Genomic DNA, 65,478 nt, shown 5'->3' with positions numbered 1-65,478 from the left:
TAAGTGTAATACCTATTAATAAATATAAAATCATTTATAAACAAACCTTTAGTAATGTGCTTCTCATTTTTCACAGAAGTCAGATTCTAGAGAGACTCTGTGACAGTAAAGAAGGTAGTCCAGGTGGAGACACCTTCAGCCAGAGTTCAGATTGCATTCAGAACGAGAAAACTTATCCTGGAGTAAAACCATATGAAAGCAATATGTGCAAAGTCAGCATGAGTCATTCATCCCTTCATAGGCGCATCAGGGCTGAGATTGGACACAAACCATATGAGTGTCAGGAATATGGAGAAAAACCATATATGCGTAAGCCACATGGGAAAGCCATCAGTTATCGCCACTCTTTTGGAATACATGAAAAGTCTCACTCTAGAGGGAAACTCTATGTGTGTAAGCATTGTGGGAAAGCTTTCCTTAGTTTCAATTCCTTTTGAGTACATGAAATAACACACTGGGGAGAAACCCTATGCATGTAAGCAATGTGATAAAGTCTTCATTTGGTCCAGTTCCTTTCGAAGACATGAAAGAAATCACACAGGAGAAAAACCCTATGAATGTCAGCAATGTGGGAAAGCCTTCAGTTGCTCCAGTTCCTTACAAAATCATGAAAGAATTCACACTAGAGAGAAACGTTATAATTGTAAGGAATGTGGTGAAGCTTTCCCTTCTCTCATAAGTGTTCAGACACACATGAAAATGCACAGTGGAGATGGACCTTATAAGTGTCAGGTATGTGGGAAAGCCTTTGATTTTCTCAGATCACTTCGAATACATGAAAGAACACACACTGGCGAGAAACCCTATGCTTGTAAGCAGTGTGGGAAAACCTTTGGTTATTCCAGTTCCTTACGAAATCACGAAAGGACTCACAGTGGAGAGAAACTCTATAATTGTAAGGAATGTGGTAAAGCCTTCATTTCTCTCATAAATGTTCAGACACACGTGAAAATTCACAGTGGAGATAAACCTTATAAGTGTAAGGTGTGTGGTAAAGCCTTTAATTTTCCCTGTTCATTTCGAATACATGAAAGAACACACACTGGAGAGAAGCCCTACGAATGTAAGGAATGTCAGAAAGCATTTAGTTGTCCTCAGAACCTTCGAAGACACTTGAAAATGCACATTGGAGATGGACCCTATAAGTGTCAGGTGTGTGGGAAGGGCTTTAATTTTCCAAGTTCATTTCGAACCCATGAAAGAACACACACTGGAGGGAAACCCTATGACTATAAACAATGTGGGAAAGCCTTCAGTTCCAGTTCCCTTCGATACCTTGTAAGGACTCATAGTGGAGAGAAACCCTATGAATGTAAGGAATGTCAGAAAGCATTCATTTGTCCCCAGAAGCTTCGAAGACACATGAAAGTGAACACTGGAGATGGACCTTATAAATGCAAGGTGTGTGGCAAAGCCTTCGGCCCAGTTCATTTTGAATACATGAAATATCTCACAGTGGAGAGAAACCCTATGCCTGTAGGCATTGTGGGAAAGCCTTCCATAGTTTCAGTTCCTTTCGAATACACGAAATAATGCACACTGGAGAGAAACCCTATGAGTGTAAGCAGTGTAATAAAGTTTTCATTTGGTTCAGTTCCTTTTGAAGACATGAAAGAACTCACACTGGAGAGAAACCCTATGAATGTAAGGAATGGGGGAAAACCTTCAGTGATTCCAGTTACATTTGAATACATGAAAGAACTCATACTGGGGAGAAACTGTAAAGAAAGAATGTGGGAAAACTGGTTATTGCACATCCTTTCTGGCACACCTGGGAATGCATATGGAGAGAACACTTCTAAGTGTATGGTGTGTGGAAAAGCCTTCATAGTTATCCTGGCCCAATTCAAAGCCATAATAGAACACACTGTGGAGAGAAACCTCTTGAATACAGCCATGTGCAAAAGTTTTCAGTTGGCTCACATGTAACAATGCACACCGGATCAAAATCCTGGAAATGTGAAAAATACAAGAAAGCTTTCTGTTTTAACAGATATTTTCAGACTCATGTGAAAACTCCTCATGTAGAGAAATCCTATAAATGTTAGTCATTTGAAGAACCTGATGCAAAGTAGCTGGTGTAGAATGCTCCAGCAAATACACACCATGAAAGAAATGTTCTAAAAATATTGCCTTAATCAGTGGCTCATTCTTCAAGTAGATCTCTGGACTATGGATTCTTACTCGAAAAGAAATGCTGAGGTGAGAATTCTGTAAGAACTTATTAAGCAATAGTATATGAATGCAGTAGTGTTTTTGTTCTCAAGTCAGTTCATAAAATTTTTCTCCTTGCATTTGGACGCATGTTAGATTCGTGGGTGAATTAAAATCTATTCCTGATATGCAGGTGGATTTAATTTTTACTTAGTTTTTAAATAGTTCTGTGCTTAATCAGCCATTGTAAAATGAGTCTTTGTTCAAATGAGTTTCTGTTGGGATTTTCTCACCGGCCTCGTGGCAGTTTCTAAATATCCCTTACCCTATGTCTGTATTCCACCTTTCTTATGGGAAAAACTACATTTTTGGTTTGTTTTTTTTGGGCACAAAGTTTATTCCATCTCCCTTGCTAACGAATACATGACATCAATTTATAAGTATGCTAAGTTTATCATAGAGTATAATGTTATGCAAATTATTATTTTCATCTTTAGCCCTTTAGTCTTTGTCATTATTTCTGGCTATTATGTGATTATTTGACTTTGAGTTAAGAAAAGAGACCTGTAATAGGACAATAAAATCTAGAGTTGGAGATGGATCTCTGGATTGTGTTATGTCAGTGTTGGTAATGTTGGGACCTAGATTTCCCAGGATCCGTTCCCTTTATGTTTCCTTGTTAGAATTCACCAGTTGCCTAGCTTTGGTGAGATTTAGGAGGCAGAAGTGAAGAAGGTGATAGTCACCTTCCTTTTATTAATAGCAGGAAGATTGCAGGTGTTGCCTGTCACTGCTGAATGAGCTGCCTCAGTTCATTTTCAGTTATGTTCCATTGTGTGTGATTAAAAACAGTATGTATTGTTTTTCAAACAAAATTAGTATGGTGTTTTAGGGCACCAAACAGGGAGACAGCCGGATTCATACTGGATGTTCAGACACCTGCTTCCAGCCTGTTTTCCAGCTTCCTTGTCTTGCCAATCAAGAGTATCCTCAAAACCACCACTATCTACTTAAATTCCACTTTCTTAAAGGTATAGGTTTCCACAGATGTCTCCAGAAACTCCATATCAAAGCTCCATCCACAGTTTGGATTTTCCTGCAAGCCCCAGTGTGTATACCAGGCAACCAATCCAGACTGTCATGGTTGGGAACATTCTCTCATGCTTTGAGTCCTTTGGTGTAGAGATTGAACTGGTTTAAGATCTAATTTGCACAGGAAACATCTTTGTTTATATTGGTAGTGACTGTGTTCTTGATTCAGCATGACAAATACAGTGATACCATCAAAACCAACTAGATGCACACCTGTTCGTCTGCCACACTGTGCTGTAACTGGTCTCATCCTGTACTTTCATGTGATGATAATCACCTTCCTTTTATTACTAGCAGGAAGATTGCAGGTGTTTCCTGTCACTGCTGAATGGGCTGCCTCAGTTCGTTTTCAGCTATGTTTGATTATATGATTAAACACAGTATGTATTTTTTTCAAACAAAATTTATGTTTCTTAGATGTTTATTATTTTTAGACAACTTGTGTATTAGCAAATGTTATTATCTTTTTTATCTACTGAGAAGATATATTAAAATATTGCACTATGGATTGGATCAGATTTATAACTGCCAAGTTATTGGTTCGACATTGTGAGTCAGTATTACAGGAATATACAACTTCAGGCATTTGTTTTTCTCATATAAATTTTACTTTTCATGCTTATATAGTTACACTTTTTATTTTGATAGCAATTTCTCATTCACTCATAACACCAAAAATTAAATCATGCTGTAGGAGTGATCTCTTGCCAAAGACCACCAGAACCATACCTTATGTCAAAGAGGGTGTAATAAATTCTGGTAATAAATATGACCTCAAACCATAAATGACTGTGTCATTTATCAGTAAGTGGCTTCTCAATAGAATTTCTTACAAATCTGTGTTTGTTTTTGGTGGATCGATTGCTGTTTAAGGAAGTGAGATGTTTCGCTCTATTGGATGCAGTGAGGGGGTGAACTTGATTCTATCCTCGGCAGTCGTAATAGTTCTTACCTAGAAGGCAGCAAGAATGGAGGGGAGGGAAACCTAATTCGTGAGTACAGTAAGTCCTCACTTAACGTCCTCAATACATTCTTGGAAACTGCAACTTTAAGCGAAATGACTTAACTAAATAATGAAACCTGTTTTACTATTGGCTAATTGGTATGCAAAAGAGTTAAGTTCGTATGGGATACAGTACAGTATCCGCTATGTCATTCCGCTTAAGTCTGTTTCCAAGAACCCATCAACTAGGTTAAGTGAGGACTTCCTGTATTAGGGAGTCTCAGTAGTGAGGAAAAGGAGAATTTTTGTCATTTGTATGATTTGGAATGTGTTTTTATTTTATTTTTTTATTTTGTCACCTCGCCCTACACCCCCACTGGAATGTGTTCTCTTTTACCAATTTTAGAGACTTGGTCACAGAAAGCCCTTGTTTTTGTCTTGGTCCATCATGGTTACAGAGGAGCACGATCTAATATTTGAGGTTTATGATGTATTTTTTTTAACAGCGTAAGAATTTGCAATGAGGTGAGACTGGATTCTAGTCTTCTGGAACTGTTTTTGCTTTTCTTATTATCCCAACACTGAAATATTTCCTGTGATGTATTGGGCACTGTTTTCCATAAAGCACAGATGGCCCCCCACTAACTGTGTGGTATGTCCCAATAAACCCATCTTAAGTTGAAAATATAAGTCGAGAATGCATTTAATACACCTAGCCTACCAAATCTCATAGCTTAGCCTAGGCTACCTTAAACGTGCTCAGAACACTTAGCCTACAGTGGGCAAAATCATCTAACACAAAGCCTATTTTATAACAGAGTGCTGACCGTCTCATATAATTTATGGAATAAGGTGTTCTGCATCAGTCGTTTACCATCGTGATCATGCGGCCAGCTGGGAGCTGTGGCCCACTGCTGCTGCCCAGCGTCATGAGAGAGCATCGTAGCACATACTGCTAGCTGGGGAAAGTTTAACGTTCAAAATTTGAAGTACAGTTTCTACTGAACACAAATTGTTTTCACACCATCACGAAGTTGAAAAATCGTAAGTCAAACTATTGTATGTCAGTTGTCTGTACTTCAGTTAAAATAAATAATTTCACTCCTTAGCAGGCTATATAAAGCTTTTTTAAAAAATCTCCTTTATAGGTATAAAGAGGCCGAAATGTTTAGGTAAATTGTCAGAATACAAGCCTAGGAAGGGATAAAGACAGTATCACTCCAGTCAAGCCTTGCTCAGATAATGTGCTCTTGATGCTAATTTTTCAACACTTTTCCTGTGCTAGATGTGGACTAAAAACATACAGAATTAAATGCAAATAATCCAGGACCTCCAGGCTCTGAATATAGAGGCGTGAAAAAACAAATCATTGCAATCCTGGTGCTTACATTTTTGTGAAAAAAAAAGAGGTGGCGAATGAATGGTAATGCTTTGGTATTTAGGATGGAGATTAAAGAAAAGCACAGGATGGAGATTAAAGGAAAGTGTAATAAATGATGACATGTGAGATAATGAGAAAGCTAGTGTGTGTGTGTGTGTGTGTGTGTGTGTGTGTGTGTGTGTGTGTGTCTTCTCCACGGAGGGTAGGAGCGTCAGTGAAGATATCATCACCGATCATTTCTGTTTCCACATCTAATACATCTTCAACACTTTTCAGGAACTGCCCAAGTGTGGATGTAGACATTAGGGAGCAATATAACCAGTCCTGAATTTGGGGGATTAGCAGTCACGATTCCCCTAAAGGTAAATATACAGGTATAGTTCATCTTCATTTTTGCATTGGCTAGAAGTTTTAGTGCATGTAATATGTCACCTTAAGTTTGGACATGCAATTCTAGGACTTGAGACTTCTCATTACTTTGGGCCACAGGTGTTTGTGGTGTATCTGTTCAATGTCATTCAAGATTTTAAACGGCCTTTGATATTTGGTAGTGTCATCTTGCTGGTGTACAGAGTGAGTGATGCAATACGTATACCATTTTAAAATGGAGTTTTTCCTAGTTTGAGGAAGGACTGGTCATCTACACAGTGCTGGACCATCATGGTATTTTCCTACGAGCAGAGTGATGTCTGTGCAAGTCCACTGTGATGTCTGGGTTGAAATACTAAAAGGAGCTATGGATGCTTAGGGCAGTTATCCAAGGAATAGTTGAGGTGAGCTGCAGACAGAGCTTATCACTGGAGTAATATCATAATTTAGTGAAAAGGGGGGTATATTTGACATCTGCACAGTGGGGAATTTTTAATGTCTTTCTGTAAGAGGAATAGCTGGAAACATCGTGTTCTAGTGATCCACAAATCCCCAGGATCCATTTTCTATTCGCAGGTACCATTTCCATACGCTTTGACTTCAGCACAGGTCGTGGAAGGTGGGGAGTAACAGCTTAGCGCGTTATCAAAGAACAGAGGAAATCCAGTCATTGTCCCTTTTTAGTTCTAATTTCTCTTTCCATTTTAGAGATTATGCAATTTCATGGTTATTAGTATCTCATTTGATCCTTTCTCCATTTCCCCAAAATCATTCCTTCCATTTTAGAGGGAGCACAGGGCCTTACCCAAACTCGTATACCTCATAACAATAGAGTCTCTCAGTGTGATGGCCGAATGTGTCACCACGTGTCCTGGGCACTGTCCAAGAATCAAACTCAGAAGAATACTGCCAGTTTCATATAATTAGGCACTTTTGCAAATGTGGTGTCAAATCTGATAAGAGGGACTCGTAAGGCAAATTGTGTTTTATTTGTATAATTTCTAGCGAAGGCAAAGGGATGGGGATGTAACCTCCCTCAGTGGTTAAAGGTTTAGGATTCAGTAACAAGCTCCCATGTGCTCACCATCAAATTGGTATTGATTGATCAACACTTATGTGCACATATGGTAGTAACATTCATAGGGTGTCGGGCAGGTGGGGGGGAGGGATGGGCATATTCACACCTAATGGGTGTGGTGCGCACAGTTAGGTGGATGGGCACACTTGTAGCTCTGACTTGGGCGGGGCAAAGGCAATATATGTAACCTAAACATTTGTACCCCTGGAATATGCTGAAATAAAAAAATGGGCAACATGTGTCTCCTCTCCACCTGATTGTTTTCCGACTTGGTGATGGTGTAACTACACACCTATGAAAATTCACAGCTACACTTAAAACTGTATACGTGTATATAACAGGTCCTTAAATAATGTCATTTTGCTCAATGTTTCATTATAATGATGAGGAAAAAATTCGATTCCGGGCCGGGTCTGCCATTGGTGTGGACTTTGCATGTCCTTTCCGTGTCTGCGTCGGTTTTCTTCGTATGCTCGGGTTTCCAGTTTCCACCCGCCTCTCAGAGATGTGCGTGTTAGGTTAAATTGACATGTTTACATCGTCTCAGGAGGCAGTGAGTGTCCCCTCTGTTTAACGAACAAAACGAAATGTATTTTTGTATTGCCTACTCCACATGGAAGGGAGTCTTTTATTTCTTAAAATTAAATTCTATATACTTAGTGAGATTTTAATATCACTATCTCGATTGGTATTAGGGACTTACTGAGTAATATCCTAATTTAGTGGAAAATGAGGTATATTTGACATCATCAAAGAGAAAATTTTAATGGCTTTCTATTAATATAAAAGGAGTAGCCGGAAACATTGTGTTTCATGATGTGAGTTATGATATTATGGTTATATATGAAAAACACTTCAATTTTTGAGATACGAAAACTGCCTTATTTTTATATATGCATATTTTATATTTGCAGTTTTCATAAACCAAGGTCACAAAAGAAGAAGGGTGAAATCCTACTTAGGACAAATGAACTGAAGTTGAAACTGAATTTTTTTCAGGGAAAAACCTGTAGTTCATTCCTTCACCACCAAGTTAACACCCAATTCATTTAGAATAACACAACATTTTATTTAAAAGGAATTAGTAATTAACATAAGTTATCATATTCTTTCCCTTCATTTACTGTCTGTCTTCTTGAGTTTCTAGAAACATTTTGAATCTTTTATACACTGTATTTGTAAAACTATGGTCAAAAGTGATATAAGGCCGGGCTCACACCTGTAATCCTAGCACTTTGGAAGGCCAAACTGGGAGCACCGGAGTCTGAGAACAGCCTGAGCAAGAGCAAGACCCAATCTCTACAAAAAAAAAAAGAAAGAAAGAAGGAAGGAAGAAAAGAAAGGAAAGAAAGAAAGAAAGAAAAAGAAAGAAAGAAAGAGAGAGAGAGAGAGAGAGAGAGAGAAAGAAAGAAAGAAAGAAAGAAAGAAAGAAAGAAAAGAAAAGAAAAGAAAAGAAAAGAAAAAAGAAAAGAAAAGAAAAAAGAAAGAAAAGAAAAGAAAGAAAAGGAAAGAAAGAAAGAAAAGAAAGAAGAAAGAAAGAAAGAAAAATTAGCCAGGTATGGTGGTGTGCACCTGTAGTCCCAGCTACTCGGGAGGCTGAGGCAGGAGGATCACTTAAACCCAGGAGTCTGAGGTTTCAGTGAGCTATAATGGTGCCCCTGCACTCTACTCAGGATGACAGAGCAAGACTCTGTCTTTAAAAAAAAAAAAAAAAAGTCTGGGAAGTAAGACCCTCCCGTGGTGTGTAATTAGGGAGTGTACACCAGGTTTCTTGGGTCAGATCTTTGAAATTCTGAAATATAAAGATAGTCCTCAATGATGAAGAGGGTGTTAACATTGCAGAAAAAGTGTGCATAGATGACATCATGAAAATATATGACGGGCTTATTGAAGGACTGGAGCAGTGTGCGGTCATACTTCCATGTGAATAAACACAAGGAAGTGATTGCTTGTCAGCAGAGTCAGGAGTGATGGTGACGCCAAACAACCACAGCTTGTCCACATGTGCGGCTGAGACAGTGACACCTTTGCTTCCTTATGATTCAACGTACAAACTTTGTTTCACACACAGAATCACTTAAAATAATGTATAAAATTACTTTCCAGCTAAGTCTATAAGGTGTACATGAAACCTATATGAATTTTGTGTTTAGACTTGGGTCCCATGTCCAAGTTATGTATATGCAAATATCCCAAAATCCATCCACCCAAAAAATCATCTGAAACTTGAAACACTTCTGTTCCCAGGATTTCAGATAAGGGATACTTAGCCTGTACTTGTCTACAAAGTACCGGAAGTTCTTGAATGTTCTAGCCAGAGTAATTAGGCAAGAAAAAGAAAAGGCATACAAATTAGACAAGAAGGAATAAAAGTATCCATGTTCACATACGGATTTTTTTTTTTTTTTTTGAGACAGAGTCTTGCTCTGTCGCCTGGGCTAGAGTGCCATGGCGTTAGCCTAGCTCAAACTCCTGGGCTCAAGCAATCCTTCTGCCTCAGCCTCCCGAGTAGCTGGGACTACAGGCAGGTGCCACCATGCCCGGCTAATTTTTCTACTTTTAGTAGAGTAGGGGGTCTCACTCTTGCTCAGGCTGTTCTTGAATTCCTAAGCTCAAACGATCCACCCGCCTCCTGATTTTTGTTTTCAGGGGAGTGCCTCTACTAAGAACTTATGAGGGTTAAAAAAATTATATTTTGTCCCCTTTGCTTTCTATGCGTGTGATATTTTTATTTAATTTTTTACTTTTTAAATTCATGGACTTTATTAAGGCAGTTTTAGGTTTATAGAAAAATGGATCAGAAATTGTGGGGAGTTTCTACATATCCCCTCCTGCATGCCTTGTTCCCTCTTATTTATTTATTGCATGTGTTACAATTGATGAGCCAGTATTGATACATCATTATTATTTATGAAAGTCCATACTTAGGGTTCACTCTTTGTGTGCTTCATTCTATGGATTTTGACAAATAAACACGTGTCCAGCATTACTGGGTCATACAGAATAGTTTCATGTGCATGTATTTTTAATGTGCCCAAATGGAATGATGCTAGAGAGCTACTTCATTTTGTTTTTTGTTTTCATAATCCTCGATATTAAGGATTCATTTAGCCTGCTAAGTGTCCATGTAAATCTTGCCCGAGGCTCCGTTGTTTGTATCCACTGCATCTTACCTGCCTCCTCCCCAGTTACAGATGTGTGGACTTGTCCAATTCCCCCACTAAAAACAATGCCTCTGGGAACATTCTCTTACATGCTCCCCTATAAATAGATTTGAGAAACCAGGGTAGATACCCAGGAATGAATTTTCGGGTGTACAGGGTGTGGATATTCTTAATCTCCCTGATTCTATTGTCCTAATAGCAGTGTGCAAGGGTTCCTTTTGCCCCATAGTCCAACCAACACTGACAATGTTTGAATTTGGGGAATTGCATAGGTATGCAGTGAAATTCCATTGCTTTTTTATTTTCATTCCTCCTTTCCCTCCTTCCTTCCCTTCCTCCCTCCCTTCCCTTCCTCTCTTCCCTCCTCCCATCCTTCCTTCCCTCTCTCCTTCCCTCCCTCCCTCCCTCCTTCCTTCCTTCCCTTTCTTCCTTCTTCCTTTTCCTTTATTTGAGCATGTTTGCATCTGCCTGGGTAACTCCTTCTGTGAATCATCTGCTCATATCCTTTGCTCATTTTTGCATTGAGGTTCCTACTTCTAGCTATAACTGTTTTCTTGTTTGTCCTGGATATTATTCCCGTGTCAGTTTTAGACAACACAAACATCTTTCCCCAATTTTCTGTCTGCCTGTTAACTTCAGGATATCCTTTTTGAACAGAAATCCTCAGTGTTCATGTTTTTGTATCACTTTAAAAATCACCTTAATGTTTGTGCTTTTGAAATTTTAAGAAGTCTTTCCCCACACCTGGATCACATATTCCCCTACACTCCCTTCTACTAACTATATAGTTTTATAGTTCAGATTTATGTCTTGAATCCACGTGGATTCTACCTTTACATGTGGTGTTAGGGAGAAATTCACATTTACTTTGCTTCTGAAAATGAACAGTTTTCAAGCCACAAACTAGGGAACAATCTACATGTTTCCCTTGATTTGTGCTGCCACCTTTATCATATATTAGGGTTTGAATACTACAGAGGTATTTTCTGAGATTTTCAGTCAATTTAATCAGTCTCCATATCTGTTCCACGTTCACACTTTTAAAAATGACTATGACTCTCTGGGGTGTCTCAGGCCCTGGGAGAGGATAGTTCTTTTCTTTGCTACATTTTTATAAGATTAAGATAAGTTTTGCACTGACTTTTATTTTTCTGCAGGAAATATAGGATCATTTTTAGCAAATTTACAGTGGATTCACTGGAATTGTGAATACGGTTGCATTGAAGATACAATGTGGGTGAGAATTGGCATCTTTATCATATGAGGTCATTTCATCCAAGACTATAAACTGTTCCTCATGGATTCAGATCATCTACATTTTTATGTATTTCTATCTTGATTGAAATGATCACACGATTTTTCTTTCTTAGTTGATTCATGTGATGAATCACTTGATGGCATTTCCGATGCTGAACTACCCTTTTCATTCATGAGACAATCCAACACCACTTGACCATGATAAACTATTTATAATATACCATTTAATTTCCCTAAGTTATAATTTATCCTGGTTTTAAAACTCTACATGAATGGGTGAAGTGGTCCTATAATTATCTTTTCTTGTAAACATTCTTTTCTGGTTTTAGACCAAGATTGTATTAACCTGACGAACTGAGCTGGGCAGATTTCATAGCTCTTTTCTATCTTATTTTACTTTTTTTTTTTGAAGACCATGTCATAGACACTACCTTAAAAGTTTCTTTTTTTTTTTTTTTTTTTTTTTTTTTTTTTTGAGACAGAGTCTCACTTTGTTGCCCGGGCTAGAGTGAGTGCCGTGGCATCAGCCTAGCTCACAGCAACCTCAAACTCCTGGGCTTAAGCGATCCTACTGCCTCAGCCTCCCGAGTAGCTGGGACTACAGGCATGAGCCACCATGTCCGGCTAATTTTTTTGTATATATATTTTTAGTTGGCCAGATAATTTCTTTCTATTTTTAGTAGAGACGAGGTCTCACTCTTGCTCAGGCTGGTCTCGAACTCCTGACCTCGAGCGATCCACTCGCCTCGGCCTCCCAGAGCTAGGATTACAGGCGTGAGCCACCGCGCCCGGCCTTAAAAGTTTCTTAAAAGCTTTAAAGTTCCTTAAAAGTTTAGTAGAACTCATTTGTAAGGGATTTGTAAATTGGTGATGATTTGGGGGAAGGACAGAAGGTCTTCAAGTACCGTCTCAATTTCTTTAAAACTTACTTGAGTATCCAGAGCCCCTCTTTTTCTTGTACCAGCTTTGGAACTTCACATTTTTTTCCTAAAAATTTATTTATTTCACCTACAGTTTAAAATGGATTAACTTTATATTTTTCTTATCATTTTTATTATTTTCAAATATCCATTGTCTTTGTAAGCACTTTCCACGTTTACTGTTGGATCTTGTTCTTAGCACCTTCTCCTTGTTTCTCTTCATCTTGTTAATCTTTTCTGGCAGCTTGATTTTGGTTTTATTAAGTAGGACCTGAGCAAACATAGTGTTCGTGGAGGAGAGAAATGCAAATCCATTTGCTGTAATTGAGGTAGCAGATCCCAAAGAGTGTGCTTCTTTAACAGGAAGGCAGAAAAATGCTAATTTAGGGAGGGCACCAGTTGCCCTCCATGAAGGGTTGCGCCAGTTTACACTCCCACTCTCAGTGTCCGCGCACCCTCGCTTCCCCACAGACGTGCCAGCACTGACAGCTGTGTGTGTTGTGCGTTTCTGCAAGTTTTCCAGGCCCTAAGTTATATTTTCTTGTTCTTATTGGTATTTCCCCCAAAATGAGAAAAATTATACTTTTTTTGTGTGTGTTGAGGTGAAATTCACATAACATAAAACTAACCATTTAAAGTTAGCAATTTAGAGGCATTTAGTACATTTACAATGTTACACAACCATCACTTGTATCTAGTTCCAACACATTTTCATCACCCCCCCCCACCACCAAAAGGCCCCATACCCATTAAATAGTCATTCCCTGTTTCCCTCTCGCCCCGCTCCCCAGGCTCCTCATCCATGAATCTACTTTCTGTCTCTGTGGATTTGCCTATTCTGGGAATATCATATAAAGGAAATCCTACAATATGTGACCTTTTGTGTCTGACTGCTTTCATTTGCTGTGATGTTTTCGAGATTCATGTCAGCCCATAAAAAAGATGCTCAACTTCAGCCGGGCGGGGTGGCTAACACCTGTAATCCTAGCATTCTGGAAGGCCAAGGTGGGCGGATTGCTTGAGGCCAGGAGTTTGAGACCAGCCTGAGCAAGAGGGAGACCCTGTCTCTACTAAAAATAGAAAAAAATAGCTGGATATGGTGATGCGTGCCTGTAGTGCCAGGTACTTGTGAGGTTGAGGCAGGAGGATTGCTTGAGCCCAGGAGTTTGAGGTTGCTGTGAGCTGGGCTCACTCCATAGCACTCTAGCCTGAGCCACAGAGCAAGATTCTCAATTAAAAAAAAAAAAGATACTCAACTTCATTTGTCATTAGGGAAACACAAATCAAAACCACAATGAGATAACACTTCACACCTACTACAATGGCTATAATTCCAACACACACACACATGAGAGAGAGAGAGAACAGCAAGTGTTGGCAAATGCGTGGAGAAATCAGAATGCCCATGCATTGCTGGTAGGAATGTAAAAGGGTTAGCAACTATAGAAAACACTTTGTCAGTTCTTCAAAAGTGACATATAGAATTGTCACATGACCCAACAATTCCACTCCTAAATATATATACCCCAAAGAATTGAAAACAGAGACTCAAACAAATACTTGCACATGACTGTTCACAGCAGTGCTATTCACAGTAGCCAAAAGGTGGAAACAACCCAAAAATGTCCATCCACAGATGAGTGGATAAACAAACTGGTATATCCATACAATTGAATTTGGAGGCATTTAGTACATTTACAGTGTTATGCAACCAGTGCCTATATTCCAATACATTTTCGTCAACCCCCAAAAAGACCCCTCACCCAAAGGAGTGATTTGCCTTTTGATGTGTGCTTCAGACCATCTGTATTTCATTAGTCAGACTAAATGTGAATCCCAAATCTGCCACTTCTAGTTGCGTGGTAGTGATCACATGAGAGTCTCAGTTTCCTTCCTCATTAGGCTTTTGTAGGAATTATAAGACATTGCATGCTTAGCACAGCTCCAGCCACATGACACACGCTGACACCATTATAAACACGATTACTAATAATGTATTTAAAAGCTACTTCATAGCAAAAAATGGGTACTGTGCTAACCCTTTGTGAGCCAAGACAGACGGGTCTGAATAAAGCTAATGCTCAGGCTCAGTGAGGTGCCTCACACCTGTAATCCCATCACTCTGGGAGGCCAGGCAGAGGATGGCTTGAGGCCAGGAGTTTGAGACCAGCCTGGGCAATGCAGCAAGACCCCATCTCTAAAACAATTAAAATAAATAATTAGCCAGATGTGGTGGTGCCCAATTTGGGAGATTGAGGTGAGAAGATCGCTTGAGCCCAGGAGTTCAAAGTTACAGTGATCTGTGATTGGGCCACTGCACTCTAGCCTGGGTTACAGAGCAGACCCTGTATCCCCCCCCCCAAAAAAAAAGCCAATACTCTTGGAACAAAATTCTTTTTCACAAAGGTAGTAGGTTCCCAGTCTCCACCAGGGAAGACAAGCTAATTGTGTTTGCTCTAACAAGGGTCTCTGGGGACTGTGCCCCAGAGGCCACAGAGTCAGGCATAAACCTGCCAGTGGTGGTTCCGTTGCACACTCCCTGAGAAAACATGCTTCTCTCCTCCACAGTTCCAGGACAAAGGTGAGGCGGTAGGCAGCCCAAGACCCCAAAAAACATGACCCGGGAGCGGACAGGCCCTGCGATCTGATGGAAGCCCAGTTGCCACCAATCAAGTAAGTGTATCAGGAAGGAAAGATCTCCTGGGACTGCCCCCCTCAGAGGCTGAGGGCCTCTCGTTCAGTTTAACCCACACAGGCCATGGGTACCAGCATCACAGCCTCTTGGGTGGGTAGCATATCATGAACTGGTCAAGAGAGTGGGTGCTGGAAAAGAGCTTGAGCCGAATCCCAGTTCCCTGCGGGAGTTAGGTTTGGAGCCTCAGCTGCCTGCCTCATAGGCTTGTTAAGGGTTCAGTGAGGTGATGCCTGTCAAATGCTTGGCTCAAGGGCTGGTATGTGGTTTGCATCAGATCAATGTCATTGTCCTACTCAAATTTGGAGGATTCAGGTGCAGGGGCTGAGGGTGGGAGAGACGAGGGGAATTTAATGTAGATAAATGATTCTCAAATAGGGGCAATTTCAACATCCCAACCAGGGTTTCAAGATATTTCTGTTTGTCCCAGCTGGTACAGGAAGGTTACCACTGGCATCTCCAGTGGGTGGAGGCCAAGAATGCTCAACCTACGGTGCACAAGACAGTCACCAGCACAGAGGAAAAAAAAAAGAATCCAGTCCCAAATGTCAGTGGTGTCATGGTTGAGAATCCCTCAGCCAGACCCCATAGTGGGGAAGCCAGGACGGGCATCCCTGCAGACACCTGAGGGGGAAGTGCAGCTGCGGGCAGAGAGACTTCCAGGCAGAAAGAACAGCAGATTCAAAGGCCCTAAAGCAGGGTGGGGGCGGGGGCAATCCCAGGAGGCTGCAGCCAAGTGCACAAAGCGGAAGGGAAAACAGAAACTAAAGATGTCTGGGGATTAGAGGAGCAGTGGTGAGCGGTGAAAGGATTATGTTGAACAAGACCCCATCCGCATTTTCGCGAGATCACTCTGGCTGCAATGTGAAGAATGGACACCAGGGGGCGAGAGCGGACACGGGGAACCACCACCACTATCGGGGTCCTGATTCCAGGGTTGAATTTTCTACTTCTGTCCAACGGATGAAGTTGAGTTTTTAAATCCACACGTTAGGAATGAGTGGGGGGTGAGAAGTGAGAGAGGAGTTGGGGTTGATGCCCATTCTGAGACTTGGTTGTGCTGGTTACCGTTGTGCAGGTTACGATCTACGTAAACGGATCCCTGTGGAATTGTGCAGTGCGTGACCCAGGTGACCAAACCCAGTAGCTTCTGGCAGGGGAGAGTCCGTTTGTAGCTCGTGGGACTGGAGTGTCTGTCTGGAGGATGTCTAGTAAGAAAAAGGAAAAGTAAATGTGAGTTTGGAGAGAGGTGGGTGCTGTCATCAGAAATTCAGAGCCGTTAAATGAAAAGTGCAAGAGAGTATGGAAGATGTCCCCCTCCCCCATCAAGACACTTCCACCTGTATTATGAATATTTTTGTGCCTCGGTGTACCCTGAGCATACCATGGCATGCCCCAGGTGCACTGCAAAGTAAATAGCACTCCTAGGTTCTAAGCATGGTGCCCCAGAGGTACAAGAAATTTAGAGGTTGCCTCCTAGAGAGATACATGCACTCTTCTCTCCCCAGACTTCAGTAGGAGTGGAAGGAGGCTGGAAACCTTCAGAAAGCGTGTTATTGTTCATAAATATTTACTGCTGCTCTCTGGGAGAGGTAGCTCCTACTCCACTTCCTTGACACCACTCTTGGCTACTGAAATGTGAGTGTAGGTAACATGTCATTTTCTGGCAGAGGCTCTTAGGAGCCAACATACATGTCATTATTCTGGCTGGTGCATTAATTGGCAAGTTTCCCAACAAAGACTCATTCACCAGTCTGGGTTCTGGAGTAAATTAAACATGCAGTAAAGCCTTGGCAGCCCGTGATGAACATGTGCCTGGAGGTAGAAATGTGCCTTTCTTATCAGCCACCAAGAATCGGGGGATGTATGTTATGCAGCATAATTTAGCCTGAACTGACTGAGAGAGTCACTGGCCCAGTGGATACCAGGCTCAAGGTGATGTGAGTCCCACGTGGGCTATGGGGCCATCATTTATGGACAAATTGAGATTGTCTGCCGCTAACATTGATGTTACAAAGCATAAAATGAGTGAAACTAGCTCCCTTTGAGATAACCTACCCCAAGATATAATTATATAATCTGTACAAGGAAACTGATATGGAAGATACACTGTAATAGATGAGTTGTAACATTTCAGAGTGATGCCTTAAAAAGAAAAAAAGCTTCTTATAAAGAACTCTGTAAACATTGCCTCATTAAATCCTCCCAGGAAGCTGAGAGGACCTATCACTTGTTCATATGACTAATGTGGCAGGGCTGGCATTTAAACAAGGTTTGTGTGAACCCATAATTAGTGATTATTAAATCACCAAGAGATCCCAACCCTCAGAAATACACACGAGGTCAGCACTTTACATATTCACCCCTCACATCTTTACAACAACTCTACGGGACAGGTGCTATTACTCCCATGAAGCAGGTACCATTATTATCCTCATTTTAAAGATGAGAAAACGGAGGCACAGAGAGGTTAAGTAACTTGCCCCAAGTCACACAGCTAGCAAGTGGCAGAACTGGGATTTAAACCCAGGCTTGTCTCTGTGGAAAAAGACAAGAAACCCTTAATCATTCTTTGTTCTGATGGTATCACTAAGGATTCTCACCCTAACTAATAAAAATAGTTGTTGTATTATTACAAGGCAAGTATAGATTAACACCCCTTTTATATATTTTTCTCACTTAATCCTTATGCCAACCCTGAGAGGTTGGAATTATTCATTTCCCTTGTAAGAGATGAGAGGACACAGAGTCAGAGAGGTTAGGTGAGCTGTCTTTTTTTTTTTTTAAATAGAGACAGGGTCTCGCTCAGTTGCCCAGGCTGGAGCTGGAGTGCAGTGGAGTGATCACAACTCACCGCAGCCTTGAACTCTGGGCTCAAGTGGTCCCTCCACCTCAGCCTCCCAAAGTGCTGGGATTACAGGCATGAGCCAACATGACTGTCCAATATCTTAACATTTTTTTTAAGAGATGGGGTCTCACTATGTTGTCCAGGCTGGTGAGTTGAGTCTTGATGGGAGGAAAGGACAGAAATGAGGTGTCTCATTTGCTCCATGGGAAATCCACCCACTGCTGATGCCCTTGTGTCTGTCTTTAGAAACACCTGGACATGGACAAGGGGACCAGAGTCTCTGAATTCATCCTCCTTAGCCTCTCTGAGCAGCCCCAGCAGCAGAAGGTGTTCTTTGTCCTGTCTGTCAGCCTGTATCTGATTGGGTGCCTGGGGAACCTGCTCACCATGCTGGCCATCTGAGACCCTCACCTGCACAGCCCTCTGTACTTCTTCTTCAGCAACTTGTCTGTTTTGGACGTCTGCTTCCCCTCCACCACCATTCCCAACATGCCGGCGAACCACCTGTGCAGGCGCACCACCATCTCTTCCCTGGCTTGCCTAGCTCAGACGTATTTTTTCATCACCTTTGGGGGAGCAGACAGCATCCTCTTGTCAGCCATGGCTTACGATCACTATGTGGCCATCTGCCATCTGCTGCGCTACGTGACAATCAAGAGCATCCTTCGTTGGACCTGGCTGGTGATGGTGCCGTGGATCTCAGCCAACCTCATCTCCTTGGTCCACACTCTCCTGGTGACCCGCCTGTCTTTTTGCACCAATAGGACCCCACACTTCTTCTGTGACCTTAACGCTTTGATCAAACTCTCCTGCTCTGACACGCAAGTCAATGAGACGCTGGTGTTGGTCCTCAGGGGCTTGGTGGTTTGGGTCCCTTTTGTGTATGTCGTGGCCTCTTACACACCTGTCTCTGTGGCTGTGTGGAAGGCGCCCTCAGCCCAGGGGAAGCGGAAAGCATTCTCCACCTGTGGCTCCCACCTCTGTGCTGTCTTTCTCTTCTACCAGACGATCATCGGGGTCTACTTCAACCCTGCATCCATGCACACCACTCAGACGGCCATGGCAGCCACGGTGATGTGCACCCTGGTCGCTCCCACGCCGAACCCCTTCATCCACAGCCTGCAGAGCCGAGAGCTGAGGGGCGCCCTTGGCAAGCTGCTCAGCTGGAACCTGCTGAGCTGAGTCTCTCTGACTGCTCGTTTTCTTTCTTTCTTTCTTTTTTAAAATGGATACGTGATAGTCCTACATATTTTTGGAGTACACGTGATATTTTGATACATGCGTACAATTTGCAATGATCAAATCAGGGCGGCTAGAATATTCATCGCCTCAAACGTTTGTCTTTTTTTTATGTTGGGAACATGTGAATGCTTCTCTTCAAGCTATTTTGAAATAATCAGTCAAGGATTGTTATCTATAGTGGTGCTGACACACTGGACTCTCAAACTCTCCATCTTATTCTTCCCATTAGTACATATTTGTACATACTTGTGGGATATGTGGGATATTTTGTTACAGAGATAGAATGGACCACTTTTTATTTCATTTCATTTTATCTTATTTTATTTTATTTCCTTTTTTCTTTTTTTATTATTATTTCAGCATATTGTGAGGGTACAAAAGTTTAGGTTACGTATATTGCCCTTGCCCCCCACCCCTCGGAGTCAGATCTTCAAACGTGTCCATCCCCTAGACGTGCGCATTGCACTCATTATGTATGTATAGAGACAAGGTCTCCCTCTGTTGCCCAGGCTGGAGTACAGTAGCATAATCATAGCTCACTGCAATTTTGAACTCCTGGGCTCAAGCGATCCCCCCACCTCAGCCTCCTGAGTAGCTGGCACTATAAGTGTGCACCACCACACCCAGCTAAGTTTTCTCTTTTTTCTTTTATTAGTAAAGATGGGATTTCACTATATTGTCCAGGCTTGTCTCAAACTCCTGGCCTAAAGTGATCCTCCCATCTCGTCCTCCCAGAGTGCTGGGATTACAGGCGTGAGCCACTGTGCCTGTCCTGACCACTCCTTTTAGATCCAATTGCTTTGGAATCAACTAATGCTTCCCAAGGTCAGAACTCAGGTGGTTTTTCTTGGTTCACAGATACAAGATTAAGCAGCTCTAAAATGGTATTGCCTTTTAAATTCTTTGCATCCTTCTGATGACACCCCGAGAAAACATCTCACCTTGGTGCTGCTACATCTTTAACGTTTTTCTCATCACATCCCTTTAGGGGATCGGAAGGTGGGTCTTGGGCTCAGAGCCTTCAGCAGGCAACAGTAGCTATCTAGGCTTCAAACAATGTTCTTTTATTTTCGTGATATTCTCTTTTTACTCTTATCTTCCGTATCAGTTGGTGTTTGGGTGGGAAAATGGAAAACAAGTTTTGCCTGGCACACTCACCATGTCAAGTGGTTCTGTTTTTTTATTTATGGTAGTAATCTATTCATTTATACTAAAAAATGTTATAGGCTTAAAAACATGAGTTGATGTTAAGTTGAGTAAATGATAGTCTTGTTGGTACTCAGGGCAAACATTTGCCTCAAATGACTGAGAAATGAGTGATACTGAATCAAACAGGTTGCCTGGGCCAAGTAGGGCAGAAGGACTAAAATTTTGCAATAGTTTTGGGACACTGGCTTTTAAACCTGACAGGCTTGGGTTCAAATTCTCCCTTTGCCTACTATTAGTAACAGGGTGTGTGTCTCTTATCGACTCACCTTCCCTTTGGGTGTGAGTCTTTTACTTCTCCATAAAGTGGGAACTGTTCGGTCTTTCTAGCCTGTTGGAAGTAAATTAACTTCATCCCTCAGTGATAGCTCATTTCTGAACTGGATTGAGTAGTGGTATTAATCTCCCCAGGTGGTTAACCCCTTATCAAAGGGGTTATTACATAGTAAGCACTTGAACCCTCACACTTCTGTGTTCAAAAAAATAGACACCCCAAGTTCAAGAACCTAAAGATGTATTTTAAATGAACTCTGTACCCTTAATTGTCCTTAACGTAGCATTTTTTCCAAAACAAGAGATGCAAAGTTATTTGTTTAACTAATTTTTAAATATTTTCATGTCTCTCCCCGCCCCCCATCGACAAATGTAGCCACAAGAGACTGAAAAGAGCCCCCAGAATTTGAGGATTTTTCAACCCATGAGAAGCAGCAGGATTTGGGGCAGAACAAAACCTCCGCATTGCAGAAACCAACATCATAGTGTACTTCCAAGGACTCAGGCCAGCCTTTGAACCAAGCAGAGATATAAAGTACAACCCCCTTAATATTTTGAAATAAATACACAAATAGAGAGAGAGATGAGAAAAAAATAAATAATAAAGAAAACCCAAAATCATTGAATGTAACTTTTGCTATTAGACACTTTGTCTGTTTTTGCATTTGAGGCAGTCTTGTCAACAGGTTCTACTGTGTGTGCTGATATTTTGTATTTATCATCTTCCTAGACTTTGGAAAACATAAAAGGTTTGTCTGGACTGAACTTAGGTGATTAAATTCTGTTCTGTTTACTTCCTAGATCTCTCTAGAGTAATAATTTCCCTTCTCTCCATACCTGTTCTCTCTCTCTCTGATAGAGCCTCCTCCCTAGCCTCCCTGCCTCCAGACTCAACTCCATTATTGTGCTACCATTTGCCAATTTCCATGGTGTAAATATCTTCCCATGGCAGAAGTAACGAAAGTGGTGTGCAGTAGCACACCATTAAAGAGTGTTTCCATCATACAGATGCAATAGTCATAAAGAATTTCACAGACAATGGCAAATATATATAAAATAATTGGGAAGTGATGAATTTTGAGCATTTGTTATGATTTTAAGGTTCTAGATTATCACTTTCTTACTTGCTTCATCTTCAAGCAAATTATTTGCCTCTAAGAACTTACTCCAGAGACTCTCAGATAAAAGAATCAATCTCCTTATAATCTATTTGCGCAAGACCTAGGTGTGCCGTGCTGATGTTGGCACCTGGATGGGTACTGAGAATGACAGATTAACCTTCTCAGTTGTGACAGAAGCGAGAAGAGAGGGCTCAGTCCTAGATTCCTCTAGTTTATTTTGTTGTAATTTTATACAGTGTACTTTTAGTAACAGCTGTGTTTTACAACCAGCTTGCAAAATTTTTGAAAATTTGACTGGTTCTTGTGAGCTGGTTGGATCTGGTAAGTCATCAGCTCCCTCTAACGCATCCTCCCCCAGGTCATGACAGAGCTCATTGCCTTACCCCTTTCACATATTTGCTCGAGTTTCTCCCCCTCTGAGTGGACTGCTTGGACTCCCCATCGACAATTGCAACCACACTCCCACCCTGCCACACTCAATCCTTTGTACCTGGCTTTATTCCCCCCACCCCCAGCACATATCACATAAATAGTTCAACAATTTAGCTTGTGATTTTTGTTTCTCGTCTGTCCCTACCTACTAAAACATCAGCTCCATGGGGGCAGGGGTCTTTGGTTTGTTCACTGCAATATCCCTGGCACCTAGAATAGGGACTTGCAACAGGATAGGCAATTGATAAATAAATTGAATGAATTGAGATTTGTGACCATCTGTCACCCTAATTGTAATCCCTGCCTCTTGGTGCTGCTGGGGGGAGTTTCAGTCTGCTTAGGAGGGAACAGAGGGCATCAAAAAGTGAGACCTGCACACCCAAATGTAGAGAACTGAAAGAAACAAGCATCATATCTAATGGTGAAACACAGAAACATTCCCAGTAACATCAGGAATGGATCAGAAACATTGTCAATAAAATCAGGAATGTATCAGAAATGTTCCTAATAAAATCAGGAATGTTGGCTCATTGCATCTCCTCTGCATTTTACTGGAGACCCTAGACAATGCACTAAGACAAGAAAACACAAGAGAGGTATGAGGACTGAACAAGAAGAGGTGATGTCAATAATTCCAGATAATGACTGTATCTAGGACAGCTTTGAGGATCAACTGACAATATGGATTTCCTCTATAATTATCCTCATGAACAGAACATAATTGGAAAAATATCACTCTCATAAAAGCAATAGAAACTTACGAGGCATTTAAGTATAATACTAGCAAGAAATGTGCAAGAAGTTTATGAAGGACAACTATGACATTGTCCTGATGGACATAAAAGCATTTCTAAATAAATGGAGAGAGATTACTGTATTCCTGGATACAAAGATATGAAAATGTAAACAAAAATGTAAACAAAAAAGAGTTCTCCCTAAATTAAACTATAAATTGTATGTGTGTGTGTGTGTATATATATGTATATATACACACACACACACTCCTAGAATAGTTCTAAGAACAGAGTAAGTGCTAGATAAATCTCACTTGTTGTTAACTACTACAACCAGTATTACTATTATAATATAAATAGCATACTATAGATATATTATTAGTACCAAAATTATCTTAGAAAACTAAAATAATTTTTCAAAAATAGCATTTGATTGTACAGGAATATATAAAACAAGACGTATTACAGTTTTTAAAAGAAAGCATGTATTTTATTTTGAGATGGGGTCTCACAGGAGTGCAGTGGCTATTCACAAGCACAATCATAGCTCACTGCAGCCTCGGACTCCTGGCCTGAAGCAATCCTCCCACCCAAGCCTTCCAAATAGCTGAGACTACAGGCATGTGCCTGGCTTAAAAAAGGTAGCATTTTAAGTTAGTGGGGAAAGTTTGGAATATTTACTAAATGATTTTGGGAAAATAGCCATTTAAAAATAAGTTAAAACATAATCTGTAAAGTTCACACAATGTCTAGATTAAAGTTTGAGAGGTTGGCGACCTTTTTCCCAAGATAACAAATATTTTCGGCTTTGCAAGAAACCACTCAACTCTGCCACTCTTGCACAAAAGCAGCCAGAGACAATATGCCAACAAATGCGCATGGCTGTGTTCCAAAAAACTTTTATTTATAAAATCAGCAGCAGACCCGTCATGCTGTGGTTTCGACCCCTAAACTTATAGTATAAAGGTATTAGAAGAAACCAAGGAGAATGTTTCTGACAGAAACAGTATTAAGGCACAAGAAGCAGAAAGAAAAAATGATTGGTAGACAAAATTAGTATTTAGAATCCCTAAAAAATGCCTGCAAATCAACAAAAACAAGACTAATAGAAAAATGAGGAAAGGCTTTGAACAGGCATTTTGCAACGAGGGAACCCATATATTAATAGCTAATAAACAAAGAGGATTTCCAACCCCCACTAGTAATTAGGGAAAAACAAATTAAAGCAACAACTGGAGACCATTTGGCAGCCACATTGCCAAAATTAGTTTCACACTGATAAGCATTAGTGAGGTGAGGAAGCAGATCCTCTGACACATAGAGGCTGGGAGTGTGGGTTCCCACAGCCACTTAGAAGTTAATTCGGCAATTCTTCCTAAATTGAAGAAACACATCCCCTATAATCTGACCACCTCGCAACTTAATTTGTGTTTGATCAGATATTGCCTGTGTGCAGCAAAAGACAGGAAAGGACACATATTGCATTATTCCCAATAACGGTGAAAATTTTAAAGCAATGGAGGTGTGTCTGTTCGTAAAAGAACAGCTAAATATACACTAAATATATTCATAATATTGAATATCAAGCTGACTTTATAAAAATGAGGTAGCTCTATGGCTGTGGTCCTCACCCAGGGTGGTTTTGTCACCCAGTGTAATTTTGTCCCCCAGGGAACATTTGGCCACATCTGGAGACATTTTTGTCATGACTCGGTAGAGAGACTGCTATAAGCGCCTAGTCCATAAAGACCAGGGATTCGGCTGTTAGACATCCTACTATGCACAACCTGGCCCACACCACAAAGAATGATGAGGCCCCCAAATGTCAACACTGCCCAAGCTGAGAAACCTTGGTTTATATAAACTAACATAGAATTTACTCCAAGATGTTGAGTGAAAAACCAAGTTACAGAAAGATACCTACAGGAGAATCAGATCTGTGTTAAACACACAGAAAATAATTGGACAGTCTGTCAAAAAGTTAATGCAGAATTACCATCTGATCCAACCATTTCACTCCTAGGCATATATTCAAGCAAATCTTTGTATGAACTACTCAGTGTTCATAGCAGCACCATTCACAATAGCCAAAAAATAAAAATGACCCACATGTCTGTCAATAGATGAATGGATAAAGTGTGGTGTCTCCACACGATGGACATTATTCAGCCACAGAAAGAAACAAAGTCCTAACCCAGGCTACACCACGGATGAACCTTGAAAACATCGTGCTGAGTGAACGCAGCCAGACTTTCACATAACATAGGATTCCATTTATGCGAAATGTCCAGAACAAGTGAAATCCACAGAGCCAGAAAGCAAATTGGTGTTGCCAGGGGGTAGGGGGAGGGAAAAATGAGGAGTGACTGCTCATGGGGACGGGGTCTCCTTTTGGGGTGATGAAAATGTTTTGGAATTAGGGATGGTGGTTGCACAACCTTGTAAATGCATTAAATCCCACTGAATTGGACACTTTAAAGTGCTGAATTATCTTATATGAATTTCACCTCCAAAACAAGGCAAAAAACAACAATAACGCACAACAGAACTTGGATATTTAAAGGTTTGCATGTGTCCACATGCCACATGCATAAGGATCTGAAAGGATGCCCATCAAACTCACCATCACAGCATGCCTGGCTCTAGCCTTATTTGTAGTCATTTCAGTTACTTACGAAGAAGGAACAAATATATGTGTGTTCTTTGATTTAAAAAAGAAATCTTTAAAAAGACAATGAATTGGGCACATGACTGAGGTGGGAAAGGATGAAGGTGGAGGGATATGTCAGGGCAGCCTCCCCAGGGCCGTGGCAGGGCTGCTCCTCTGCCCATTTCAACAGCCAGGGCCCCAGATCCCAGCGTCGTGGAGCATTAGCCTCTGCTCATGCCCTTGAGAAGCTCAGGTGATTGACTCGCCCCTGGCAGGCATGGAGGGAGGGAGAGTGAGGACACATTCCCTGAGGTTGCCTCCTTTCTGGCAGGGTCCCCAGGGGGCCCAGCATCCCTGCAGCAGAGGCAGAGGCAGTAGGACCACAGCAAGAGAGAAGGCAGTGGGCAGGGAGCTGAGGAGGGATAAGTAGCCAGGCTCAGTCAAGCCCTCGGCCCAGCCCACACCTGTGCAGCCCACAGCTGCACCTGCACCTGCAGGGAACCTCCCAACAAGAGCCTCCCCATTGGGGTGAGGCAGAAACAGGTGTAGGGCCTGGAGCCCCAGGTGAGTCACCTCCCCTCCTATCCACCTGGCCAGGAGAGACCTGGGGAACCAGCAACTGCCAGTGACTCAGAGAAACCGTCTGTTTATACAAGTCTTTGGGTGAATCGAGTCTTTAGGGCAGGGGGCGACAGGCAGGCCCCACTTCCTTCCTCCAGGACAGTGTGATGACTACTTTGCAGGCTTGTTTGTTTATTTATTTGTTTGTTTATTTTGGGAGCTACCGCTGTCTTACAAGGTAGGTTCCTTGGACAGGTGAGGAGAAAAAGAACAGGTGTAGAGAGAAGAGAGCTATTGCTCAGAGTTACTCAGTATGTCGATGTGATTTTAACTTCTTTTCTCAGTCTTTCCAGGCCAGAAGCCAATGGAAAAAGGATTGGGAAGAGGCAGAAAAAAGGGAGAGGCAAGGAGGACTCAGGATCGAGAGGCTCCAGCCACCTCCCCAGGGCAGAGAACCAGAGAGCCCTCGCGTCTCCAGGTGGGGAGCTGTGACCTCACTATGGGTTTCCCTGAGTGCCAGACAGCGCTCTCTCTCTCTCTCTCTCTCTCTCTCTCTCTCTCTCTCTCTCTCTCTCTCTCTCTCTCTCTCTCTCTCTCTCTCATTCTCTCTGTTTGGTTTACCTACAGAGGAACACGCTAGGTGTTCTGCTGATAGATCAAATGCTCGGATCACTATTCTGGTCCCATGCACACCATGAGTTTTGTTTTACTTCTAAAATGAAATTGATAGACTTTATTTTTAAGAGCTATTTTAGGTTTACAGAAAATTGATCAGATACTACAGAGAATCTGTTAAAGTGGAGATGCTGGTGAACGTGGGTTTTGAGAAAGATTTCTCCAGACAAAGGTTAGGATAGAAAAGAGGTTTGTGTACTTTTCCCTGGGGGGAAGGGAATAGGACAAGCACGGAGGTGGAAAAGGAAGAATGTGCTGGCTCCGAAAACCAGCCATTGGGGCTTTTTAAAGGGATTGTAAAAATGGCAGGTACAGTCAAGAAGTTGGTGCATCCGCTCCTTCCTTTCCTCTTGGCAGCAGGTAGATAACAAATGGGACATGGGCAGTGTATATAACCTGAGCTTTTGTACCCCCATGATGAGCTGAAATAAAAAATATATATATATACATTTTTTAAACCTCAAAAAAAAAAAAAGTCCACGAGTTGGTTTTCTGCCTTTCCTTGGAGATGGGATTATTACAGCAGATGTGACTCTGTCCTCCAGATATGCTTCAGATATGCTTCAGCAGCTCCCACCCTGCTGTTCGCTCAGGAACTCTTTAGGCTGTAAAAAGTAGATTCTCAAAAAAAAAAAAAAAAAAAACAATTTTGTAAGAGAGAGAATCTCGCTCTTTTCTGTTCATTTGGCTCTTTTCAGAAGTTGTGCAATACAGAACTGCTGCCCAGTGCCTGTGAGTGAGAGAACTCATAGCATTGATCTTTAACCATTACTGGGGAAATTGTGGGATTAGGTATTTTCCTGTTATTTTTGCAAGGCCGCCCCTTTCCTTCCCCTCCCTGGGTCTTTCTGTCCTAATCTTCAGAATCGTGGCAGCTTGGGCAAGTGATGTGTCCTCTGTGGGACTCGGTTTCTCCATCTGTAAAATGGGGATCATAGCAGATGAATTCTAATGTGGGGGTAAGTGTTCAGTAGGAATGTCAGGTGGGATGCTGAGCACAGTGCCTGGTCCATAGGACACATCAAACACAGGCTAACGATGCCCATCACTGTCGTTGTTGCTGAGTGCACAGTGCTGGTGCTATCAACAAAACAGTCTCTGCCTCCAAGAACTCATGATCCGGGCACAGCTCCAACGTGACACAATATGATGAACATCATGACACAGGCACAAGCAAGGAGTTTTAGGGTCATTTAGGAATCATTATTTTGGAAGCACCCAGGGATGAGTGACTGAGTCTGCTTTGGGAAGAAGATGTCTAGGAGGGCTGCATGGAGGAGATGACATTTAAGCTGAGTCTTAAACAGGGGTCTTGCCAGGTGGAGAAGGTGAGGAATGGGTAGGGTGAAAAGGGAGCATACCAAGGAGTTGCAACTGCATTCCCTGGATCAAAGGTTCTCAACTGTGGGGGTGACTTTGTTGCCCACGGGGACATTGACATTGTCTGGAGACATTTTTTGTTTGTCACGACTGAGCAGTGGCTAACTGGCATTTAGCTGATAGAGACCAGGGATGCTATAGAACAACTTACAAGGTACAGCACAGCCCTCCACAGAAATGATGATCTGGCTCCAAATGTCAATAGTCCTGAGGTTGAGAAAACCTGCCCTAGACATTGGGGAGCCATGAGAGGCTTGTGAGCACAGCCCACATGACATAAGTCTCACTCATTCTACCTCTCCTCGGAGGCTCTTGTTTCCAAGCCATTTACCTCTCTAAGAGCTCAGGGTGGCAGGAGAGGGTGTGGCTCTTCAGGAACACCACCCTGGGGAGCTACAGGCAGGTGCTGACCCAGAAGTGGGGAAAAGATACAAGTGATTCCAGGGAGAAAGGCCAAGAAACGCTAGAAACTGGTGATGTTCGGGGAATGTGGTCTCCTCTCATCAAAGTACGTGGTTCCCTCTTTGCTTCTCATTAGAAACCTGTCAGGGCTAGCCCAAGGACCTGAGCCCACTTACGAGGGTATTTATTACCTTTTTTAATTGAATTTTTTAAATTTTTTAATTAATTAATTTATTTATTTATTTTTAATATTACAGGGGTACAAACACTTTGGTCACATAAATTGCCTTTGCACCCTCGAGTCAAAGCTACAAGTGTGCCCACCCCCCACACAGAGCACATCACACCCATTCGGTGTGAATTTACCCATTCTGTCCTCCCTGAAATTATTTTCTTTATTTAGAGTGTTATTTAATGAATGTCTATTTTCTTAACATTTCCTGCCTTTCTATCTGACTGGAATATAAGTGCCCAGAGAATAGAATGCTTACCTGTTCTGTTTTTTGTTGACTCCTCAGCATCCCAAACAGGGTTAGGCATGCATGTACTTTTTACAAAATTAAGATAAGTTATATTTACAGCTTTATACCTCATATTTCTTAATATTATATGGAAAGCAGTTATCAAGCACTCAAATATTATTTAAATTATAATTTTACAAGTCATATAATCATCTTTAAATGTTTGAATTTGAATATTTTAATGCTTTCAATTGCTTTCCTTCTTTCTTTCTTTTTTTTTATTTCAGCTCTTCATGGGGGTACAAAAGCTCAGGTTATATACATTGTCCATGTCCCGCCCATCCCCCTGAGTCAGAGCCTCAAGTGTGTCCATTCTCCAGACAGTGCACCTGGCACTCACCATGTAGTCATACCTCCATCCCCTCCCCCCACCCTCCACCTCCACCTTCAAGCATGACCATTCCCCAGATGGTGAGCAATGCACTCATCATGTAGGCATACATACATCCCCTCCCCCTACCCCCCGTCTCAGTCTGAAATCCAATTGGTATCCTTCCCCGATGTGCATTTAGGTGATGATCAGGGAAACCAGTTTTCTGGTGAGTACATGTGATGCTTGTTTTTCCATTCTTTGGATACTTCACTTAATATAATGGGTTCCAACTCTCTCCAGGAGAACCAAAGAGATGTTGTATCATCGTTATTTCTTATAGCTGAGTAATACTCCATGGTATACATATACCACAGTTTACTAATCCATTCGTGGATTGATGGGCATTTGGGTTGTTTCCACATCTTTGCAATTGTGAATTGTGTTGCTATAAACATTCGGGTACAGGTGTCTTTGTTATAGAATGACTTTTGTTCTTCCAGGTAGATGCCCAATAATGGGATTGCTGGATCAAATGGTAGGTCTACTTGAATCTGTTTAAGGTATCTCCATATTGCTTTCCATAGGGGTTGCACTAATTTGCATTCCCACCAGCAGTGTATGAGTGTTCCTGTCTCTCCGCATCCACGCCAACATGTGTTGTTTTGGGATTTTTTGATAAAGGCCATTCTCACCGGAGTTAAGTGGTATCTCATTGTGGTTTTGATTTACATTTCCCTGATGATTAGGGATGTTGAGCATTTTTTCATATGTTTGTTAGCCATTCTTTTTTTTTTTTTTGATAATGTAAACATTTATTAAATTTTATTTTTAAATTCACAGATAAGATTATGTTTTAATTGTGTACAGCATGATGTATTGAGGTATTGTGATATGGCTAATCTAGCTAAATAACAAATCCACTGCCCCACAAAGGTATCATTTTTGTGGTGATAGTGCATAACATCTACTTTTTACAGGTTTTAAGAATAGAATATATTGTCATTAACTATAGTCATCTACTGTACAGTAGATCTCCTGAAATTTATTCTTCCTGTCTCACTATACTTACATATCATCTGACCAAGATTTCCTTGTCCCCCTTCCTCGTAACCACCGTTTACTTTCTCTTATGAGAGATCGACTTCTGTAGGTTCTGCATTTGTGTGAGATCGTGTAGTATTTCTCTTTCTCTGACTGGCTTAGTTCACTTAACATAATATTCTTCAGGTTTATTTATATTGTTGCAAATGGCAGGATTCAATTCTTTCATATGATTCAATGGTAGTGCATTGTGTCTATATGCCAAGATTTCTTTATCCATTCTTCAGTTGATGGACACTTAGGTTGGTTCCATGTCTTGCCTATTGTGGATAGTGCTGCAATAAACATGAGGGTGAAGAGCTCTCTCTGACCATTCTTATATCTTCTTTTGAAAAATTTCTATTCATGTCGTTTGCCCACTTTCTGATAGGGTTGTTTGATTTTTTCTTGCTGATTTTCCTGAGTTCTCAATAGATTCTTGTTATCAGTCTTTTATCTGATGTGTAGTATGCGAAAATTTTTTCCCATTCTGTAGGCTGTCTGTTTATTTTCGTCACTGTTTCTTTGGCTGTGCAGAAGCTTTTTAATTTGATCAGGTCCCATTCATTTATTTTCATTGTTGCTGTGATTGCCTTAGGGGTTTTCTTCATAAATTCTTTGCCTAGACCAATGTCTGTTAGAGTCTTTCCTACATTTTCTTCTAGAATTCTAATCGTTTCCCATTTAAGGTTTAAATCTGTTATCCACTGTGATTTGATTTTTGTGAGAGGTGAAATCTGTGGGTCCTGTTTCAGTCTTCTACATGTTGCTATCCAGTTTTCCCAGCACCATTTGTTGAATAGGGATTCTTGTCCCCAGAGTATGTTTTTGTCTATTTTGTCAAGGATTAGATGGCTGTATGAGGATGGTTTTATATTTGGATTTTCTGTTCTGTTCCACGAGTCTGTGTCCCTGCCCTTGTGCCAATACCAAGCAGTTTTAAGAACCACAGCCTTATAGTATAGTTTGAAGTCTGGCAAATTAATATCTCCCATTTTGTTTTTATTGCTTAAAATTCCCTTTGCTATACAGGGTCTTCTCTGATTCCATACAAAGTGTATAATTATTTTTTCTAAATCTTTGAAAAATGATTTTGGTAATTTAATAGGGATTGCATTGAATCTATAGATTACTGTGGGTAATATAGACATTTTAACAATGTTGATTCTTCTAATCCACGAGCATGGTATGGTTTTCCACCTATTTACGTGTTCTGCAATTTCCTTCTTCAGTGTTTCATAATTCTCTCTATAGAGGTCCTTTACCTCTTTAGTTAAATATATTCCTAGATATTTTATTTTCTTTGTTGCTATTTTGAAGGGTATTGAGTCCTTAATTTGGTTCTCTGATTGAATGTTATTGGCATATATGAATGCCTCTGATTTGTGTGTATTGATTTTGTAACCTGAGACTTTACTGAATTCATTAATTAATTCCAGGAGTCTCTAGGTTGAGTCTTTGGGGTTTTTCCAGATATAACATCATATCATCAGCGAAGAGTGAGAGTTTGATCTCTTCTGTCCCTATTTGGACATGCTTCATTCTGCTCTCTTGCCTGATAGCTCTCACAATGATTTCCAATACTATGTTGAAAAGTAATGGGGACAGTGGGCAGCCTTGTCTGGTTCCAGTTCTGAGTGGGAATGCTTTCAATATTTCCCCATTCAGTATGATGTTGGCTGTGGGTTTGTCATATATGGCTTGTATCATTTTTAGGTAGGTCTCGTTTATGCCTGTTTTGTTAAGCGTTCTTATCATAAAAGGGTGTTGAATTTTGTCAAATGCTTTTTCTGCATCCATTGAGAGGATCAGATGGTCTTTATTTTTGCTTCTATTTATGTTGTGAATTACATTTATAGATTTGCGTATGTTAAACCACCCCTGCATCTCTGGGATGAAGCCTACTTGGTCGTGATCAATGATTTTTTAATAAGCACTTGGATACAATTTGCTAGGATTTTATTGGGAATTTTTGCATCTATGTTCATGAGAGAAATTGGTCTGTAGTTTTCTTTTTTTGTTGCATCCTTTCCTGGTTTTGGTATCAATGTTATATTGGCTTGGTAAAATGTGTTGGGGAGAATTCCATCCTTCTCGATATTGGAGAATAGTTTATGTACGATGGGCACGAGTTCATCTTTGTATGTGTGGTAAAATTCGGGTGTGAACCCATGTGGACCAGGGCTTTTCTTTTTGGGAAGGTTTTTCGTTGCTGTTTCAATTTCAGTTCTTGATATTGGTCTATTCAGGAATTCTATTTCTTCCTGATTGAGCTTGGGAAGGCTGTGTGTTTCTAAAAATTTGTCCATTTCCTCCACATTTTCCAATTTGTGTGCATAAAGATTTTTGTAAAATTCATAGATGATGTCATGTATCTCTGTGGCATCAGTCGTGATTTCTCCTTTCATGTTCCTGATGGAAGTTATTAAAGATTTTTCTTTTCTGCTCTTGGTTAGTCTAGCCAGTGATGTGTCTATTTTATCTTTTCAAAGAACCAACTTTTTGTTTTATTAATTTCCCTTATAGTATTTTTGTTGTCCTTTTCATTTAATTCTGATTTAATCTTAATAATTTCTCGCCTTCTGCTGGGTTTGGGGTCAGTCTGTTCTTCTTTCTCCAGCTCTTTGAGTCTATTCATTAAGTTGTCTATTTGTAAGTTTTCTGTCTTTTTGATATAGGCATTTATGAAAATGAATTTTCCTCTCAGGACTGCTTTAGATGCGTCCCATAGATTTTGATAAGTTGTGTCTCCTTTGCCATTTAATTCAAAGAATGTTTTGATTTCTGACTTGTTTTCTTCCTTTACAATATAGTTGTTCAGGAGAAGGTTGTTTAGCTTCCATGACTTTGAGTATGAATGAGAGTTTCTGTTAGGGTTCATTATTACTTTTATTCCACTGTGATCTGAGAAGATGCATGGTATGATTTCTATTTTTTTAAATTTTTTAAGACATGCTTTATGTCCTAGGATATGGTCAATCTTAGAGAATGTCCCGTGAGCTGATGAGAAGAATGTAGGTTCAGTGGATTTCGGGTAGAATGTCCTGTAGATGTCAGTCAGACCCATTTGTTCTAGCATTCTATTTAAGTCCATTATTTCTTTGCTTATTTTCTGTTTGGAGGATCTGTCCTGTGCTGTCAGTGGGGTGTTAAAATCTCCAGCTATTACAATATTGTTGTCTATCATTTGGTTCAGATCAAGTAGGGTTTGCTTTATGAATCTGGGTGCGCCTAATTTGGGTGCATATATATCAAGTATGGTTATGTCTTCTTGTTGGATTGTGCCTTTCACCACTATGTAGTAACCATCTTTGTCTTTTATTACTTTTTTTGGTTTAAAAGCTAAGTTATTGGAAATTAAAACTGCCACACCAGCTTTCTTTTGGCTACTGTTTGCTTGAAATATCGATTTCTGTCCTTTTATTTTCAGTCTAAATGCATCTTTGCAGGTTAGATGAGCTTCCTGAAGACAGCAGATACTTGGTTTGTGTTTTTTTATCCATTGGCCCAGTCTATGTCTCTTGAGTGGGGAATTCAGGCCATTGACATTTAGTGAGAGAACTGATAAGTGGGACAGATTTCTGTTCATCTTGTTGGGTAGAACTTCATTGCTATGTTTTCTCTCTTGAGTCATTGTGGTGGCTGGAATTTGATCTTTAGCTCTTGGGTGGTTTTACATTCATGGGTCTTTCTTGTGCTTATCCATGTGTAACTCTCTTTTGAGTATTGTTGGAGGGCTGGTCTTGTCTTGGTGAATTCCCTCCGTCCTGGTTTATGTGAGAATATCTTAATTTCTCCTTCATATAGAAAGCTTAGCTTAGCTGGGTACAAGATTTTAGGCTGGGCATTATTCTGTTTCAGAAGAGTGAGAATGGGACCCCAACTTCTTCTTGCTTGTAAGGTTTCAGTTGAGAAATCTGGCGTAATTCTAATGGGCCTTCCTTTGTATGTTACTTGTTTCTTTCTCCTTACAGCTCGAAGAATGGTCTCTTTAGTGGATATTTTGGTCAGTCTGGTGACTACGTGACATGGAGTTTTCCTGTTTGCTATGAATCTCCCAGGGGTTCTTTGAGCTTCTTGAACCTGTATATCTAGAGTTTTAGCAAGGCCTGGAAAATTTTCCTCAATTATGTCTTCAAATAGCTTATCCAGCCCTTGCTTATTGTCTTCTTCACTCTCAGGGATCCTGATAACTCTCACGTTAGGCTTCTTCCCATAATTCCACATTTCTTGTAGACTCAGATCTTTTTTCTTATTTCTTTGCTCTATCTCTGTGACTGACTTATTTAATTGTAAAGAGTTATCTTCAATCTCTGAGATTCTTTTTTCTGTTTGATCTACCCTGCTCTTGAGACTTTCCACTGTGTTTTGTAGCTCCCTGAATAAATTCTTCACTTCTAGGAGTTCAGTTTGGTTTTTCTTCAATATTTCAATTTCCTTAGTGAATTTTTCTTCCAAATCCTGGATTTTTTTGTGTGTTTTCTTTGTGTTGGTTATCCATTTTTTCTTGTATATTATTCAGCTTATTTATAATCCATAACTGAAATTCTTCTGGTAACATGTTGGTATTTTTAATCTGGTTTGTGTCAATTGAATGAGAGCTGGTATTTCTCTTTGGGGGCGAGGTTTCTGTTTGTTTTTTTTTTTTTTTGCTCCCCATGTTTTTCCGCTGAGCCCCTCCCATCTGGATCTATCGTTTGATCTTTTCTCACAGCTTTAATCTGGCTAACAGGACACCTTGTACTCTGTTCTTAGGCTGTGAAACTATCTACCAATTTTGTTTATTTTTTAAGAGTATTATGAGAGTACAAATGCTTTGGTTACATAAATTGCCTTTGCACCGCCTGACCCATCCCTCAGACAGCCTGCACCACATCGATTAGGTGTGGGTTTACCCATCCCCTCCTCCCACTCCCACCTGCCCAACACCCAATGAATGTTGCTTCTCATATGTGCACATAATGTTGATTGATTAGTACCAATTTAGTGGTGAGTACATGTAGTATTTGATTTTCCATTCTTGTGATACTTCATTTAGTAGAATGGGCTCCAGCTCTATCCATGATAATACAAGCAGTGTTAGATCACCCTTGTTTTTTGTGGCTGAGTAGTACTCCATGGTATGTATATGCCACATTTTATTAATCCACTCATGTATTGATGGGCACTTGGGTTGTTTCCACATCTTTGCAATTGTGATTTGTGCTGCTATAAACATTCAAGTGCAGATGTCTTTTTTATAGAATATCTTTTTTTCCTTTGGATAGATACCTAGTAGTGGGACTGCTGGATCAAATGGTAGGTCTACACTTTAGTTCTTTGAGGTATGTCCATATCTCTTTCCATAGAGGTTGTACTAGTTTGCAGTCCCACCAGCAGTGTATGAGTTTGCCTACCTCTCTGCATCCATACCAACATTTGTTGTTTTGGGACTTCTTGATAAAAGCCATTCTCACTGGAGTTAGGTGATATCTTATGTGGTTTTGATTTACCTTTCCCTGATGAGTAGAGATATTGAGCATTTTTTTCATATATTTCTTGGCCATTAGTCTACCTTCTTTTGAAAAGTTTCTGTTCATGACCTTTGCCCACTTTTTAATGGGGTTGATTTTTTTCTTGCTGATTTTCCTGAGTTCTAAATAGATTCTAGTTATAAACCCTTTTTTATTGTGATAAAATACACATAACATGAAATTTACCATTTAACCATTTTGAAGTATACAATTCAATGGCATTAAGTACATTTACGATGTTGTGCAAACACCACTTCTATCTAGTTCCAGAAATTTTTCATCACCCCAAAAGGAAACCCTGTATCCATTAGCAGTCACTCCCCACCCCTCACCCCCGACCCCAGCCCATGGCAACCACTGATACGCTTTAACTCTTACAAGCCTGTTCATCACAGCACTGTTCACAAAGGCCACACGGTGTGCACAACCCAAACTTCCACATGCTGAGGAAGTACATCCATATAATGGAACAGTGTTTGGTCACAGAAAGGAATGAAGTTCTGACACATGCCGCAACGTAGACAAGCCTTGAAACACTATGCTTGGTGAAAGAAATAACACACATATGTTCACATCTTGTAGGATTCCATTTATGTGAAATGTCCAGAACAGGCAAATCCATAGAAACAGAAAGCAGATTAGTGGTTTTACTCTTTTAAACTTTACATCTCTTGCCTAATTTGTTTTTTTTAAGATAATTATAGTTAAGTGATTCATAAAGACATCTTGAAATCTCTTGAAATTAAAGTTATCTACTGAGCACACACTGTACATTTGCTCACTCATTGTATTGATTTAATCATCCTAAGTAGCACCTGTTCTGCGTTTGATCATCACCTTCCAAGAATAACTCCCTTATTTCTTACAACAACTCTTCGAGGTAGGGAGAGGGAAACAGAAGTGCAGAGAGATGCAGAAACTTGCTCAGTTGCACAGCAGGCAGAGCTGGAATTCAGATTTAGGTCTGCTGGCTTCCCCTTCCTCCATCTGTCTGACGGCTGCGTTGAATTTCCTCACAACGTACATGCCTCATGGGAGCCAGAAAACAATAAGGACTTTATCTGTGGCTCCTTTTTTTTTTTTAAGAGCCACAACATAATCTCTGACCCTGCATGGAAAACCCCAGAGGAAGAATCTGATGGGTTCAAGTAAGTTAGAGATACGCTGTGATCTAAGGAGTTGTAGTCAGAAGTAGGGACATCTAGTGGTACTGGAAGCTGTCAGAAAAACAATTCATCAGAAGGAGTCAGGCAGGGGGAGCAGAGAAGCAATGGTTGGAAGCTCCAGTGAAGGAATATTTTCATTTGGGGGAGCAGCATAGAGTATTTGGGTCCCCAACCTATGGTGAGTTGTATAATTATTTCATTATATATTACAATGTAATGATAATAGAAATAAAGTGCACAATAAATGGAATATGCTTGAATCATCCCAAAATCATGCCCACCTCCCACCTCCCACCCCCAGCTTGTGGAAAAATTGTCTTCCATGAAAACTGTCCCTGGTGCCAAAAAGTTTGGGAACCGCTGGCATAGGCGGATAAGGAAGGGTATAGTCTCCAGGGTCAGCCCGGCTGTGGGTTCAGGTGTTGGATCTGTCATTTCAACAGCTTTACTCTGAACAAGTTACTCATCCTCTTTACACCCCAAGATTCTCAGTGACTGCGCCCAAGGTACTTTAAATGGGGGGTGCAAAAATGGTCCCTTCCTCACTAGGTTAAGGAGAGGATTAAGTTGTAGTAAGCACAGAGCGGGAACTGAACCAATGCCAACTGTTACCATTTACTGGGAGTGGCCCCTTGGGCACATCCAGGTAGGGCAGCATGTGATGACCTTTCTTTCTTTTTCCAGTAGCTGACATCTCCATGTCACACCTCGCCTGATGCACAGCCTCCATGCAGGGAGCCAATCGCTCAGCGGTGACTGAATTCATCCACATCGGCTTCTCCATCTTCCCTCACCTGCAGCTGATGTTCTTCCTGCTGTTCCTGCTGATGTATCTGTTCACGCTGCTGGGCAACCTGCTCATCACGGCCACCATCTGGAGCGAGCACAGCTTCCACACGCCCATGTACCTCTTCCTGTGTGCCCTGTCTCCGAGGTCCTGTACACCGTGGCCGTCATCCCACGCATGCTGGTCGACCTGCTGTCTGCCCACCGCTCCATCACCCTCCCGGCCTGTGCTGGCCCGATGTTCTCCTCCTTCACGTTTGGCTTCACCCACTCCTTCCTGCTCACCATCATGGGCTATGACCGCTACGTGGCCATCTGCCACCCCCTGTGCTACAATGTGCTCATGAGCACCCATGGCTGTGCCTGCCTGGTGAGCTGGTCCTGGGCTGGTGGCTCAGTCATGGGGATGGTGGTGACCATGGCCATTTTCCAACTCACCTTCTGTGGACCCAATGAGATCCACCACTTTGCTTGCCACGTGCCACCACTGTTGAAGTTGGCCTGTGAAGGTGATGTACCGTGGGTGGCCAAGGGTGTGGGCTTGGTGTGCATCACAGCTCTGCTGGGATGCTTCCTCCTCATCCTCCTCTCCTACGCCTTCATCGTGGCCACCATCTTGAAGATCCCCTCTGCTGAAGGTCGGCACAAGGCCTTCTCCACCTGTGTGTCCCACCTCACTGTGGTGCTCGTGCACTATGGCTTTGCCTCTGTCATCTACCTCAAGCCCAAGGGTCCCCACTCTGTGGAAGGAGACACCCTGATGAGCACCACCGGTCCTCACACCCTTCCTCAGCCCCATCATTTTCAGCCTCAAGAACAAGGAGCTGAAGGTCGCCCTGAAGAAGACCTTCCTGAGCAAACTCTACCCACAGAAAAATGTAATGATCTGAGAGAAATTCCTTGGAAACAATGACATTGGATTACCAAATGCTACTGTTAAAAATGACACTCCATGAACCTATATTCATCTGGTGCATTAAGGTTTACAGGACCCTTGTAGACAGCATACGAATGTATACACAAGGGCTAATCAGCACCAGGGAGGTATTTGGGGTGGAAGGATGTGGGAGATAATAACTCAGAGAAAATCAGATTGGTTTGAGTCCTACTTGCTGTAGGATACTTTGTCAGTTAGCGACACACCTGAAATCTGTTCTCTTCCTACCAAAACCCAGAGTCATCCTAAAGACACAACTTGGCAGTGCAGAGAAAAATGGAAGTCTTCATGCACCAGGCTCTGTTAGGCAGCACTGGGTAGCTACAACTCGGATTTGTTAAGGCTACCCCAGATTATAGCAGAGGAGGGCAAAGCACCCTAAATTTCAGCATCGCACAGATCCGTGTAATAGAAGTTAGGAACAGCAATAAGCAGACTCCCAGAAAAAGCTGAGGAAATCTTGGCCTTTCAAGTGTGAACCTTGAATAGTTGCAGAGAGACAGAGATGTCTTCACAGTTCGTTCAAGAAAAAAAGTTCTGCTGTGAGATATGGGCTGCTGTGTTAGCACATGGGAGAGTGGGGAATTCACTGTTAAACCAGAACAGTGAATGCAGAGCCAAGGGTGAAAGTTTATCTCGTGGTCCTACGGGCAGCACATTCACCCATTTGTTGATAAGAAGGGATTTAAGGTTGACCCTGCTACAAAGTATTGACAATTTGTTGAAAATAGGTGTTTTCAGGTTTAAGTTGAATAGTAAACTATACATCATTTGTCCTAAAGTGTGAATTCAGTCTTTCTCTATCAGTTGAGCAGCAAAAAATCCCAGATTCACATGAAGTAGGAGGATGTAGGAAACAATTTAACTCAAACCCAGGAAACACAGAAAACATGTTGCATTTCATGCTTCTTGTTACTTCTCTCGCTCACTGTGTCATTACAGCCTCACATGGTGGGATGAGAACAAAGGCTTTCATTAAACTGAGGCTCAAAAGGTGCATGGCTCATCAGAGATCACAAAACTTGGAAAAGCCAGGCTTCCAATGTAGGTTATTTTTATTTCAAGTCCTCTTCATTCAACACTTCATGCATTGTCTTCCTATAGTGGGTTTTGTGGCTCCTAATTCCAGGGGGGTTCCTGCAACTGCAACCCACCATGCACTGATGCATGCATCCTTGGAATGCTGATAGAATGTTTCTATAAACTCAGGAGTCCTTTGTGATTTTAAAATAAGTTTAAGTCTTAGACATCATCATTCTCATGACTGCTCTATTTTGTTGTGTCATAATCCCTATCACCTTCTAATTTGCCATATGTAGTTTACTTATTTTATCATGTTTATTGTCATGTATCCTTCCTCTAGAGTATAAGCACAAAGAAGACAGGGATTTTGTATGTTTTTAATCAATGCAACACATTATCAGCACCTAAAATAGTGCCTGGCACATAGGAAAGACTCAGTAAGCACTTATTGAATAAAGTGGATCTCCTACACTAAAAAAAAGTTTTAGTCTTGGAGGGATTTTTGCATAAGTTCCACACATTGAGCTAAGAAGATGCTTTGTCAAAGATTAAATGAAAATATGCAGATGGTTTCATTTCTGGGTTCTTAGTCCTGTTCCAAAGGTCTATATCTCTGTTCTTGTGCCAGTACCCTGCTGTTTTAGTTACTATAGCCTTGTAGTAAAGCTTGAAGTCTGATAGACTAATACCTCCCAGTTTTTTCTTTTTGCTTAAGATTGCTTTGGCTACAAGAGATCTTCTCTGGCTCCATACAAAGTGTAGAATTATTTTTTCTAGATATGTAAAGAATGATGATGGTACTTTGATAGGGATTGCATTAATTATGTAGATCATTTTGGGTAGTATGGACATTTTAACAATGTTGATTCTGCCAATCCATGAGCAAGGTAGATTTTTCCATCTGTTTACATCTTCTACAATTTCTTTTCTTAGTGTTTCATAGTTCTCCCTGCATATGTCTCTCACCTCTTTTGTTAAATATATTCCTAGATATTTAATTTTCTTTGAGGCTACTGTAAAATGTGCTGCGTTTTTTATTTGACTTTTGACTTGACTGTTATTGGCATATATGAATGCCTCTGATTTGTGTGCATTGATTTTGTATCCTGAGACTTTACTGAATTCATTTATCAATTCTAGGAGTCTTGGTTGAATCCTTGGGGTTTTGTAGACATAACATCATACCATCAGCAAAGAGTTAGAGTTTGATCTCTTCTGTCCCCATTTGGACACCCTTAATTCCCCTCTCTTGTCTAATTGCTCTGGCAAGGGCTTCCAGCACTATGTTGAATAGAAATGGAGATAGGGGGCAATCCTATCTGGTTACAGTTCTAAGTGGGAAGGGTTTCAATTTTTCCCCATTCTTTCTCAATATCATACCAAGTACCAGCATGATACTTAGAAGATATCATCAATTCTTAACAAATATTTCTAGGGTGGACTAATTTAATCCCCACATCATCGAACAAACCAGAATGTTGGCTTTATGGATTCACTGCGAGAAAGAAACCTAGTTGCCCTCTAGAGCAGGGGGTGAGGGTGTGTGGGGAGCCATGTTTGAGTCAGACGGACCTGGGTTCAAGTCCTGCCTCCTACTTCCCACTGATAGATTAACATCTTGTAGACATGTTCCACATTTGCATAAACAAAAGGATGTTGAGAGAAGTGACATTTATGATTGGAAATTATTAGTCATATCTACTAATAAAGGGCCATTAAACAAATGTTGGCTTGTTCATACCGTGGAATGTAAGGCAGCCTTGAAAACCATTAGAACCTTGTACTTCATCTTGTCTCTCCCTCCTTGGGAGTCCCATCCAGTATCATGGATTTATGTGCCATCTGCACACAGATGTTTCCCAAATCCTTATCTTTATGTCTTTCCAACTGCCTACTCAACATCTCCACAGGGCTATGAGGCAGGCATCTCAAAAGTTAATGTGTCCAGATCTCTAACTCATGCATATCCTCATCATTAAAATTCCTTCTCTCTCTCTCATATTTCATCCTCTCGAAGTCTTTCCTATCTCAGAAAACAGCATCTCAAACTCAATAATACCTTGGAGACATTTTCTACTCCTCTTTCCCACCCCTGCCATGTCCAATTCATTAGCAAATCAGTGGGGACTCTCCCTGTAAAATGTATTCAGAACCTGTCCCGTTCTCACCCCCTCTGTGGCTACCTCCCTAGTCTAGACCACCATCCTCTCTCACTTGGATGGTTTCCATATCTTTCAAGCTTACCTGCCTGCCTCCACCCTTCCACCTGTACACTACATTCTCAATAAGGTGGGAGATTGAGCCTTTCAGATATATGTTGTATAATATCTTCTCTACTCAGAGCCCTCCCATGGCTTCCTGTCTCCCTCAGAGGCAAATTCAAAGTCCTTACAGTGCACACAGAGCCCTACACATCTGGGCTCTGCTGCTTCTCTGACCACACCTTTCCCATCTCTTTTGCTGAATTACTCAGCTCCAGCCCCCTCACTGTCCCTCAAACACACCAGACATGTTCCTGCCTCAGGACCTTTGCATGCGCTATACCCTCTACCAGGAACACTCCTGCCTCAGATGTCCCCATACCTCCTCTGTCACTGCCCAAAGCTTTCTGCTGGAATATCAATGATTCCTTCCCTAACTACACTGCACAAAACAACATTCCTGGGCATACCCCGTGTCTCTTGATTTGTTTTATTTGTCTATATGTGTTTATGAACACCTGTCATCTCTCCTGCTTGTTGGATATGACTGTCTCTCACCACTATAATGTTGCTTTGAGGAGGTCAGGGACTTGGTCTATTTTGTCCACTGATATATGCCTAGATGGCAAATGGTAAACTCTCTACTTATTGAATAAATTAATTTAGAAGAATGAGGACAAAGAAAGGTAATTAAAAGATACATTTTTTTGTGCATCCAATTGGAAAAAAATTTCAAGATGTTAAAGCACTGTTGGACTGAACAAGAGGAAACTGGCTTTTTTCGTACATTGCAGTGTGTCCTTAGGCAGGTCACATCCCTTCTCTAAACTTGTAAGAATGTAAAAGCACCTGCCTTCTAAGGCAGCTGCCAGACTAAAGTGAGACAATGTTTGTGAATGGCTTAGTACACTATCCAGCACTGGATACTCTTGAGTAACCATAGTTGGGATGGTATCAGAGTTTCAAGCTTGGTTTGATGTGCTGGAGATCAGAGGGAGAGGTGTGAGTTGGAGAAATGCTCAGTTGAAGCCATCAAACTTTGAAACATATGTCTTGGTAGTCAGTGAGGTGACAGGTGTAGAATCACAGCAGAAGGCTGTGACCCAGCAGGGGACGCCACTGGGAGAAGTGCTGCTCCAATTCAGCTCTTGACTTGCTTCTCCTGGAATCTTCTCCAAGAACAGCCTCTTCCCTGTGGCTCCCAGAATCCATGAATGGTCCTAAACTCATCACCATGGCAACAGCTGACAGCAAGTAAGACAGGCAACCCCTTGCTCTCCCAAGAGATAAAGAAAGAGAGAAGTTCTGACCTGCTGGGAGGGCTGTGCACTGATTAAGTGATGAAGCAAATTGGCCTGGGATAAATCACATCCCATCTCTTAAGCTCACTTTCCCATCATTCAAGTGGGTTTAATAATAATAATGATATGTCCACCTCTTAGGATGGTTCTAAGAATTAAATAGCATCATCTATATAGGGCAGTTGACAGTGACTGGCACACAAAAAGCACCTGGTAATTGCCAGATTTTTAAAGATGAATTTAATAATTATTTGTGGCCTTCTGTATATCAAAACTTATGTTAGTTTTCAGAGTGCAGAGAGGGGTCCATTGCTGTTCCCTGCCTTTGAGGTATTCCCATGATATTTGGTGGAATGATACACAGAGAAATGTCAGGGATTTAACCAAGATATGGACTGGCCAGGTGCGGTGGCTCACACCTATAATCCTAGCACTTTGGGAGGCCAAGGCAGGAGGATCACTTGAGCTTAGTAGTTCAAGACCAGCCTGAGTAAGAGCGAGACCCCATCTCTACTAAAAAGAGAAAAAATTAGCCAGGTGTGGTGACATCTGCCTGTAGTCCCAGCTACTCAGGAGGCTGAGGCGAGAGGATCGCGTGAGCCCAGGAGCTGGAAGCTGCAGTGAGCTATGATGATGTCACTGCACTCTACCCAGGGTGATAGAGTATGACCATCTCAGAAAAAAAAAAAAAGATATGGGCTATGTTAGTCAGGGTTTTCCATAGAAATGGAACTAATAGGTTATAGATAGATAGATGATAAATATATAGATAAAATACAGATAGATGGATAGATAGATATTTATTACAAGGTATTGGCTCACACACTTATGAAGGCTGAGAAGTCCCACGATGTGCCGTCTGCACACTGGAGACCTGGGAAAACCAGTAACGTATCACAGTTCAAAGGCCCAAGAATTCAAGATTCCAATTTGGGTCTGAAGACCTGAGAACCAGGAGCACAAAGACCAGCAGATCAATGTCCCTGCTCAGGCACTCAGGCAGATGGAGTGTGAATCCAACACTCTCTCCTTTCTTGTTCTATTCTTGCCCTCAACAGGTGAGACGAGGCCCACCTGCCTTGGGGAGGGCCATCTGCTTTACTCGGTCCACAAATTGAAATGTTGATCTCTTCCAGAAACACCCTCACAGACACAACCGGAAACAATGTTAAATCAGCTATCCAAGCATCCCATGACCTAGTCAAGTTAATACATAAAATTAACCATCAGACAGAGCACGTTCTAAGGGTACCAACAGGGGAAGACTGCTACAGCCTGAGATACCTCAGCCAGGTCCTCCCTCATTCCTGTATTCCAGTGGTTCTCAGCCAAGGTGATTTTTACCCCGCAGGGGACATTTGGAAGTTTCCAGAGACATTTCTGGTTGTTATAACTGAGGGAGAGGAGAGGTATGCTACAGCATCCTGTGGGCCAAGACCAGGGACGCGGCTCAACACCCTGCAATATGCAGAATAGTCCCCGCCACTAGCCCCAAATGTCAACAGGGTCAAGGATGACAAAGCCTGCTGTATTCATTCAAAAAGCATTTATTGAGCACCTACTGGGTGCCAAGCATTTTTTAGGCACTACTGGGGATAGAGAGTTGAGCCAGTTAGACAAGATCCCTGATAGCAGTGTCTGCACTTAAGAGAGGAAGACATAGATGTTAAACAAATAGTCACAGTAATTATTATATATGATACATTGTGATCAAAGCTCTGGTGGAAATAAATGAGTTTCTATGAGGGCTTGTAATAGGGGCGCTGACCCAGGATGGGGAAGTCAGGGAAGGGCTTGCTCAGAAGGTGACTTTTAGGTCAGAACTGAGAGTGTGTGGGAGTAGGCAGGGGAAGGATGTCACAGAGAGGAACAAGAGCAAGTGCAAGGCCCCTGTGGCCTGAACGTGCTTTGCTTACTGCAGGAAGAGTGGGAAGCCCACTGGGGCTGGGAAGCCAGAGGATGAATTTGGAGATGAAATCTGGACCTGGGCGTGCAGACTTGATGGCCACACTAGCGTTTGTACCGTATCCTGAGAGAAAAGGAAGATTTAAGCAGAGGGGTGATTTTTCAGAATTCTCCTTTAGGAACATCCCTCTGGCTGCAGGGCAGAGACAGTATGGAGGCTGGGGGTTGAACAAGAGGGTAAACTTCCTTAAGGAGGGGACTGGGCTTTCATCCAAAAGCAAAGGGAAAAGCAAAACAAGAGAAGTAAATAGTGCAAATCGCATCTCTCAAGCTGGCCTTGGCCTCTAGATAAATTATCATTGCAACACTGGGCTGCCATTAGCTCAGGGAGGGGGGGGGTCCCCTCAAGTCTGAGGATCTCCCTATCATCACCAGCCTGTCTCTGCTCCTGCCCCTTAAACACCTCTCTGGGCTCTGGCGCTGCCTTGGGGGATACCAAAGAATGTGGCCCAGAGGGGACCATTAGCTCAACAAGGCAAAAAGCTATGAATGCAGGGGGTGGAGGACTTCAGAAAGTGAAAGCTAATTAATGAAGGGAGATGAGCACAGAGTCCCCAGGGAGGACTGCCCAAAGCTAGTGGGCAGAAGGCAGCTGTTTTCATCCCTGCAGTGTGGGGGCTCATCACCCCAGACCTGGCTGTGTTTACACTGGAACTTATGGCACTTATTCCTATTTTGAATAAATGATGGCTTCTATTTTTTGGTCTTTGGATAGGAAAAAAAATGCAAGCAATTTTTTTTCCTTTTAGAAGAGGTGAGGCACTCACCTTGAACACCCAATTTAAGGGGCCATTAAAAATCCAATCATTGTGATAAATAATATTTAATGCAATATTTTTAAAATCAAAATTAATGCAAAAACTTGAGGATGAATGAAATGTCAACATTTTAAATAAAGACAGGATGCAGAGCTGGCATCCTGGCACTTCGGGGATCGTACCTCACTCTCTTCATCTTGATCCAGCCCTTGGGGGTCTAGACTATGTCACATATAAAAACAACATACAGTTCTAAATAGATTCTAGTTATCAGCCCTTTATCAGATGTGTAGCATGCAAATATTTTCTCCCATTCTCTAGGTTGTCTGTTTGCTCTCTGGATAGTTTCTTTGGCTGTGCAGAAGCTCTTCAATTTCATCAGGTCTCATTTATTTATTTTTGTTGTTGCTGTGATTGCTTTTGAGGTCTTCTTCATAAATTCTTTGCCTAGGCCAAAGAAGAGGCCAAACTATAAGAGTTTTTCCAACTTTTTCTTCTAGAATTCTAATAGTTTCACACCTTAGGTTTAAGTCTTTTACCCACCATGAGTTATATTTTGTGAGAAGTGAAAGGTGTAGATCCTGTGGATCCTGTTTCAGTCTTCTACATGTGATTATCCAGTTTTCCCAGCAACATTTATTAAATAAGGATTCTTTTCCCCAGTGTATGTTTTTGCCTCCTTTGTCAAAGATTAGATGGCTACATGAGGATAGTTTTATATCTGAGTTCTCACTTCTGTTCCACTGCTCTATGTCCCTGTTCTTATGCTAGTACCAAGCTGTTTTAGTTACTATAGCCTTGTAGTATAGTTTGAAGTCTGGTAAATTGATGCTTCCCATTTTGTTTTTGTTTTGTTTTGTTTTGTTTTTGTCTAGGATTGCTTTTGCTATACGGGGTCTTCTCTAGTTCCATACGAAGCATAAAATAATTTTTTCTATATCTGTGAAAAATGATGTTGGTAGTTTAATGGGGATAGCATTGAATCTGTAGATCACTTTGGGTAGTATAGACATTTTAACGATGTTGATTGTGCTGACCCATGAGCGTGGTATGGTTTTCCACCTGTCTATGTCCTCTGCTATTTCCTTCCTCAGTGTTTCATATTTCTCCCTGTAGAGGTCTTTTCCCTCCTTAGTTAAATATATTCCTAGGTACTTTATTTTCTTTGTTGCTATTGTGAAGGGCATTGAGTCTTTATTTTAATTTCACCCTATTATGGTGGTACAAATGTTTAGGTTATGTATATTGCCCTTGCCCCCTCCTTCCCTCTGAGTCACAGGTTCAACCATGTCCATCTCCCAGACGGTGTGCATTGCACTCATTATGTATGTGTATACCCATCCCCTCCTCCCCCTTCCCATCTGCCCAACACCGGATGAATGTTATTCCTGTATGTGCACTTAGGTGTCGATCAGTTAAAACCAATTTGATGGTGAGTACATGTGGTGCTTATTTTTCCATTCTTGGGATACTTCACTTAGTAGAATGGGTTCCAGCTCTATCCAGGAAAATACAACAGGTGCTAGATCACCATTGTTTCTTATAGCTGAATAGTACTCCATGGTAAACATATACCACATTTACTAATCCACTCATGTATTGATGGGCACTTGGATTGTTCCCACATCTTTGCAATTGTAAATTGCACTGCTATAAACATTCGAGTGCAGATGTCTTTTTTATAGAATGTCTTTTGATCTTTTGGGTAGATGCCCAGTAATGGGATTGCTGGATCAAACGGTAGATCTACTTGTATCTCTTTGAGGCATCTCCATATTGCTTTCCACAGAGGTTGCACTAGTTTGCAGTCCCACCAGCAGTGTAGGAGTGTTCCTGTCTCTCCACATCCATGCCAACATTTGTTGTTTGGGGGCTTTTTGATAAAGGCCATTCTCGCTGGAGATAAGTGATGTCCCATTGTGGTTTTGATTTGCATTTCCCTGATGACTAGAGATGCTGAGCATTTTTTCATATGTTTTTTGGCCATTATTCTGTCTTCTTTTGAAAAGTTTCTGTTCATGTCCTTTGCTCACTTTTTGATAGGGTTGTTTGATTTTTTCTTGCTGATTTTCCTGAGTTCTAAATAGATTCTCATTATCAGCCCTTTATCGGATGTGTAGCATGTGAAAATTTTTCCCATTCTGTAGGTTGTCTGTTTGCTCTCATGACAGTTTCTTTGGCTGTGCAGAAGCCTTTTAATTTGATCAGGTCCCATTCATTTATTTTTGTTATTGCTTGGGATCTTCTTCATAAATTCTTTTCCTAGGCCAATGTCTATAAGAGTTTTTCCAACATTTTATTCTAGAATTCTAATAGTTTCATGCCTTAGGTTTATTGGCATATATGAATGCCTCTGATTTGTGTGCATTGATTTTGTATCCTGAGACTTTACTGAATTCATTTATCAATTCTAGGAGTCTCTTGGTTGAATCCTCAGAGTTTTCTAGGTATAATATCAGCAAAGAGTTAGAGTTTTTACATCAGCAAAGAGTTAGAGTTTGATCTCTTCTGTCCCATTTGGACGCCCTTAATTCCCCTCTCTTGTCTAATTGCTCTGGCAAGGACTTCCAGCACTATGTTGAATAGCCATGGTGATAGAGGACAACCTTGTCGGGTTCCAGTTCTAAGTGGGAATGCTTTCAATTTTCCCCATTCAGTATGATGTTGGCTGTGGGTTTGTTATATATGGCTTGTATCATTTTTAGGTAGGCCCTGTCTAAGCCTATTTTCTTAAGCATTCTTATCATAAAAGGTGTTGAATTTTTTCAAATGCTTTTTCTGCATCTATTGAGAGAATCATATGGTCTTTGTGTTTGCTTCTATTTATGTGGTGAATTACATTTATAGATTTGCATATGTTGAACCACCCTTGCATCTCTGGGATGAAGCCCACTTGGTCCTGATGGATTATTTTTTTGATAAGCGCCTGGATTTGGTTTGCTAGGATTTTGTTGAGAATTTTTGCATCTATATTCATAAGGGATATTGGTCAGTAGTTTTTTTTTTTTTTTTTTTTTTTTTTTTGTTGCGTGCTTTCCTGGTTTTGGTATCAGGGTTATGTTGGCTTCATAAAATGTGTTGGGGAGGATTCCTTCCTTCTCAATGATGTGGAATAATTTCTGCAGGATAGGCACCAATTCTTCTTTGTAGATCTGGTAAAATTCGGGTGTGAAACCATCTGGTCTGCGGCTTTTATTTTTAGGAAGGTTTTTTATTGCTGTTTCAATTTCAGTACTTGATATTGATCTGTTCAGAAATTCTGTGAAAAAGTGGGCAAACAACATGAACAGAAACTTTTCAAAAGAAGACAGAATGATGGCCAAAAAACATATGAAAAAATGCTCAGCATCTCTAATCATCAGGGAAATGCAAAGCAAAACTACAATGAGATATCACTTATCTCCAGTGAGAATGGCCTTTATCAAAAAGTGTCAAAAAAATAAATGTTGGCATGGATGTGGAGAGACAGGAACACTCATACACTGCTGGTGGGACTGCAAACTAGTGCAACCTCTGTGGAAAGAAACATGGAGATACCTTAAACAGATACAAGTACACCTACCATTTGATCCAGCAATCCCATTACTGGGTATCTACCCAAAAGAACAAAAGACATTCTATAAAAAAGACATCTGCACTCAAATGTTTATAGCAGCACAATTCACAATTGCAAAGATTTGGAAACAACCCAAATGCCTATCAATACATGATTGGATTAATAAAATGTGGTATATGTATACCATGGAGTTCTACTCAGCTATAAGAAACAATGGTGATCTAGCACCTATTGTATTTTCCTGGATAGAGCTGGAACCCATTCTACTAAGTGAAGTATCCCAAGAATGGAAAAATAAGCACCACATGTACTCACCATCAGATTGGTTTTAACTGATCAACACTTAAGTGCACATATAGGAATAACATTCATCAGGCATCGGGCAGATGGGTGAGGAGAGGAGGGGAGGGTGTATACACACATAATGGGAGCGGTGTGCACTGTTTGGGTGATAGACATGCTTGAAGCTCTGACTCAGGGGGAACGGGAAGACAAGGGCAATATACGTAACCTAAACTTTTGTACCCCCATAATATTCTGAAATAAAAAAGAATAAAATACTAAAACAACATACATTCACTAAGTTCAATTTCTTTGGTTGTTTTAAATGTATGTGACTAATACTAAATAGTAAAGGAGTAAACATGAAGTTTATTTCAATGTCAGAATGCATTGATGTCGGTCAACCAAACTAGAGAAAGTTAATATTTTTCCTCTGGCGACCATAGAGAACCACAATGATGTTTCTTAGATAGAACCCAGAAGTCACTGTCACTGCAACTGTTTCAAATTCACACAGTCTGATTCTTACCTGTTTCTCAGCCTATTCCAAGTTGTCTCTGGAACTTGGATTAGCTACAGAGCACTAACTGCACCCCAGGACTTGTGCTGCTCACTTAGACATTTCCTCATTTATGACAACTCCAGGGCATGGGGGGTGCAGGAAGAGTTTACCATGTAGGTCCCCTTCCTGTTTATAGAGCAGGCAAAGGATGCCCTCAGATATTGCCAGTTAACTACCTTGGAACTGCTAATATAACTCAGGAACCTGGGGTCATGAATTTTTAGGGCAAACTATTTATTTTTAAAAATGACACCCTTTTCTGTTTTAATATGTCTACTAAAAAGAAAATCAAACTCAGAAACAACTCAGCCAATTTGGCCAAACTCACAAGGAGTCTCCCCAGTTCTCTCAACTGGGCATTTCTTTCTAACCTCATGAGAACAGCATATCATTTGTGCTGGCCTCATATCACTGCTCCTGGCCTCATATCATTGGTGCTAGTTAGAATTTGTCTCTTGTTTCCAATCCAGGTCTTCCTCCCTTTCTGGAACAGACTGGCCTGCCCTCCTCATAATCCCTGAGAAATGGGCACTTCTGATCCCCAGCTTCATCTTAAAAAATAGGTTCAGTTCTAGCTTTTCCACTTCATGGGCAAGGCCGTTAGCTAACTGACTTATTCTCTTTGTAGTTCAGTTTCCTCATCTTCAAAATGGAACTAAAAATCCTATCTTCCCTGTGAGTAAAAGAACTCATGTGTATGTTAAGCACTTAAAACCTATCCTTTAGTCATCAAGAAAATGCAAATCTAAGCAACAACAGGGTACCACCAGGATGTCTATAATCAAAAAGTCAGATTTTAACAAAGCACTGGCCAGGATGTGGAGAAATGAGAACACTTGTACACTTCTAGTGCGATTATAAAATGGGGCAGTAATTTTGGAAAAGGCTCTGGCAGTTCCTCAAACAATTAAACATAAAGTTACCATATGACGCATCAATTCCACTCCTAGGACCAAAGAAATGAAGACATATGTCCACACAAAATATTATTTGTTTGTTTATAGCAGCCAGAAGGTGGCGACAACCCAAATGTTCCTCAGCTGATGAATGGATAAACAAAATGTGGCATATCCAAACAATGGAATATTATTCCATCTATATTAAATGTCCAGAATAGGTAAATCCATAGTGACAGAAAATAGATTAGTGGTTTCCAGGGGCTGAGGGGAAAGGGGAACAATAGCTAAATGGTACCGAGTTTCTTTCGGAGATGATTAAAATGTTTCATTAATAAATTGTGGTGATAACTGCATATACCCTTAAAGAGATAAATTATATGATATGTGAATTATATCTCAATAAAACTTCCAAAAAAGATCATGTCTAGCTGACGACAAATGCTCAAAAAACTGGGAACTATGACAAGTTCAGTATCCTTTATCTGAAGTGCTTGGGAACAGAAGTGTTTCAGATTTTGGACTTCTTAGGATTTTGGAATATATATATACATGATATTAATAAAATATCTTAGAGATGGGACATTAATTTAAACATGAAATTTATTTTTCATACACAATTTACACACATTCTGAAGGTAATTTTATACAACATTTTAAAATAAGTTTGTTCATGAAACAAAGTTTGTGTACATTACACCATTACAAAGCAAAAGTGGTAAAGGACCTCTATAGGGAGAACTATGAAACATTGAAGAAGGAAATTGCAGAACACGTAAATAGGTGGAAAACCATACCATGCTCGTGGATTGAAAAAATCAACATTGTTAAAATGTCTATACTACCCAAAGTGATCTACAGATTCAATGCAATCCCTATTAAATTACCAACATCATTTTTCACAGATTTAGAAAAAATAATTATATACTTTGTATGGAATCAGAGAAGACCCCGTAAGCAAAAGCAATTTTAAGCAATAAAAACAAATGGGAGATATTAATTTGCCAGACTTCAAACTATACTACAAGGCTGTGGTTCTTAAAACCGCCTGGTATTGGCACAAGGGCAGGGACACAGACCAGTAGAACAGAACAGAAAATCCAAATATAAAACCGTCCTCATATAGCCATCTAATCTTTGACAAAATAGACAAAAACATACTCTGGGGACAAGAATCCTTATTCAATAAATGGTGCTGGGAAAACTGGATAGCCACATGTAGAAGACTGAAACAGGACCCACACTTTTCACCTCTCACAAAAATCAAATCACAGTGGATAACAGATTTAAACCTTAAATGGGAAACGATTAGAATTCTAGAAGAAAATGTAGGAAAGACTCTAACAGACATTGGTCTAGGCAAAGAATTTATGAAGAAAACCCCTAAGGCAATCACAGCAACAACAAAAATAAATGAATGGGACCTGATTGAATTAAAAAGCTTCTGCACAGCCAAAGAAACAGTCACGAGAATAAACAGACAACCTACAGAATGGGAAAAAATTTTCGCATACTACACATCAGATAAAGGACTGATAACAAGAATCTATTTAGAACTCAGGAAAATCAGCAAGAAAAAAATCAAACAACCCCTTCAAAAAGTGGGCAAACAACATGAATAGAAATTTTTCAAAAGAAGATATAAGAATGGCTAACAAACATATGAAAAAATGCTCAACATCCCTAATCATCAGGGAAATGCAAATCAAAACCACAATGAGATACCACTTAACTCCGGTGAGAATGGCCTTTATCAAAAAATCCCAAAACAACACATGTTGGCGTGGATGCGGAGAGACAGGAACACTCATACACTGCTGGTGGGACTGCAAACTAGTGCAACCCCTGTGGAAAGCATTATGGAGATACCTTAAACAGATTCAAGTAGAGCTACCATTCAACCCAGCAATCCCATTATTGGGCATATACCCAAAGTAACAAAAGTCATTCTATGACAAAGATACCTGTACGCAAATGTTTATAGCAGCACAATTCACAATTGCAAAGATGTGGAAACAATCCAAATGCCCATCAATTCACGAATGGATTAGTAAATTGTGGTATATGTCTACCATGGAGTATTACTCAGCTATAAGAAATAACGGTGATACGACATCTCTTTGGTTCTCCTGGAGAGAGTTGGAACCCATTATATTAAGTGAAGTATCCCAAGAATGGAAAAACAAGCATCACATGTACTCACCAGAAAATTGGTTTCCCTGATCACCACCTAAATGCACATCGGGGAAGGATACCAATTGGATATCAGACTGAGACAGGGGGTGGGGGGAGGGGATGGATGTATGCCTACATGATGAGTGCGTTGCACACCGCCTGGGGAATGGTCATGCTTGAAGGTGCTGACTCGGAGAAGTGGGGGGTGGGGAGAGGGGATAGAGGTATGACTACATGGTCAGCGCCAGGCGCACTGTCTGGGGAATGGACATGCTTGAAGCTCTGACTCGGGGGGATGGGCGGGACATGGGCAATACATATAACCTGAACTTTTGTACCCCCATAATAAGCTGAAATGAAAAAAAAAGAAAGAAAGCAAAAGTGTCACTATCTCAGCTACCCATGTAGACAATCTGTGGTATCACATTGGCACTCAAAAAGTTTCAGATTTTTGAGCAGTTTGGATTTCAGATTTTCTAATTAGAGACCCTCAACTGTACCAACATAACTATTAAGAAGGAAGAAAGAAATGGTGGGTGGGGGGAGAAAGAGACAGAGACAAAGAGGAAGGAAGGAAGGAAGGAAGGAAGGAAGGAAGGAAGGAAGGAAGGAAGGAAGGAAGGAAAAGGGGAAGAAGGGAAGGAGAGAAGGAAGGAAGAAGGCTGGAGTGTCCCCATCCATTGCATCCCCTGCCAGAAAGCCAGCCACATCTGCGAAAAGAATTTGCTGATGAAGATCTTCATGGTGACCTTCAGCTCCTTGTTCCTGAGGCTGAAGATGATGGGGCTGAGGAAGGGTGTGAGCACCGTGTAGGTGGTGGCCATCAGGGTGTCTCCTTCCACAGAGTGGGGACCCTTGGGCTTGAGGTAGATGACAGAGACAAAGCCATAGTGCACGACCACCACAGTGAGGTGGGACACACAGGTGGAGAAGGCCTTGTGCCGACCTTCAGCAGATGGGATCTTCAAGATGGTGGCCACGATGAAGGCGTAGGAGAGGAGGATGAGGAGGAAGCAGCCCAGCAGAGCTGTGATGCACACCAAGCCCATGTCCTTGGCCACCCAGGGTACGTCATCTCCACGGGCCAACTTCAACAGTGGTGGCACGTGGCAGAAGAAATGCTGGATCTCATTGGGTCCACAGAAGGAGAGTTGGAAAATAGCCATGGTCACCACCATCCCCATGACTGAGCCACCAGCCCAGGACCAGCCCACCAGGCAGGCACAGCCACGGGGGCTCATGAGCACGTGGTAGCGCAGGGGGTGGCAGATGGCCACGTCGCAGTCACAGCCCATGACGGTGAGCAGGAAGGAGTGGGTGAAGCCGAACGTGAAGGAGGAGAACATCTGGCCGGCACAGGCCGGGAGGGTGATGGAGCGGTGGGCTGACAGCAGGTCAGCCAGCATGCGCGGGATGACGGCCACGGTGTACAGGACCTCGGAGACGGACAGGGCGCACAGGAAGAGATACATGGGCGTGTGGAGGCTGCGCTCGCTCCAGACGGTGGCCATGATGAGCAGGTTGCCCAGCAGCGTGAACAGGTACATCAGCAAGAACAGCAGGAAGAAGACGGGCAGGAGCTGCTGCGGGAAGGTGGAGAAGCCGACGAGGATGAATTCAGACGTGGAGGTGCGGTTTGGCCCCAGCATGGCAGCCACACCTAGCGCGGAGAGAGGGAAGAAGACCTGCTGGTTAGGGGCACAGATTGCCCAGTGAGTCCACCTGGGAGCACACCTGAGCGTCTCCCTCACCTGTGCTATCCAAGACACGTCCATCTGCAAAAAGGCATTAATAACGTATTGAAGTTTAAATATAGTCATACATTTCACGTGCTTCATACAGCCCCCGGGACGTAGTAAGAGCTCCATAAACAGTAATACCAATTATAATAAATTATTACTACTCTTTTAAAATCTCACTGGTAGGAACACGGAGTCTCTATTCAGACACACCTGGGTGAAGTCCTCACTTCAGAGCTATGTGACGTTGAGTTGGTCCCTGAATCTTTGTGACCTTAGTTTTCTCATCCCTAAAAGGAAGTTGATAATAGTAATTCCAAACTGACAGGACTGTTGTGAGAATTAAATAAGATTATGCTGACAATGTGCCTACCACAGGGCCTGAAAGAGAGTAAACACTTAAAATGTAAGATTGAGTATGGGCGTGGATGGCCACAGTCAGATTTTCTTAAATTGTGGCAACCTATGGTTGTATCTCTTTTTTAATTACAAGATAGACCCATTTGATTTTTTCATAATTACTATTGTTTTGGTACCTAATTCTGGCACTTTTAATATTTGAGCTATTATATATAAGTATATTTATAGCTAATATATATGTATTATAATAATACATATATTATTAATACACAAGTAAATGGGCACACAGTCCTTTTCAGCACACACACAAAAAACAAACATTACTTAAGGCACAGAATTGTCACCAAAAAACACCTTGTGTTAGGAAATAAAGGAAGTCTAGAAATTGGAATTTAATCAGCAGAGGATACCTAACAGTTCCTATATATTTGGAACATAAATATCAGGTTGACTCAGGTGACATTGCCATAGCAACGTATTACTGAGTAATCTTTGGGGTAAAAGGAAAATTAATAAATACTAAGAGCGAAATAATAGCAAAAAGTTGAAATAACAACAAAATGAAATGGATTCTATTCCAGAACATGAAAAGGATATTAGACAAAAACTTGCAAAAGTCCAGTATGGTCTGTAGTTTGCTTAAAAGTATTGTACCAACTTTAATTTCCTGATAATTGTACTGGGGTTATGTAAGATGCTGACAAAAAGGGGAGAACAAGAATTTTCTGTATTTGTTCGCAGTTTTTTTGTAAGTTTAAAGTTAGTTAAAAATAAAAAGTTAAATACAACAAGGCATTATACAATTCAAAGTAGCAGCGAAATCTATCAAGTATCTAGGCTTTAGTTTAATCAAGAGCACACAAGAGCTCCTTGGAATACTTCACTTAGTACTCACCATCACATTGGTTTTAACTGATCAACACCTAAGTGCACATATAGGAATAACATTCATCAGGCGTCGGGCTGATGGGGAGGGGGAGAAGGGGGTGGGTGTGTACATACATAATGAGTGCGATGTGCACCATCTGGGAGATGGACACGCTTGAAGCTCTGACTCGGGTTGGGGAAGGCAAGGGCAATATACGTAACCTAAACATTTGTACCCCCATAATATGCTGAAATAAAAAAATGTAAAAAAAAAAAAAAGACCTCCTTGGAGATCAATTAAATCTCTCATTATCAGAAAACATGGCAGATGATTTAAATAAATGGTTGCAATGGAATGACAATATTAGAAAAATGTTAGTTCCCCCCCAAATATAATATATACATTCAATGGAGACCTCTCAGAAAACAATTCAGTTGGATTTTTTTGGAGAAGGATGATATACTTGTTATAAAACTTCTGTGAAAGAATAAATGTCCGTGAATAACTAAGTCGACCTGAAAATGAAGAATGAAAAGAGGGAAAATTTTTCTTTCCTTAGCTGGGCATGGTGGCGGGTGCCCGTAGTCCCAGTTACTCGGAGGCTGAGGCAGAAGGATTGCTTGAACCTAGATGTTTGGATTTTGCCTGGGCAACAGACAGACCTCATCTGGGAAAAAAATTCCCAAATATGGAGGAAATCTATAAAGCCTTGGAATTAACATGTTGTGGGATCAGACAGACAAACAGACCAGTGGTTCAGAATGAAGACCTCAGAAATGGAGTCACATTTATGGTTATGGTCACCCCACAAGTCAACAGACAAAGGATTAATTCTTTAGGGGGAGCTATTGAGGAAAGTGTCTCTCTATGGAGATAAAACTAAAACTGAACTCCCCATCAACGCCCCATTCAAAGAGAGAAGCAAGATACACTAAGGCCCTAACCGGGGAAGATAAAACATGGTTAATAAAAGAAAGTGTAGTATGATCATTGTGGTCTAAGGACAGGAAATGACTTCTTTAAAAGCAAAACAAAAGCACAAATCATAAAAGAAATGATCGATTCCATTGCACCAAAATCCCAGATCACATCAATAAAGAGCATCATGGATGAAGTTAACAGATGACAGACAGCAAGAAGAGATTCATAATATTAGAAATGGACACGAGATACTATCTAGGATCTACAAGGACTGTCCACAGACCGGTAAGGAAAGAAGACAGGAATCACAGTAGGAAGTGAGAAAAGGGTAGATATGGGTGATTTGCAGAACAGGAAACCCAACAGGCTAATGGCAAATTAAGACACATTGAAATTCATTAGGAATTAGAGGAATGCAATTTAAATTGATAAAGTGGTATCACCTTACCCCTGTTAGAGTAGCAAAATGTAGAGAGCCGGATGCTGCCATGTGTTGGCCCAGATGTGAGGATGGAGGGCTGCGGACATTCTAGCAGGTACCTGGAGGTTCACAGCCACATGAAGGGAAGGAACACTTACCCTAAGTCCCAGAAATGCCACTCCTGGGTCTCCACCTTAATAAACTTCTCACGCGGGGTGGTAAGGACATTCATTGCAGCATTGTCCAGGATGGCAGAGAGTCAGGGGCAGCCTGGGTGACCTCCACTAACTAGGGTAGTGGAGAGGTAAAATGGAGTAGACGTACCCCAGAAGGTGGCAGACAACATTTAGGAGAAACGAACATGATATGGACATAGCAACATGGATGACTCTCAAAAACACAGGGCTGGGTGGAAAACCAGAAGAAAATATGAGACCTCCAGCACAGAACAATGTCCCCCAGTGAAAGCATGTATATGCAACTGTACACATTTTATAAGAATTCGTGCAAGCACAAGGATACACTTTGAACATATTAGGATGGCTGCCTGTGGTGGGTAGGGGAACAGAAATGAGGCATAATGATAAATGGGCATAAATAGAACAGGACTGCCCCTGTTGTGCAGCTCAGTGACGATAAAATGTCATCAACTGAGGAGCGCAATGAACTCAAATGTCTGCAGTTTATGTCCAACAAAGATTTTCATATCTATATATTTGTGCATATATATGTATCTTTGACTAACTCAAGCTACTGTTTTGATAACAGGTTTTCAAATGTTCCGAGACAGGGTTCATGCCAATATTACCTCTCCTCCCAGCACTCACTACCTGGAGAATTGTTGCTAAGTGTTCTCTTCTGAGCCACATCAGTCCAATGCTTGGAGGGCTGAGAATACCACCTGGAGAATGGACAGTTTGGCTCAAGATGAGAAGGGTATGTCCTCACAGGAAAGTAGTGTTTGTGGGTTAGAGGGGACCCAGATGGCTGAGCCAATAACTGGAGCACCAGACTTAACTCTCCCCTCTTCTTCAGCCCTCCTGTCCTTCAGCCGCCACCCTGGACCTCACTCCCTGCCCCTCCATCGCATGGACACAGACCCAGCTCTGGCCTCTTGCCCTATCTCCTGGACCACTGTGCCTGCTCATCTCCCCTCCTCTCTTCCACCCCCCTCCAACTGCCAGAGCCAATTCTCTAAGACAGGAGTCCCCAATCTATGGTGAGTTGTATAATTATTTCATTATATATTACAATGTAATAATAATGGAAATAAAGTGCACAATAAGTGGAATGTGCTTGAATCATCCCCAAATCATCCGTCCCCCCTCCTCCCTGGTCCATGGAAAAATTGTCTTCCATGAAAACGATCCCTGGTGCCAAAAAGGCTGGGGACCACTGCCATACACAGCTTGTGGACTCTTGCAGACCCGCCACTCAAATCCCAGGTTCTTATTGTGTGCTGGGAGAACCAGACGCTTGCCCTTGTGGATCCTGTTGGGTTGTGATGCGAAGTGCTCAGCACAAAGTTTTCAAGCCTCCCAGCTGGCAGTGTTGGGAACATCTCTGTCACTGTTGCTTGCTATTGTTGCTATTTGCCGTCTACTGAGCTGGTTGTCACTCAGCCTTCCCCACCAGGTGCCCCATATAGGCACTGTGACAGCCCAGGGTTTCAACCCCATTCCAGACTACTCCTCCCTCTGACACTATGAACACCTCCACCCCATGTCCAGCTCCACTCCCTCAGGCTGCCCACCTCTTCTCCTCCCCTGGCTACAAATAGGCTCCAGGGATCTGCTCCTAAGTACACAAGTAGAGATTTCACAAACTGCTCTACCAGCTCCCTGTCTCCCTCTGCCACTTGCTCTGTCCAACCCTTTCCCAGAACAACGCCCTCAGCAGGATTCTCCAAGGGGGCTCTCCAAGTCCCCTGCATGAGGAGCATACTCAGGCTGGCTCCCGCGTGCTGCCCAGTGCCCTCCTTCCTCCAGGCGGACACTCTTCAACTCATCCCGCCCTCTGTGCTTATGCAGCCGTCATAGACCTGAGACTGTGCACACAGGTGTAAACACAGACAGAACTGAGCAATGACACACAATCATACTGGTTCTGAAATGCACAGCAGGGACACCCAGGGAACAGCCAGAAACAGAGACATCATCGCTGATTCTGCACACACCTCCAGAGCACAGGTGCCCGTGGTCATCTGGGATTGGGATAGACGAGGGACACACAGTGGCGACGTGTGCAATGACACCGCTTTGGGTTGAATAGTGTCCACCCAGAATTCATGTCCACCTCAAACCTCAGAATGTGACCTTGTGTGGAAACACGGCTTTGACGTGATTCAGTTAAGGGTCTCAAAGTGAGACCACTCTGAACAAGAGTGAGTCCTAAACCCTGTGAACGGTGTCCCTGTGAGAAGAGGAGAAAACACACACAGAGCAAAGGTCATCTGAAGGTGGGAGCAGAGATCGGAGTGATGCAGCACAAGCCACTCAATCCCTAGAGACACCGGAAGCTAAAAGAAGCAAAGAAGGATGCTCCCCTGGAGTCCTCCAAAGCAGTGTGGCCCTGTAGGCACCTCGATTTCAGACTTCAAGCCTCCAGAACTGTAATAGAATACATTTCTCTTGTTTCAAAGCCAATGGGTTTATGGTATTCTGCAATGGCAGCTATGTGAAGCGAATGCAGGCACACGCAACTCCACGTACACGCACACACAGCGCAGGCGAAAGCAGGCAAAGGGGTGCACAAGCGCATGCACGTGCATGGTGCACACCATGCAGCCCTCCTGGCAACCTGTTGCAGAGACCACTCCTGGCCCTGGAAGGGACCCCAGTGACCACAACTGCTGTGGAAAGGGGGCAACTATGGGCACTAGATGGACTCCATAGGGGGCCAGGAGGCAGGACAGCCCTACCCAGCCTGGAGCGGGGCTGCTGGGGCTGCAGACTCCCTCCGTACTCCACATCATCCCATGCTCCACACCCGCTCCCCTGCCAGGGCTGCCCTCTGCTCCAGTTTTCCCTGGTCCTCATGCCTTCTCCCTTGCAGCCCCTGGGGCTCTTGCCACTTCATCCTGGAAAATGGCTCTGGAAACAGTGAGCTCCACTTACCCTCCTTGGAGAGTTTTGATGATGCCCTGCAGCCAGGCCTGGGGCGGCCCAGCACCCAGTAAGCCTGGGCCATGGTGGGTGGGGCAGATTTATCTCTGCAGGCATCTTCCCCAGAGGCAGGTTCCCAGAGACCTCTCCAGGGGGCTACCTGGGGATGCGGGATGTGTTATGCATTGCCCTTGAAGTCCAAGAAGGGCGGCTGTGATCCTGGAAATGCCGAGGGCTCTCCCTCCATACCTCATTCCTTCCTTCCTTCCTTCCTTCCTTCCTCCCTCCTTCCTTCTCTCCCTCCTTTCTCTCTCCTTCCCTCCCTTTTTCCTTCTTTCCTCCCTCCCTCCCTCCTTCTGCCTGGGAGCCCCTTCCACTACTCACTCTCACCTATCTCAGTCCTCTTCTTCTTTGAGGTCTCAGTTTAAACATTACCTACTCCCAGATCTCATCAGTAATTCCCCACCCCTGCATTGGGTAGTCAGGCTGGGCTGGGCTGCCCCCGAGTCTAAGCATTTTGGGAAAATGAGAGTGGACTCAGGGATGATGTTTTCCAGGATGGTTTCTTCTCTCAGCAGATATCAGGAAAGGAACCTCGAGAGGTGTAGAGGTCTGGTCCTCAGAAGAAACATCCTCTGTTGTTGCCTCTGGAAACACAAAATCCAGAGAGGGCAGGGAACAAGGCCAAGGACACAGAGCAGGCTCCTGTCTCAAACCCAGGGATAGAGCTGAGGGAGCTGAGATCTCTGGCTCTGCCTCTTCCTCCCCATAAAATTGGCAGGATACGTTATTACACAGTCATGAGCACCTTCAGAATCATCCAGTTCCCTGTGGTTCCAGAAACAGTCCGACAGAGACTTCAGATACTGGAATTATCAGGCAAGGACTATGAAACAACATTGATTTCTAGGCTTAAAGAATGAAATGTAGTTTTAGAAATATCTTCAGAGAATGAGGGATTGTCAAGAGTGATAGAGCTGACTTTTAAAAGAAACAAAACGTATTTTTTAGAACCAAAAATGTAATCCAAATAGTGCGGAAGTTTAATGTAGGTCAGACACGAATGAAGAGAGAATTAGTTAATTGGAGCAAAGAGTCAGAAGAAATAATAAAAAACCAGAAGCACAGAAAGGCAATAAAGAATGGAGACTACAGAAGCCAGGGAAGGAAATACAGGGATTAGAATGACAATGTATAAATTTTGTTTAATCAGAATCTCAGAAATAAGAGACATATGATATGGTATATGCATTATTTGAAGAAATCGTGGCCAAGATTTTTCTAAAACCGATAAAAAACATCTACCCGTAGATGCCAGAACTCCAATGAACCCCAAGCAAAATAAATAAGAGGAATCCATACCTTGACATGTTATAGTAAAACTTCAAAAAAGCTAGAGAAAAGAGAATAAAATTCAAAGCAGCCACAAGTGGAGGAGTAAAGAGAGAGATTATATCCAAAGGGAAGGCAAGTGGGCTGACAGCTGATTTCTCAACACCAAAAGTCAAGGTCAGAAGACTACAGATGTTATTTCCCATGGGCCTCAAGAAAGTAACTCTAACCTAACTTTTTATATCCAACTAACACATCCTTCAAAAATGAAGGCAAAATAAAGACATTTTTCTGATAAACAAAAGTAGAGAATTTTTACCACCCAAAGAGCTGAACTGAAAGAATTACTAAAATGTATTCTTCAGACACTTTTGGTGGTCAAAATGCCAAAGCAAATGACCAATAGAAGCAGGATAAGAGACATAGTAGTCAGGCAGAATAACCTCCAGGGCTGTTCCTGGGGCCTCTGTTCCCATCATTGTGGGGAGGAAGGTAGACACAAATACTCCTTGAACTTTCTGTGGATTCAGCTCTGTGCTCAGAAGATGTTCATTATATTGTATCCAGTATCTCAAGGTGTTTCTAGGTATCCAATAGCAGGAGTATGTTCATATAGTTTAGTCTTCCATATTCCAGACTTTGAAAATCTCCATGAGTCTTGCTATATATTACCTAATTTCTATCTGGAAAAAGTTGCATCAACTTGCAGTGTGTGAGACTCTCAATTTCAATGCCATCACGCCAGGAATGGAAGTGATCATTTTTATTTATAAATAACTTCACAGGTTTTTTTTTTTTAAAGTCCTTCATTGTATTAATTTGCATGTCTTTGGTTGCCAGAATAAGTAGTTTTCAAAGATTGGATGACCATATTATATGGATGAGAAAGCAAAATCTCAATAAAAACAGTGAATAGGCCAAAACATAGTGAAATAATAGCTAAAGGATATTGATAGAAAGAAACAGTCTAACTCAATTGTACTTAAGAACAAACATAAAATGAAAACATTTGCAGAAACATAAAGATTGAGGAAGTTACCACCAATGGAAGTTCTAAAAGATGAACTTCGAGAAGGAAAATGTTCCAGAACAATATTCTGAAATTCAAGCAAAACATTTAAAAATGGTAAAAATGCAGGCAAATTCAGGCAATGATCGTAGATAAAGAAACAAATAATGGTTTCTACTTGTATGTATAAAACACAGAATGGAAATATTGGGTAGCAATATAGAAGGAGAAGTGATGAACACCAAAGCTAAAGCACTGTAAAGTTTACATATATATTTTTAGGACGGGAGTCAAAATATTGTTTATTCACAGATATCACAATTGTCGTCATGGAAAATCTGAAAGAATCAACACACAACTAATTGAAATCATGAACAAATTTGGCATAGTCAGAGGTGCAAGGCCGTTATACAAAAATCAATCCAATTGTTTGTTGGTTATACTAGCAATGAACAATTTGAAAATGAAAATGTAAAGTTGGTAACATTGATAATGGCATCATAAAAAACAAAACACCATGGAATAAATTTAATGAAACCGGTGCATAACTTGACACTGAAAACTGTAAAACATTGTTCAGAAAACATGGTAAACTCTAAACAAATGGAAAGATAATCATGTTCATTGATTGTCACATTCCATATTGTTCAAATGTCCTTTATCCCCAAACCAATCTTTAGATTCAACACAATTCCAAATTACAGAATGCTTTATTTATAGAAAACAATGAGCCAATTCTAAAACAACTGTAACATTTATATACAGATGGAAACAGCCTAGAAAAGCCAAAGCTATTTTTATAAAGGAGAACAAAGTTGGAGAACGTATATTGTCTGACCTCAAGACTCCTACAAGGGTGATATCAGCAAGATGGTGGCATAGGGTTCCACCGTCAGCTCAGATTGCCCCGCGACAGCAATAATCTCGCAGCCAGCCACGGACCCAAGTGCCTCTGTGGGAGCCTTGGGATCAGGTAGGAGGTTGTAAAACTCAAAGGTGCCCAAGACCTAGAAGGGCTGTTTTGAGATGGCAGACCCACACCCATGGGGCAGATGTGCTGACCTTGGTCCCGGCTCAAGATCTGGAAAAGGCCTTATTTCATGAAAAGCTTAGCTATAGCCCCAACTGGCCTTGATCCTTCTTCCAAAATCATCCACCAAGGGGTCTAGGAGGAATCACAGGTGACTAGTGCCTCAGCAGACAGGCTCACTGACATTGACCTCAGCAGTGGACCTGAAAATTACCCAGTGACTTAGCTCTATCTCCAGTCAGCTGTGGTCCCAAATTAGTGCTGATCACACAGGGACCCAGAGGGCCACTCAGCCATCTGTGTCACCTACGGGTTTGCAGGCCTCCGTCCCACAGCAGATTCTGAAGGGGCCCTGAACCCCAGCTTCAGCCTCTGCTGACTGTGGTCTCGGCGCAATCCCGTCTGCACAGAGAATTGCCGGAAGTCTCAAGCACTAGTGCCACTGAGTTGAGCTTCCCAGCCTTAGTCTCACAGCAAATTCTAAAACATCCCTAAAGTTTGGATCCTGCCCCTCCCACCTGTAGTCCTGGAGCAGTTCTTCCTGGCTAGAGTTTTACCAGGAGATAAGCCCTGCCGGCAGGATTGCCAACCTCTGACCCACAGGTGATCCTCAAATGCCCCTGAATCTCAGTTCTGGCCTCTCTCGGCTACAAATTGAGGGGCATTTTTCCCTCCCAGGAACCCTCGGGAGGCATGTCTGGCAGCGCCACTGCAGGCTGACTCACTGACCTCAGTCTGGTCATGGATCTCAAAACATTGGCTCCGGTCAGCCCCTCTCAAGTGTGGTCTGAGAGCAGGCATGCCCACCCTGGCACCTGCCTGGAGACAACACCTGTCTGTAGCTCCAGAGAGAGGCCTGAAGATCTTGGTGTCAGCTGTAGACCCTAAACCACATCCCTGACTCCATTCCAGCCACACTCAGCTCTGGAACATGGCAGTGTGGCCTGCACCAGGACCCCCCCTAACCCAGTGATTCAACAGCCCTCCCAACGGCCTGCAGGAAGCCACACCCATAGTGCACCTGGCAATAGATAACTATCTGAAGACACTGAAGCATATCCTCATCCTGGCACCAGCTCCACAGA

General features: G+C 41.8%; 1 protein-coding gene, 1 long non-coding RNA gene and 1 pseudogene across 3 annotated transcripts; 2 read left to right on the top strand and 1 right to left on the bottom strand.

Moving 5' to 3' along the window:
• Window positions 1-5,877: 5,877 nt before the first annotated feature.
• On the top strand, window positions 5,878-21,412 carry LOC123639824. Of its 2 annotated transcripts, none has more exons than XR_006735811.1 (4): window positions 5,878-5,932; window positions 14,927-15,031; window positions 16,129-16,180; window positions 20,996-21,412. It is a non-coding gene; the product is annotated as an uncharacterized LOC123639824 (long non-coding RNA). The 2 variants fall into 2 exon arrangements; XR_006735812.1 differs by lacking the exon at window positions 20,996-21,412 and adding an exon at window positions 18,145-18,168.
• Window positions 21,413-26,475: 5,063 nt separating this feature from the next.
• Window positions 26,476-40,432, top strand: LOC123639808 (annotated as a pseudogene).
• Window positions 40,433-44,994: 4,562 nt separating this feature from the next.
• LOC123640767 (olfactory receptor 10H2-like) lies at window positions 44,995-55,261 on the bottom strand. The gene is made up of 2 exons (XM_045555381.1): window positions 54,303-55,261; window positions 44,995-45,004 (listed from the first exon to the last, which is right to left on the bottom strand). Exons 1-2 carry the CDS (start codon window positions 55,256-55,258, stop codon window positions 44,995-44,997), a joined length of 966 nt encoding a protein of 321 aa, XP_045411337.1. The 5' UTR covers window positions 55,259-55,261.
• Window positions 55,262-65,478: the final 10,217 nt, after the last annotated feature.

The sequence above is a fragment of the Lemur catta genome, chromosome 1 (genome assembly GCF_020740605.2).
Source record: "Lemur catta isolate mLemCat1 chromosome 1, mLemCat1.pri, whole genome shotgun sequence".
Classification (NCBI taxonomy): Eukaryota; Metazoa; Chordata; class Mammalia; order Primates; family Lemuridae; genus Lemur; species Lemur catta.
This window is presented reverse-complemented; position numbering and strand designations above follow the sequence as displayed.

Coding starts and splice junctions, on each gene's coding strand:
- LOC123640767 (XM_045555381.1), bottom strand. CDS start 55,258: ATGCTGGGGCCAAACCGCACCTCCACGTCTGAATTCATCCTCGTCGGC.